General features: G+C 42.4%; 1 protein-coding gene across 1 annotated transcript; it reads right to left on the bottom strand.

Annotated features, from left to right (window-relative positions):
• Positions 1-24,551: 24,551 nt before the first annotated feature.
• On the bottom strand, positions 24,552-50,182 carry Bmp3 (bone morphogenetic protein 3). Its single transcript, XM_032916527.1, has 3 exons — positions 49,418-50,182; positions 32,050-32,954; positions 24,552-25,227 (listed from the first exon to the last, which is right to left on the bottom strand). The coding sequence occupies exons 1-3, from the start codon at positions 49,725-49,727 to the stop codon at positions 25,036-25,038; spliced, it is 1,407 nt and encodes a 468-aa protein (XP_032772418.1). The 5' UTR covers positions 49,728-50,182; the 3' UTR covers positions 24,552-25,035.
• Between the last annotated feature and the right edge of the window lie 21,907 nt (positions 50,183-72,089).

Here is a 72,089-nt window from a genome sequence, read left to right as displayed (position 1 = left end):
TAAGAAAAGGTCAAACCTATGAATAATAGAAAGGGAAGAAGGAGAAGAAACCAACATCAAAGGTACAGAAAATAATTTCAGCAAAATCAAAGAAGAAAAAGTCCTTAAACTCGAAGAAGAGGATGTCTATCAAGGTACAAGAAGCACACAGAACATCAAATAGAATGGAAAAGAAAAGAAAAGAAAAGAAATTCTCTTGGCACATAAAAATCAAAACACTAAGCATACAGAATATTAATAGCTATAAGAGAAAAAGACTAAGTATGATCGATAGGCAGACCCATTAGAATGACACCTAACTATCTCAGTGAAGACTTAAAGGCCAGAAGGGTCTTTGCTCATGTTCTACAAACTCTAAGACACTAGAGATGGCAGCCCAGATTACTATACCCAGCAAAACTTTCAATCACCTAAGATGGAGAGAGAAAAACATTTCATGAAAAACAAACAAACAAACAAACAACAAACAAAATTTAAGCAGTATCTGTCTTCAAAGCCAGATCTATATAAGATACTAGAAGGGAAACTGCAACTTATAGAGGTTAATCACATCCAAGAAAGCACAAGAAACAACCCCATATCAGCAAATTAAAAGATCGGGGAAGCACACCATAATAACAAAATAAATAACAGTAATAAAAAAAAAAACACTGCTCATTGATATTTGCATTCCTTAATTCCTCAACTAAAAGACACAGATTAATGTATTGGATTTAAAAAAAAAAAAGGAACCTTCTTCTGCTGTGTCCAAGAAACATGCCTCAATAACAAGGATAGACATCTTCTCGGGTTAAAAAAAATGGAAAAAGTAGTGCAAGCAAATGGACCCATAAGTAAGCCAGTGAAACGCATTTCAATATCTTACAAAATGTACTTTAAAACAAAACTAATCTGATTAAATAAGGGAATTACATTACATTCTCATCAAAGGAAACCACCAGCAGGAGAAAACTACAATTCTAACCATCAACTCCCCCAACACAAGGACACTTATGTAAAATAAGCACTGCTATGGCTAAAATCACATATTGACCCTCATACAGTTAAAGTGAGTGACTTCAGTATGCCACTTTCTCTGACAGGTCACCCAGACAAAAACTAAACAGAGAAATTCCAGAGCTAATCAGCAAATGGACCTAGTAAATATATGCAGAACATTTCATCAAAACACAAAAGAATATACCTTCTTTGCACCGATTTATGAAGCTGTCTCCAAAGCTGACCATATACTTTAATATAAAGCAAGTCTTAACAGACACAAGAAAATTAATGTAACACTCTGCATTCTATCCAGCCACCACAGGTTAAAGCTGGACATCAACAACAACATTTTGAAAGCTTACAAACCCATGGAAACCGAACAACTCATTACTAAATGAAAAATGTGTCAAGGTAGAAATTTAGGAAGGAAGAACCTTTTAGAACTGACTGCAAATGTAAACACAACTTACACAAGCCTACGGGACACAATGAAGGCAGCTCACAGCACTAAGAGTCCACGTAACAGACTACAGAGAAATCATGTTAATAACTTAATGGCATACTTGACAAGCTCTAGAGCGGAAAGAAGAAATAACACCCAAAAGGAAAAGATGGCAAGAAACAAACAAATTCAAGGTTGAAATAAAAAATGAAAACAAAAATTATAAAAGAATCAATGAAATGAAGAATTGATTTTTTTGAGAAAATCAGTACGATTACACTTGGACATATTAACTAAAAGATAGACATGATTCAACTTAACAAAAACAGAGACAAAAAAGAGGACATAACAACAGATACCAAAGAAATCCAGGGAATAAAAAGGGCATTCTTTAAAATCTGTACTCCACCAAGCTGGATAATCTAAAAGAAATGGATAATTATCTTGACAAAGATCACCTACCCCAAAATTAGATAAGTAATTTAAACAGATCTATAAGACCTAGTGAAATAGGTGTTGTAATTAAAAGCCTACTGACCCAGAACTACCAGGATGATATGGATTCAGTTCAAAATTCTATTGGACTTTCAAAGAAGAACCAATGCCAGCCAATACTTCTCAAATTGTTTTGCAAATAGAAAAAGAATGAACACTGATTATTTTTTACAGAGCTGTAATTGCCATGATATCCAAATGACATAAAGATCCAACTAGGGAATTACAGGCCAATTTTCTTTAAGAATATAAATACAAAACTTTCTAATAAATACTCACAAAATAAATCCAAGAACACATCAAAAAGATCATCCATTGTAACCAAGTAAATCTCATTCCAGAGACTCAGGGATGGGTCAACATATGCAATTGATAAATGTAACCCACCATATAGACAGAGCGAAAGGCAAAAAACACACATTAATCTCATTGATACGGAAAAGGCCTTTGGCAAAATCCAACACCCCTTCATGATTAGGGAGAGATTGGGGATACAAGACACGTACTTTAAAATAATAATGGGAGTTTACAGAAAGCACACAGCCAGCATCAACTGAAAGGAAGAGAAACTCAAAGCATATCCACTAAAATCCAGAACAAGACAAGGATGACCACTCTCTCTGTACCTATTTAGTATTAGCACTGGAAGTCTTAGCTAATGCCGTAAGACAACGGAAGGAGATCCAGGGGACACAAGTTGGAAGGGAAGAAGCCAAAGTATCTTCATTTGCAGATGATATAATCTTACAGATAAACTCCACCAGGAAACATCCACAGCTGATAAACACCCATTCAACTGCATACAAAATTAACACAACAAAACAATTGCCTTCCTGTATACAAAGGACAAAGGAACTGAGGAAGAAACCAGGGAATCAACGCCTTTCACAGTAGCCTCAGTATCTCTGGTTAATTAGAAACAAATAAGTGAAAGACTTCTATGATAAAAGCTTTGTGTCTTTGAAGAAAGAAATTGAAGAAGGTATCAGAAGGTGTAAAGATCATAAACATGGATCAGTAGGATTAATATAGTATGAATGCACATCCAGTGAAAAGCAATGTTTCTATAGTATATCATTTATTGTCATCGTCATCATCGTGGTCGTCGTCATCATCGTCGTCATCATCATCTAGATGAATGTTTTTCTAATGAGAGTGAGCAGAAGAGGTGTGGATTTATGTGGGCTTGAAGGTGCAAGGAATCTGGAATGGGAGATGGGAGAGGGGAGTTGTAATCAGAATATATCGTATGAAACGTACCTGTTTTCAAATTAAAAATGAATGACGTAAAAATAAAATCCTTTTCCCATTCGCATTAAGGAAGACAATTTAAAAAGGAATCGGGCAAGCGATCTCATTTTCAAATAGCGCCAAAACAGAAATTATTTGAGAATCAATGTGAGCAAAGAGGTTGAAGAACTGAACGTGAAAAGCTACAGAACCCGATACTGAGGACAACATAAGTACACGGAAAGATAACCCGTGATCGAGAACTGCTTGAAACCCCCTAGTGATAGAAACCATCCATGGTTTCTGCGTAACCCTCCACCCCCACCCCTTGTAATCCCAAAGGCATTTTCCTCAGAAAGAGAAAAGAAAATACTTCAACTCACATGGAACTACAGAAGACTTGAGAAAGAAGAAAAAAAGAAAAATCAAAGCGGCAGACTTTTGACTTTCAGAACCTCATGCAGGAGGTAAATGCAGTCACATGACTTACGGTGTGAGCAAGCAGACACATTGACTGACGGAACCAAACAGGGAGCCTTAAGACAAACCACACCCACCAATCATCAATATTTAATAAGGGCGTCGATAATGCTCGGTCTGGAAGGATAGTTTCTTCAGCAAATTGCATTGGAACTGCTAGACATCTGTGTCCAAAATTAGCTGCATTTTACCACAAACACAAAAATAAACTCAAAATGAATTAAAATTTAAGCAAGACCCGAAGCCATGTACATCCTTAAATGAGCACATAAGGAAAAGCTTCAAGTAATGTCCCACCAAACTGAAAGCTTCTGAATGCTGCACACACTACAGTGGGGTGGGAGGGCAGCTCAGAATTGGGGAGAAATATTTGGAACTGCATATGTGGTAGTGGGGTGCTATTCAAGATATCCGAACCAGAGTTCTCAACTTTCCTAATACTGGAACCTTTTAATACAATTCTTCACGTTATGGTGACCCCCCCCCCCCAGCCATAAAATTATTTTTGTTGCTACTTCATAATAGTAATTTTGCTACTGTCATAAATTGTAATGTAAATATTTGCATTTTCTTGTGGTCTTAGAGACCCACAGATTGAGAACCACTGGTCTAATGGATTCAAGCTTAATAGTGCAGTGACACTAACATGTCTCTTCAGTAGATATGTACTCATGTCATGTCTATCTTTCACAGTGGTACTCAGAATTGTGAAGTTCTCACCTTGCTCATTGTTGAACTTCCCTGAATATTTCAAAGTCAGGTTTAATTCTAGTTGTCCCAAGCAAAACTGGGCCAGCAAACTTACTTCCTACTTTCACACAGGGCTTACTGATAGTCCTGCCTATGTAGTTTCTGTTCATACATATAGTATGCAAATAAGAAAATGAGCACATGATACATTTTAATAGATTTTAATGTTTAACACAGTATTGTCTTCTCAGGGAACATAGCCATATGGCCAACCTGATTTCCCAGGCCAATCTTAAGACGCTGTGCTACTCATGTGCCAAATGATTGGTTTCTTGGCCAAGCCTGCCTTTAACCTCTTGATTATTCTAAAAGGAATTCATGTAAACATGAATTCAGGGATCCCTGTATCACTTGTTATGAAGTTGAGTTCTTTGGCTCAAGTACCATTTAGATGTATTGTAGGATGATGTCATTATGCAGGTGAAGGCAGGTACAAGATAGAACGAGGCCTGTCATTGGATGAGAAGGAAGGATGGGTGGGAGAAAAGTTATAGGGAGGAGATTGGAACTGAGGAGAAGACGGAGAAGCAGCTGAGAGAACATGGAGGTGGATGTTAAGATTCCTCTCTGCACATTTACAGGTTGTTATGAATACTTTTAAGGGATGGATGTGTACAGGGCTCTGTATGTCCAGGTGGGCAATTATATCTTATCAATTGGATCAGAGGTTATTGTGTTGTGTGTTCTTTCATGTGGCGATTTAATTGAATTCAAGAGAGTATGTGGTCCCTGGAGACACTGGGCCATCACGGAATTGGGATGTGTATGTCTGGCATGGTGACAACCTGTCTTGGGAACTAGATGGGTAGAGAGATTATTGCCAGGCTCAAAGAGAAGCCATCAGCAGTGTGATATGGGATGGAGCAAAGCGGGTGAGAGGCTTTGCTGACTCAGATGAAAATATCTACCAGATACCTTGGGGCACTATGGTGCTGGACCAAGTGTGGGTTAAAAGACGCAATTTTATTTTAATTTGTACAGCAGCAATGTGTTACTAGAAATTTAATAATGTTGTGATATAAAAGTGTAAAATTTTTTCAATTCTAAGTCAGAAATGGGGTAACTTGATGGAGCCTAGGCGATCTGCTTTTATACAGGTGACTGCTCAGGGCTGGAAGTGAAGGCCCATGCTCTCCCCCGACCTTCTGTCCATCACATTTCACTCGTGATTGGCGTTCGTAGCTCTGCATGATTGTTTTTCTTATTCTGAGAACAAGCCACACAGCAGAGAGACAGAGAGGAACATATTTTGTCAGCATCTGAGCAAAGCTTCACTGAAGACCTTCACCAACGAATAATTATCTCATGGTAAAGAAACCCAACCCTGTTGAACCAGGGCATCACTGTTTCGCGCAAAAGCATGAGCTGTGTTTGTCTCCGTCTAACAACTGGACTCCCTCTAGTGGTACAAAAGAAAGCTAAGGTCTGACTGCTCGGACACAGAGACTTCCAACCAAAGTAAACAGACTGGAGGGTGGTAAGAACCCACTGCTGTTGTTGGAAGATCCGTGAGATGAACTAAATAACAGAATTTCAAACTTCCACACGAAGAGCTCCGACACCTCTCTTTCATGACTGCTTTTGCTGACTTAAGCCTGCCCCATAGGAACAGCTGTTGTGAGGGGAGACTTTATTGTCGTTTGAATTCAGGAAGAATCATGAAGTGAATACAGGTGAACGTCGGGAGAAATGTCTACTGTTTGACCACAGGCCCGGTCCATTCATCGACGGCTGTGTGGGACAGGTCCAGGTCCCTGCTGTTAGAACTGTAAAGGCAAAGAACAAAGTTTTCTTCCTCTCCATCACTTAGTAACTGCCAAGTGCTGTACTAGGTGCATTGTGGGACACCATGGGCTTACAGTTCAAGGGAATAGATAAAATTTTAATGTAAATATCTAAAACACATTAGAGGAAGTATTAAATTTCATAGCCAGATGGCCACAGGAGTTACTCCTAGAGCACTAAGGATGAAGTATTTACTTTTAGTGGTAGAATGATGAGACACCCTTCATACTGATCTGTAGCAGTGACTAATCTATTTGTATCCATGCCTGTGTCTATAACTTGTCTATGAGTGTATATACATATATAGGTATAAGTATAAAGTCAATAAAAGAAAACCTAGTGCCTATAAAAAAATTAGCTGGCCTCTTGGGAACAATAGTTTTAACAAATAAAGAATTCTTATGTATGAAAACAAAAATACCAACCTCTTACTAACAATAAAAGAACTACAGATAATAATGTATATAGCAAATGCATTTCAGTTTACTAGAAATTACATAAATTAAGTCTACTAATTAGTTAAATTAGTTTTAGTTACTATTTAACTATTCAGTTAAGTCAACCAAGTGCTGTTGATAGAGGGCACAACAAAGGGGTTCAATCTTCAGACCCCAAAAGGTCTAGTTCACCAGTGAAAAATGCTCTTTTTGGACCCGCTAGGCACTGTAGTGAGGTTCCACACCTTAGGGGATAAGAAAGAAACATGTACAGACAGGAAGCCTCACTCAGAGGGACATACCAACACATCTCCATGGTAAGAGCACACACCCCCGTCTACATTCTAAACATGTACGTACAGGCTCCATAGGGCCCGGTGTTATTCAGGTTCAAGTGTAAGAACTGAGAAAATGACTAAGGATCGCTGCCCCTACATAAGGAGAGGGTAGAGAAGGCACAGGAACCCATGGGCCTTCTCTCTCTACACCCGAAGTCTCTCTGATTCCATCCTGTCGGCCCAATCAATATACTAAGCTCTCGACTTCTCCGAGATGGGATTCTCTGTTCTTAATCTTGTGGCCAAAGTTACTGTAGTGGAGCCAGGCAGGATTGTTCTGGAATCCTAGTGTTAGCATTAGCCTTATGGCATTATGTCATTCTACTTAAGAAACAGACAGGATGATTTAAGTATAATGTCTAGCACAGAGCCAGTGTTTCAGAATTGAAAAAACCAAACCATTCTCTGTATTAAAGTGAAGCAAGAACCAGCCCCTATTAATCAGACGTTGGCTGGCTATATAATTTATTAAACAAATAAGATCATTTTTGACAGTGAACGTGTGTTCGCTTTAGTTATGCCAAGGCACAAATGAAATCTGGAACCGTCTCTGGGAAAGTTAAAATGGTCACGCTGGTTAGAAGATTATTAACGTAATGCCTTCAATAGTATGCGTGTTTACAATGGCTGGTGCTTTGAGGTCAGTTTGAATCTGGACAGTTTACTTAGGAGCAATGGTTGAGGGGACTCTGATGACTTTCTGAGTATGTGTATATTATACCACATCCCCGGGGCCTAGAATATTGTACATGATAAATACATGTTTAGTGAATCCATGTCCAGATGTCCCCAGACAATTAGTTCCAGCTGCCAGGAAATCAAGGAGGCAACTACTCCAACAGTCAGTCTAAGACAGCAACAGCCATCGCTACCGTCCAGGTGGGAAGGATAGCGGTTGCAGATTGCTATTCTCTACACAACATCCTGAGACTTTTTGAGGAAAGTAGAAAAACACTTGGCTTTCTTGGTTCTCTGTGGACTCTGTCTGCCTGTTGAATCACATGTTGAATCTACTAGACAATGACCTGTTTTAGGGCAGGCACCACCAGGGACTCCTTTGTGTTTGTATCCCGAGAGAGTGCACAGCAGAGAGCCCGATAAATACTTGCCGAGTTAAGACATAGTAATAATGAAATAATTGTAAAAATATAAACAATCAAAAAATAAAAGGCACACTGTAGTTTGCCATACGGTTTTAGAAATTTCATTTACCTTTGGGGCTCAACTTCATAGCCATAGGAAGAAGATGGGTAATAAAACCCCCTGCATGTCGGTCGGCATCATAAGTCATACACATTACTAAGAGAGTACGTTTCTATCTCAACGTGCGCTTCGTGCTATTAAATTTGGGTCTGGAAGAATCAGAGCTTAAATATAAATTTTGTGAAAGCATCCAAGTCTTAGATTCCAGCACTGTAATGGTTAAACTCAACATTGTGAAAAAAATGAGTGTTGCCTACTGTCCAATGCATGAAAGACATCACCATCACATAGTTCATGTCTAAGATTACTTCAAGGATTTAGCATTCTGGTTTTTTTTTTAGTAATCTTTTGTTTAATAATATCATAACACCAGAAGCATATTGTGGTTCCCGAGTTCTATTATTTTTTTACATTTCTAATTAAGTTGATAATGCTCATAGGATAAAAACATAGCATTCACATTCCTACTCACAATGAGGAAGAGAGAAAACCTTACGTGGTTCGGACTATTGGGCATCATAGAGAATTGGTAGATTAAATAAACAGAAATTGATACATACTAAAAGCTACCTACTGATACATCATGCTTTCATAAACACAAAATTCACACCAACAAGAATGAGTGATGGGTTGTTGTCATGTTTTCCGGAATTATTGTGAATGGCATTGGTTTCTTACCATGATATTTGGGTTCTCACGGAGGCTCATTATCTGGCTGATTCAGGAGGACTCTGATAGTCCAAAAGCTTCCACTCTTTCTCCACCAGAAAATCAGAATGTAAGTGCATCAGCCAAGATTGAAGGGATTGAATGAAAACTTGTCAAGAGTGGTATGAGGCCTCTGGTAGCTGTGTGCTTGCCTACACTTGGGAACGAAGGACCCACCTAGAAAGAAACACTAGACAAAGAGCCATCACCACATTATAAGCCAAGGAAGAAGTCAGAACATCTTGAAGTTGGTTGTTATCTTTAGAAGAGTTTCATTTTTTTTCCTCTTTAGAAAAAATTATCCTACAAAATGCAAGTTTCCTTATGTCATTTGCATACACATTTGCATATTGGTTGATCCCTTTGACCTCCTCCCTCCATTTCATGACCTTACCTCCAATCCTCACTCCACTTTTCTGCCCTCAGTGGTCCCCCTTGCACTTTCATGACCTTTGTGTCCTAGTGCCTGCCTTCCCCACTTTAAGCTCTCATTGTCTGTCTCTCATAGGCCCTTCCCACACTTACTCCACTTAACCATACATATCTAACCATTTAGAAACTAGGATGCACATGAGGAAGCACGTGTGGTGTTTGTCTTTTGGACCCTGGGTTCTCTCACTTAATATTTTCAATTTTCCTGAAATTTACATAACTCCTTATTTCTTCAAAGCTGAAATTCCATTATTCGTTTGTATTACACTTTCATTATCCACTCATCTGTCGATGAATCTAGGACATCCCCTTTTCACAGTTGTAAAACGAGAGGCAGTAAACACGTGGGTGTGCGAGCACCTCTGTAGCAGGGTGTATTGCATGTCTAGCCTTTAGAGCTGCTTCCCATTGATTTACATAGTAGCCCCACCAGACTGCCTTCCAACTACAGAGAATAAGGATTTCCCTCTCCTCACACCCCTGTCAGCACTTATCCTTTGGCGGACAGAGTCCCAAGGTAGTTTTACTTGAATTTTTCTGATTGACAGAGTCTTTAAATAATTAAAAATGTTTTTGGTCATTTGTATTTCCTCTTTTGAGAACTGTCTGTTCAGGTCATCCATCCATGTATTGATTAGCAGTTTTTCTTTCTTTCCCTTTCTTTTCTGTTTGCTTCCCCCACCCCCACCAGGTCTTTACATATTCTAGATGCTAACTCTCAGATAAAGAGCTAGGAAAGAGTGTCTCTCATTGTGTAGGGCATTTACTCTATTGATAATCTCTTTTGCTGTCCAGAATGTTTTTACATTTCATATAACCCCATTTGTCAATTTCTGGGGCTATTCCCTACGCTGTTCGTTAGCCAGGCCTGTGGTGGTTTGAATGAGAGTGGCACTGCTAGGAGGTGTGGCCTTGTTGGAGAAGGTGTGTCCATCTGGGGGTGGGTTCTGGAGGCCTCCTCCTATGTTCAAGCTCACCCAGTATTAAAGAGCCAGTTTCTCCCCGCTGCCTTTGAATCAAGATGCAGAACTCTCAGCGCCTTCTCCATCACCATGTCTGCCTACACGCTGCCATGCTTCCTGCTATGGTGGTAATAGACTAAACCTCTAAACTGTAAGCCACTCCCAGTGAAATGTTGTCGTTTATAAGAGTTGCCTTGGTCATGGTGTCTCTTCATAGCAATGGAAACCCTAAATAAGAAAACACCTGTATCCCAAAGTGCTTTTCCCATGACTTCCTTTTGCACTTTCAGCATGTTAGGCCTCAGATTAAGGGATCTGTGGTCTACTTAAATTTATTTTCACTCAGGTCCCATTGGCCTACACATCTGTTTTTGTGTCAATCACAATTACCTTTGTCATTTCAGTTTTGTAGCATAATTAAACAATCCTAAGAATTCAGGGGATAGAGGAAGGAGCTGAGAAAATAAAATGCCTTTGTCAGCCTATCTAAACCTAGAGAGAGAAATAGACATTAAAGCACAGAAAGCATTTTAGATGAAAGCAAGCATGAGAAGAAAAGAATCTCCATATCATATCATAGTAGAGATGTCAAAAATACAAAACAAAGCAAAACTATTTAAAGCTGTAAAAGTGAAATACCAACTAGCATACAGTGACCAAAATGCTAAAATAACGTTAGTTATTAATTATCTAACACTAAAAGCCAGAAATCATATACTTTAAAGCTTTTGAAATTAACTGTCAGCTAAGATTGATGTACCCAACAAGATTATCTATTAAAATAGATGGGGAAATTGGAATGTTTTAAGACAAATACAACGTAGGTCAATTCATGACAATTGAAACAGCACTTCAGAAAATGCATAGCAGAATTCTGTGTACAAGGGAAGAAAAATAGTGGTTTAAGACACAAGAATGCAGGAAAGAATACATTCATGAGAGTAATAGACAATAAGAGGAGGACAGGGAAGAAAACAATCAGGTCCAGCACAGCAAACTAGGAAACATCCAGCACTATTAAGAGGGAAAAGAAAGTCTACTAACTAATCAATCAGAGAATGATCTACCAGCTAACCAGTCAGAGAAAGAGCTATCAACTAATCAATCAGAGAATGATCTACCAGTTAACCAATCAGAGGAAGATCTACTAGCTAACCAATCAGAGAAAGAGCTGCAGCTAACCAATCAAAATGATAAAGAACAAAACAAGCTGCAGCCGATGTCTTCTGTTTACTTCCCTTGCCTTCCCAAGCACACTATGAATTCATCTCAACTTTGACATTTTACATTTACAAATCTATCTAGCTACCCCCATTGCTCAGTATTTCCATATCAAACATCTTATTTATGTTCCTGAAATTTCACTCAAGACTCTAGTGGGAATACCGATAAATGGATCTTACTATATTATACATATTGTGAAAACAACTAAGACCTAGCCCATGGTGTAGGAATCCTGTGAGTTTCATTCTCAGTGACAGATACAGAAACAGTTCCAGTCAGCTGTCTTGTATGTTTTGTGCCTTTAAAAAGTTGTGTTGTTTTTTAAGAATGTAGAGGAGTGTAAGTCCTCGGAAAGCAGAAAGTAACTCTATCTCTGGGTAACTGAAGCCCAAGACTCCCCTTGTAAATCTGCGGCTTTCTGGGCAAACATTCAACCTCGCATGGAGAACCAGCTGGAGAGTTTAAAATGAACTGTCTTTGTTTAGTTTAGACTCACGATGTTCTATTCCAGCCTGGAAAATAGTTACCTTTCTGACCAAACTATTTCTAAGTGTTTATTATGTGTTTTGATATCCCCAAAAGAAGTAGATGAAAATTTGGGGGAACATTTCCCAGTTTTGTAAAGTATGCACTGAAATTGTATTTTACGTAATAATTTCACACACATAGGAATGCATATAGTATGATTTTTCTTGTACAACCTTTTACACCGTTGTGGCTAGCACCTTTGTGTTGTCCAGCCATTTGCCTGGATAACTAAGTTGAGATGGTATCAAAAATGGATTGAAATAATTGCTGATGAAAACCAGAGCAAAGTGATTTAATATTGGTTATCGATCTCTCTGCATATTTACCTGCACGTATCATTTTTAAGACAGAATCTTTAGTAGCCCAGGCTGGCGTCAAACTCTCTATAGAATGAAGCATGACCTAGAACTATCTGTCACTAGCCCTAGGGGATAAGATTACAGAGTCTGGCCACCACAACTGGATTATACACATTCTCTTGTTGTTGTTATATTTCTTCTTGTTGTTGTTGTGACACAGGCCACTGTTTCGTGGCTCTGATTGTCTGTAAACTCCCTATGTGCACCAGATGAACTTGAACTCATGGCAGTCTTCCTGCCTTGGTTCCCCTAGTCCTGCTATTACAGATAGCATATATCTATGAAGTGAAGTCATATATGTAATGATAAGTATGCTGAATTTTTCTAAGGTGAAAAAAAAGCAGCTTCATGCCCAAGTGGACATACCTTATTGAATTAGGAACAACTTCAGAAGATCCAATGTCATCTAATGAGTTCTTATGCCAGAAGAAAACCTTATTGGGGACTTTCTTGGTCATATATTGTTAGAGTGAGTAGGGCAGCTGTCTTGGTGAATTATCTGTATTTATCACTGTGCTGCAATGGAGTAGAAATTAGGGTAGGGTAAGGAGTGTTAGTGGGGGTGAGGCTAGTTGGGGAAGTGAGGGGTATTTTGCAGGGTGAGGTAAGGAAGGGCTGATATTAGATTGTAAAGTGAATAAATAAAATTTTAATAATCTGTCTGTAATTGTGCCTCAGCCTTTGATCCTAGAGTTTTTGTTTACTATAAACAGGTACTTGTGGTGTAGCTCAGCCTTTCACAAGCCTTTAATCCAAGAGCTAAATAAAGTCAACCATAGTTCAAGAGGTGGAACAAGTAACCAGCTAGCAGGGAGTGAACGTAAGTATACAGAAAGGAGGGTCTTGGAGTTGACAGGTATTTAAGGAGGAAAACGAGATTTTTCCTTCTGGGATGTCCCCAGAGCAGGAAGGTCAGGTGGGTGCTTTCTCTGCCTCTCTGAGCTAACAGCCTTTCTACCCCAGTGCCTGGCTTCTGAGTCTTCATTGGTAAAATTGAACAATTGGAACTTAGTTTCTTAAAACAACAAAACCTACACCAAAACTCATCTTAGGCTGGACTTTCAAACAGTGGGTTCACTTGTTTGCATCCGTCTCCCTTCAGCCACTGTCCTCCATTAGTGGATGAATTACTATCCCAACCCTTTGCCTCTGGTGGTAATCATGGAAACACTCTTCAAACGCGTCAGTGGTTCAGAGCTGATATTTCTATTTTCTTTCTTTGAGTAAGAAACTTCACAGCCAAAGTTTTTATTTTTACTTTAGTTATTGAAGTTCAAGGCATGGCTTTGTCATTTCCCCCATATACTCAATACACTGGCAAGTCCTTTCTATAAGTAAACCTTCAATAATGTTGTGGCTTGGAATGGTGGTCCTCAAAGGCGTCGTTCCCAGAACGGAGCTACAGTAAGGTGATGGGAAGCTGAGAAGTTAAATTCACCGCTTACAGCACTGAGGGCTGGCATTCAAAAGGACCCTGGTCTATTCTTCGTGTGGCTTCTGCCTCCTGCTCAGGAGGTGAGTGGTTTGTTCCAGCACCCACTCCCAACACAGGGCATCTAATAACCACTTGCCACTAGTGGATTCCTATCTCAAACTCAACTTTTATTCCAGAAACTTACAAGAGAAAGAATGATAGCAAAGGCCAAGTTCCTCCAAGACTTTATATTGAAAGATTAATTTTAGTTGAGTCAAAATGTATACTCAAGTTTAAGTTATTTTTCCTCTGTTCTTGAGCACAAGCTCGTCCACTCTAATAGGTTGTTCAAAAATAGTCATCTTCCTGTTGCCTGAAAAAGATGTCTCTTGTGATGATGATGGATGCTCCATGTCCCTTTTTGATCTACATTCTACTGCAAGAAATAGACTTAACAACAAACACTCTCTCATTCTGCCGAAGGAAAGGGGAGTTGTTGGTGACATTGATAGAAAAAGGAAATTTTGAAGAGCTCTCAGTTCAGCTCTCAAGGCCTGTACTGTCGGTGCCACAGGGTTTTCACTCAAGAGTGTTAGATGGCCAGCTACAAGTCAAAGTATGGAGTACAGCTCGGAGGGCCTCCATATGTCTTGATGAAGATGCCCTCAATACGCCCAGCCCATGCATGCCATCTACTTCTGAGTCATAGTCACCCAACGACTGCAACAGCTCTGGAATTCCCACTCACAATTGTGACTGGAACAGTCTATGGGTGGGACCACTCATCCTCAGTCCTCATGCTTGTCACAATCACTAGCATGCAGACTTCATGCCACTAACGTCCTCCATTTGTAACAGTAAGATCATTTAATGAAATTACAGAAGCTGAACTCATTAAAAAAAAAACAAAACAAAACAAACTGGGTGTGTTCGTGTATTCGTAGGCCAGTGCTCATGGTAATAAAGACTTCATACAGCAGGACAACATAGCTAACTGGTGTTTTTGGCCAAGGAGTGTTGCTGTACAATTATAATAAATGGTGTCTTTTACCCCCATTAGGTTCGGCATTGCAGTGTCCCAAGATATCTGGTAGATATCTTTTTTTTTATGGAATAAATGTTTCCGACAGCATTTATTATGAGAGGCATTTTTTTCATTTGTTTCTTCATTAAGTGTGGATCACATCCCTGGGCCTCTCGCTGTGAAAAGCCCTGCCTCAGACCCATCCATCTTGCCATCCTTCCTTTTCAACTTCTGTTTGCAAACACATTATTTTTATATTATAATTTAAAATGGATGCACCCATTTGGGAAGTATCTCCATTTTCCACACCTTTGATATTGACTAGATATTAAGTTAGAAAGCAATGAAGGCTGCTTGTCAAAATTTAATGAGATAAAGAAATTTGATAGAGAATTAGATAATGGGAGTTATCGTAAAGTTAGATAACTTTAGGTAAGTTAGGTATCGCAAACCAAGCATGTGGTGCATGCCTTTAATCTGAGCACTCTGGAGGAAGAGGCAGGCAGATCTGAATTTGAGGACAGCCTGGCCTCTGTAGCAAGTTCCAGGCTACCCAGGCCTACAAGGTGAGATCTTGTCTTAAAAGAACAAAACAAAGCATAATAGAAAACTGAATATTGCTTGGGCACACATCGTGCCATCTGGTAGATATCTTAATCTTAGTCAGCAAAGCCTCTCACCTGCTTTGCTCCATCCCGTATCACACTGCTGATGGCTTCTCTCTGAGCCTGGCAACAATCTCTCTACCCATCCAGTTCCCAAGGCAGGCTGCCACCATGCCAGAAATACCCATCTCAATTCCGTGGTGGCTTAGTGTCCCAGCCGCCACATACTCTCTTAAACTTAGTTCACCACGAGAAAGAACACACAACATAATAACCTCTGATCCAATCGATAAGATATGATTGTTCACCTGAATATACAAAGCTCTGTACACATCCATCCCTTAAGAACATTTATAACAACCTGTAAAGGTACAGAGTGGAATCTTAACATCTGCCTCCATGTTCTCTCGGTGGCTTCCTCCTCCAGTCTCCTTCCGTTCCAGTCTCTTCCTCTTCTTAAAACTTTTCCCTCACCCATCCTTCCTTCTCGTCCAATGACAGGTCTCATTCTATCTTGTACCTGCTTTCACCTGTATGGCATCCTACAAAGGGGTATTGTTAATATGGGGCGGGGGATAGCTACCATACTCTGATATAACTTTATTTGGGGTTGGATTCTTTATTACTATCAAGGAAGTCCTTCTATGCTAATAAAAATATTGTGAGGACTAAATGAATACCAAACTATTGTTAATTAAACCTGAAAACACTGAAGAGTGGGGTAACATACAATAACTCACATTCTCATCTGGGTACAGTAATTATCAAAAGCTTCCAATTGTCTCATAGACTAGAGCTCTCTTTCTCTATAGACTGTAAACAGGGTAGAGAAATCACACAGAGAGATTGGGTAGGGACATGGAGGTGGGATCCAGAAGCGATGTCAAAGCATTACAGTATTGCACTTGTTCATGTCAGGATTGTAATTAACGTGTGTGCTGAGTTCAAAGGGAAAGAGGCAGTTTCTATCGCAAAAGATGCTGGACGAGTCCCTTTCAACACATGGCTCACCCGCTAAGAGCAGACAGCAGTGAGAGGTGCTTCTTGTTATCTCTCCCTTTGTTTACTGCTCTTTCTCTGGGGAGAAGGAACAGCAATGATACCGTTGCTTAGGAGATGAAAACTGCCCACTCAACCCCCAGTCCACCTTCTTTGGTGAAGCTGTGATAATGTGTTCTTATTCTGTTGGTCTGGCCGTGCCTAGTGAGATGCGGTGATGAACAGAATCTCCTGTATGGATGTATTTAAAGGTGTGTTTTCATACATTCTGTTACCTCGGGTAATGTATAGAGAAAAGTGGTGTATTTGGTGCAGGGTGTAAGCAGTTGAAAGTTCTACTGCTGGCTGTGGTAAGGTTTACCCTTGTTGTGTTATACAACAGAGGATGCCATTACAACAAGAATGAAGTGTGTGAGAGAGATCATAGAAAGTCAGGAAGTCAGAGAGAGAGAGAGAGACAGAGAGAGAGAGAGACAGAGAGAGAGAGAGAGAGACAGAGAGACAGAGAGAGACAGAGAGAGAGACAAGAGAGACAGAGACAGAGACAGAGAGAGACAGAGACAGAGACAGAGAGAGAGACAGAGAGAGAAGGAGTTAGGAAGATCTAGTCTTGCTGAGCTAAAGTGAAAAGGAATAGGAAAATTCGCACAAGTTCACCACTAGTTGGACTACAACCAAGACAACTGTAGCAGGGCTCGGAGGTAAAGTAAGACACTTGCTTACCTTGATAAACACCATGTAGACACTGTCCGCCATTGCTCAAGATTGAAATATCAGTACAGTGGACAGATCACAAAGCAGTTGTGTTTACTTTGTGCTGAGCAAATGTGCTTCTTGCCTCATGATTCAGGAAGTCCTCATGACTCTATGAAATAGAAAAGTGTCCCATTCTCCTTTTACACATTAGGCAGGGGAAGGGGATGAGATGTGATGCTTTGCTCAAGGTCACATAGTTGCCTTTAAGTGACATAGTTGGAATTCCAGAACTATGTGGATCCATGTCTGAAGGCCCAACTACCCAAATGCATTCTCTCATGTGAAATCGCTTTCTGTAAGAACTGTATTTGACTATTAAAGTGAAGGGATGGCAGGTGACAGTTGAGACAGACACACACGGTAGAAGTCTCACAAGCCTTCTCTCACAGCAGCAGTGAAAATGACTGATCTTCTGAGGGGAGGGGAGGGTGGTCCATCCTCCCTGTCCTGCCTCATGCTTGTCCTTCTATCATGGCTTGTGTTGTTGTTTGTTTTTTAAAGCGTGTTTAGGAAAAAAAATGCTTCCAAGGTGTGGCTTAGCTAGAGGTTTGGGTTGGAATCAGCTATGCTCGAGAAAGAGGAGTTTGAAGATGATCTAAGTGAAGATTTCAGAGCTGGAGAAGCTCCGTGTGACTGGAAGCTCAGAATGTGGTACTGCCAGTTCTAGAGTCCACAGATGCATCGAAAAAAACAGTGCAAGAAGCAAATGGAAGTCAAACTGAGTGAATGTTTAATAAGCTCATGCAATAAAGGGTTGGATAAGACTAATAATAACAAATGTGGATGGTAAGATGTCCTTTATTCCGCCTTAGGAAACTGATTAAGTCAGTTGCATACACTATCACATTAAACCTCATCAAAACCCCACGAGGCAGGCATTTAAAATAACGTTTTTAATCAATTCTTGGAGAATTTCGTACCCTATATTTTGATAATGGTCACTCTACCTCCCACCAACTCCTCACACATTTAATTCCACCTTACCCATTCGCTTTAGTCACCATACAGAACCAACCTACTGGTTAGTTAGAAAACTAACTCTGCCCCTTTCAGAAACTATCGATTGGCATTAACTCCTCAGCTAGGGATGGGACTTCATGCTTTCCCACCCCTGGCCCATGCTGGGATTTGGTCTGGCTCTGGCTTGCACAGATCTTATACATGCTCTCCTTAGTATTGTAAGGTTATGTCTACAATTGTCCTGTTGTGTCCTGACGACCCTGTCTCACTGTCATCGTCCGCCTCTCACCATCTTTCCTTCCCTCTTCTGTGTTGATTCCTGAGCAGAGGGGCAGGACACAGATGTTCCATTTAGGGCTGAGCAGGCTAAAGCGGTCAGTCATGTGTCGCTTCTGTTAATCACCAGCCGTTACGAGCTGAAGCTTCTCTAATGGTGTTTGAGAGATGCTTGAATCTAGAAGTACAGCAGTAAGTCATTAGGACCTGGGTTTATACTATGTCCGTTTAGCAGAAGGATAGCATTAGGTTCTTTCCTAACCCTCACGGCCTGTCTTGCCTCACGTTCTTGGCCCTGATAGTGGTGCCAGGTAAGGGCCTTCTTGTGGATCAGGCCTTCAGTCCAATCACAAAGTGCTCAGTGACTCCAGTAATATTTGTGACACTGTTGTCCAGGTGACCTATTTTGCCAGGCTAGTCTTTATTGTAGCTCCACAGGGTCCACAGCTGGATTAGGCTGATGAATAGTTTTTTACTTTGGATGTGTGCCTGGCACCTTCCAGCACTACGAAAGCTGGGATGAACCTTCCAGGTAGGTACCAGCTTGACTTCTCCGTGTTTTATGATTCAAGTATTTGGTATCATCAGCAATGGGGTCTTGTCGTCAAGTTCTGAAGGGCAAACAAGAGCAATAATAGTGTAACTTAGGGGCATTTATGAGTCCCCAGTGACTTACGTTTGTTACCAAAAGAGGTAATCCACCTCTACCACTAGGCTGTACTTTCTGGCATTGGTATTATACTTCTGTTATTTTGCAACTCTATTTAAATTATATACATATATATATATATATATATATATATATATATATATGGAAGTCCTGTGTTATTCAAATTGCATTTTGTAATCTATGCTATGGAACACTGTTTTTTTATTTTTGTGTACTTTTACATATGCATTTCACAGAAATACACACACACACACACAGAGTTTAGAATGCTTTTATAACCATAGGCTTTCATATGAGGTTTTTAATTTAGAGTTTGTTTCCTTTCCCCATGTTCGATCCTCTATTCTGGCCTCCCATCCCCCACCTCATTGAACCTTTCCTGCCCCATTATTCCACAATCCCCCTTTATATCAATGAATTCTATCTTCACTCCCCATAATCCCTTTCCAGTTTTCTGACATCTATGAGTTTTTCCACATAAAAAACCCTGCCCATCTAAAGACCCAAAGCTATTATCCACATGTGAAAGGAAACATAATATTTGTCTTTATCTGAGTTGCTTTATTCAGGATGGGTATGTCCAGCCCCAACCATCTGCCTTCAAATTTCATTTTTTCTTAAAAGATGAATGTTTCATTGCAAAGATACAGTATGGTTTTATTGTCCCTTCATCAGCTGGCGGACATCGAGAGATTGTCTCATTATCGTGAATAGAGCAGTAATAAACATGGATGAACAAGTGCCCATGTAGTAGGACGATGGGATAGCTGGATCCTGGGGTATATTCCCTTCTTTCCACCTGGGAAAACTTGGCCAGTTTGCAATCCCACTGCCTCCTCTTTTCCACCTCTTCACCGTTAATCGTCTTTTGTTTTTTAATCCAACCTGACTGGGGTAAGATGAAATCTCAAAGGGGCTTCAACTCTCATTTGCATGATGACCTAAGCACTAAGTTCAATAATATCTTTGAAAAAATTCTGAGCATTTTTATTTAGTCTTTTGAGTGGAGTGCTCTCTATTTCCTTATTTGCCTTGTTTTTTTTTTTTTTTTTTTTTTTTTTTTTTAACTGGGCTCTCTCTCTCTCTCTCTCTCTCTCTCTCTCTCTCTCTCTCCTCTCCCCCCCCACGTTTAGTTTTTCAAGTTCTTTCTGTAATCTTAATTCTAACCTCCCTTTGGGAGGTTGGTAAAGAGGTGTAAGACAAATGAAGCTATGTGAGATCAAGGAACGCACTGAGAATCGTAAGTGCCTCTAGTCCCAGCTGGCCGGGGATTTACTGCATCACAGTGCATAGGCTCAGACTGAAGGCTGAGAAGGGTCGGAGAGTGCGTTTTACTTCACAACCTCAGGCCAATTTTTAATGAAAGAGCACTTTGCAGTTTAAACAGCATCTCAAAGACCAGACTAGCTAAACTTAGACCTTAACATTCTACCATGACAATATGTGTTAATCACGGACGCAGAAACAAAGTTACCATTGAGATAGTAAGCCAGACAATTAGGGAGAAGAATTAAAATCCTAAATATCCATCACCTATGTAGAATTTATTGTTTAAAGAGGGAAGAAACCTTTAAGTGAATCAAGGTAAAGGCTTCTAATTGCAAAGGCTCAAGATCCCCCTTCGGGTGTGTCTGGATATTCTAAGATGCTGACCGTCTTTTATGCATTAGAAGTTAGGGATGCTCTGTTCATTGAAAACTTGATTCCTTTGAAAGATTTAACTTTGTATCTCAGTGTATTTCCTTTTTTTCCAAATGTCACACAGTGAGAAACATTCTTAAAACTTTTCTCAGGAAAAAAGCAAAGAAGAGAAAAAAACGATCAATTAAGCAGTTTTTATTTTTGCAATATAGGATGAGAGGTCTTTGTTACTGGAGGAAAATGACACAAGTTCAGTAAAGTGTAACACGTCGGTGGTGAAGGTCCCTTCACAGTTACACTGCCACGCCCTTGGGATGGCTTTGACTAAGGAACTAAATGTCATGTCCTCTCTAGGAACAATGGTAAAGAAAAGACTTTTTTTCTCACCTAGTAAGGAAGAAAATCATTACCAATATAGAAAGGCAACAGTCATTAAATAAATTAAAAGCATCTTTAAACTTTTTCCATATACATATAATATATATTCCAATTGCCATTGACTGTACAAGCATTAAATTTCCAACTAATACATTTACAGAAACTAGTGTGAAAAGCTGAAGGCAAAGTTTTGTCTTTAGAAAGGGGAATCATTTTATCACTCAAAAGCTACGTTAAAATACTGAGAAACCAGATTTGCCCAGGATTTCTTACTTAGTTGTTTATTCATCCTATGTGTCAGGAATGCATAGCTGTTTTCTAGACCAACCTTGATTCAACATGTTTAGACGTTTGCTACTTGGTAGCACAGAGAAAGTGTAAAGCTTCAAGATTAACTGAATAGTGTAGTTACATAAACATTGTATAAGTCAGGCTGGTGATATTGTTACTCATGATTTTTTATGAAATATCAAATGGGTAATACAAGTTTTATACAGAGATAGTAAAACATTACGTTAGTGAATAGATGACCATCGGCTAATACGTAGCTAGGTAGGGTAGGATTTAACCTGGAATACTGCAATCCTGAGGTCCAGGCATTCAATCTTCCAGTTTCATTCTACAACATTAAGTTCCTTAAATTATATACTATTCACACAGGTTACAATGAAGGATTCTTAAAATACTGCATGGCTACAGGGAATTCCCTCAGCTGGAATTCCAGAAGACAGTTATCAGGAAAAGAATGCATAGATTTGAGTCAGATGGAGTCCCAGTGCTGCAAATGGGAAGTGGACACGGGATCCTCCCCTAATCAAGAACCTGCCTGCAATTTATACCCACTTGCAAAAGAAAAATTAGTTTTCTCCAATCAAGTGTTACTGGGTTTATTAACCATATTTCATGGTAAGTTCTATGCCTAGGAATAAATGGTCAAAATAAACCAACTCAGTGGGACTTTTGTAGACTTTAAAAAAAATGAATTATTTTCTTAAATGTCTGTCTGACTGTCTCTGTCTTTGTTTCTGTCTCAGTCACAGTTTCTGTCTCTCTGTCTCTCTCTCTCTGTCTCTCTGTCTCTGTCTCTGTCTCTCTCTGTCTCTCTCTGTCTCTCTGTCTCTCTCTCTCTCTCTGTGTGTGTGTGTGTGTGTGTGTGTGTCTGTGTGTAAGAATGTCTAGGCCATGGTTTGAGAGAGAATACAGGAAGAATGATGTTGAGAAGGGAGAGGGACAGAACTAGAGATAAGGCAAGATGATTTTATTTAGGAAATAGCATTTCGAAATGTAATGCTTTTCCCCATCAACCCCAAAACTGTATGGGAGAGTTCTCAAAACCTTGTATGGAAATTTGTACCCAACACATTAAAAACTAGGCACTTATTTAATATTGCACTTAAATAAAGTCTTATCAATTAAAATGCCGGCCAATTTACTTTAATTCCCTCTGCTAGGAGTCATTCTTTCCCCATGTACATGTCATTGTACCTCCGACTTAGAACACGCCGAGGATGGCCGGCAGCCATTTAGAGCAATCAGTCACCTCTATCTGCCACATTGCCAAGAAATTGTCACAGCTCAACGTACCCTGCTTTTAGCATGCTAGCCACTCATCAAAACGCAACATTAATTAGTCAGCACTTGAGAACTTTTATCAACAAGAAGACCTGACCACACTGCAGGATTTAATATACACACACCAAAAAAGTAGGAATTGATTTATTTTGAAAGGCAACAGAAATGTGAATATAAAAAGCTGAGATGTGAAACAAAGAGTTGCTTCGGTTTGGGGCTGGTATATCGTTAGGAAAAGCCAAATTAAGAGTCTCATCAAATCTACTCAGGGAAGCAAATTTTATTTGATGAAAGACTCGTGACTATGAAGCTTGGTGTTTCTGTTCTGTATTCTGATTTCAAGTTTGTCTGGGATTTATTCCCCAACTGGAGTTTGAATGTGGATAACTTTATGTTAAATGAACCCTCCTCTGGAATGATCCAGAGGAATCCGGGAACTTTGGTCCTTGAATTCAGTCAGTCTTTCTAACCCTCTGTGTCTCATTGAGAGTTAGGATGATTCCACACTATGGTGTGACCTTTCAAAGTGGAAAGAGCCTTGCCTGTCCATTTTATGTGGTAGCCTTGGGGTAGAACACCGCACAATGCATTTCTTCACCTCGTTTGTGAACAGAGGTACGTGCAGTCGCTCCGTCTCTGCTTAATCATCACCCCTGAAAGATGATGTATGGAACAGTTCACCATCATCTTCAGCTCCCGCTGAACCCATCAGCCTCCTGCTTTACCCATGTGGGTTGCAGCGCTGTTCAAACATTGCACACTCAACCAGTGTTTCGTAATGACTGGGCAGCTGTAGACAGCTACAGGCAGAGATAGGAAAAAAGAAACCCATGTTTTGATCTCATACAGGCTCTGAAATGAAGTACTTATACCTAACCATCACATTATATCTAATCATTGTGTCAGAGTGACCTAAGATCAGAAGTGTCCTCAGAGACAAAGCCACCAGCTCTCCACAACCTGAAATCACTTCTATCTTTCAAGTAATCGCATTTACCAAAAGATCTTTAAAGGTTTTCAGTGTGTGTGTGTGTGTGTGTGTGTGTGTGTGTGTGTGTGTGTGTGTGTGTGTGTAGAGGTCAAAGGATAATTTGTGGGAGCTGGTTCTCTCCTTCCACCATGTGGGGTCCAGGAATGGTTGGGTAGCAAGCACCGTTACCCACTGAGATAAACAACTTTCAAAGGGAGAAATCAAAGATGGAGTACTTATGGCAAGTGGAAATAGAAATAAAGGGTGTCCGGGTTGACTCTCTTTCCTAGTGAATAATTTTCAGCAGGCCTTGATGGAGGAGAGGCTCCATGACTGAGGACAGTATCTTGATCTCTGTGCAGAAGAGACTAGACGTAGGTGTGGAACACGATATTCACCACAAGAGAGTAATTCGACCGGTCATTTCTAAGAACAGCTTGTGAACCCCAACATCTATGAACAACGTCACATGAAGACATAGCATAATAGTAAGGAAACCGGAAAGCCAATAACTTCAGGAAGCACTTCCTAAATTAGCTTAGAGCAAATGAGGTTATGTGTAGGCAAAAAAAAAAAAAAAAAAAAAGAGAGAGAGAGAGATACAGAAAAAGTACAACTGGGGTTTCAAAGATGAAGCCTCTGGCTCTCTTCTTCTGAGAGTCAAGGCAATGGAAACGTCTGTAATTCTAGTCAGTGACACGTCCCTCTTGGCACGGGCTCTTGGATCATGCCATTGTTACTGGATGGCGCTCGCCAGAATGTGATACTGACACAACAAAGGAAGGCCGTGAGGACGGAGCCATCGAATCGCATTAAGGAAACTATTTTTTTCCTACAAGAGGTACAGCGGGCTGGCATACTGGCCTTCTGCACACACTAGCTTGGCTCACACCGTGATTGTGGAGAAAAATGGAGGATAAACAAGTCTTCCCCTTGAACACCAAAGTCAGGTGGGCATTTAGCAGTTGCTGGCTTCTCAGGAGCCTAAGGCAAGAAACCTAATGAAAGCATCCCAAGAATTCTATCTGCTTCCCTTTAGTCTTTATGTGAGTAGGGCAAATGATAAGTTATTGCTGTCCCTTCCCGCCTAGTCTTAAAGCCCAATACAAAAATAAGTCGACGTGTTCTCTAACACTTCTAAAAACAGTTTGAGTAACGATTTTTGTTATGTGATTAAGAAAAAACAAAATAGACGTCCACATTTACCAACATCTTACTTTTAGTTACATTCGAAGGAAAAAAAAAAAAGACAGTCCGGCTTTGTTTGGTGGAAATCTTCGATCTCTTTGTTCATTTTCTTTCTGCTATAAAACATCTTTTGGGACAAAATGCATTGGCAGTGCAAAAGACAAAAATAAAAGTCCATAAAACCCAATTAATGATTGAATGGAGCGTCTGAGTGTGTTCTCTGCTAGGTTATCTACAAGCACAAGAGTCTACTGTCATGTTGGGATAGACTTTGAGGACCACATTCTTGTTCTCGTCAAAGAACAAGATGCTGAGTGAGGACATCTTCTCCGGAACACAGCAGGGCTCAGGAATCCCAGAGACGACCCCCACGGCTCTCACTATGCTCTGGATGGTCGCGTGATTTGATGGCTTCAAAGACTGGAAAGAGAAATAAAAGCAACATGTTAGGTAAAAACGTTCTCCTCGGTTCTCATTGCATACAACGGAACTGTTTGAACAGACCCAGAAAGGCCTACATCGCTGAATATTCAGCCCAAACTCCTCTACCTCCAAGGATGTATCATCTATAAAGGGCCTCCTACGGTCTGGGAATTTTGTAGGTGGAGCCTTTAATCTTCACAACAAATTGGTCACAATTTTTTCTTTCCTCCCAGAGACTCAGAAAACTAAATGACATGTCTTGAAGTCAAACAGCTGGTAAGTACAATGAATCTTTGAACTCCATTCTGTTAGCAGGAATCGTTTAATTAGAAACAACTTAGCCCCCAACCATGGAATTAATGTATTCTCCATGTTTTTAATTAAAACAACAATAGCAGCAGCAGCAACAGCAACAACAACAACAACAACAACAAAATTGTCCCTGATCCTCTGTGACCTTTAAAGAACTCCAATAAACACACTGAGACGAACCATCATCAACTATAAAGGGGAATTTGTACACTGTTATTAAAATGAACCTAGGTGGAATAAAGGCTATTTATTTATTTATTTATTTATTTATTTATTTATTTGTTGTCAAAAGGATTACTCTTTGGTTACTATTTCATTCATATATAATTATCCAGCTCAGACTACAGACTGGGGCTGACAAGACCACACCATTGACCACTGGGAGGCGCTGGTGCTCCACGGGCAATATAAGAGGTGGTTTGGTGGTCGACGATGGAATGATATTCCCAAATATTCCTTTGGGAATCAAGTATGGGGGTCTGAGCTTTTCACATGGATGACAGAAGTTTGATCAAGGAAGCCTTGATTAAATCCCTTCCCTGAGAAAATAGGATGCGTTTTACTTAGAAAGCTATGTAAGCTTTCTAAGCTGTGTACCCTCCCTAGAAGCATAGAAAACAGTCCCACTTGCAAGCCCAGAGTGGTCAGAAGTACTCCAGAAGAGAAGCCACAATACCCGGAAACACAACTCTCCTGGTATAATTGTTCCTAGGTGGATGTACTTAGTTTTGTTTTAAATACATTTAGAAGCATAAATTTGAGGACTGAGGTTGTGGCTCAAAAATACTTGCCCACTATCTGTGAGGGCCTGGGTTTGATTCCCCAGCTGCCACTCAAAAGGAAAAAGAAAGAAAGAGAGAGAGAGAGAGAGAGAGAGAGAGAGAGAGAGAGAGAGAGAGAGAGGAAGGAAGGAAGGAAGAGAGAAAGAAAGAAAGAAAGAAAGGCTAACATGTGGTACAATCCTGTAATCCTAACTTAGGGGTTCGAGGCCAGCCTCAGCTATGCAGGTAACTGAAACTCATCCGGGGTTACATGAGGTTCTCTGCTAAAAGAAAACCAAACAACAAAACAGGGCAGGATAATTTGCCAAAAGCGGACAATATTATTTCAGCTAAAACTCAGAGCCTTTTGGATCCATGAACTGGGGACTTGAATTCCCAGCCTGTAAAGAACATCAGGATGGGAACGTGGAGAGCTGAGGGGGTTAAGGGTGCATCCAGGCCAACGGAGAAGAAAGTGATGTGGAAAGCTGATGTGTTGTCGGAAAATCAAAGCAAGTCAGCGAGAGGATGGGGCTGGCAGAAGAAGGGAAATCTGCATCACTCCATCTTTTAATTTCAGTGAAAATTACTACACTACACTTCGATTTCCGTGAAAGAATTTTTAAAAACTACTGTCAACAGTACAAGACTGTTTCTACTCTTGGTTCCTAGTAACTTGAAGGACGACTTTTTTTTAAAATCGATTTAATTGGCTAATTAAATGGTTAAATGGTTAATCAGTTCTAATTGGGTACAAGACAAGGCATTCCCACCTTAACATTCTAACAACGTATTCTCCTAGTGTTTGTACTTTACTTGTTGTTTGCCCTGTACTAAAATGAGTTTACTTTACTGGATGAAAATTATTAGGAAAAAAATATGGGTATCAAAAGAGGGTTCGAGAATCTATGAAAATGTCACCATGATTCCTGTTATTCTACATAATTAATATTTATGAATAAAAACAGAAGACCTCCACAAGTCCATGTAGTCTACAGGAATGGCCTCTAGCATTGTCACACAGCAGGGCACATGCTGGCATTAATATTACTGGTTTCTGTTGACTGAAAGCTATTAGAAAGATTCAGTCTTCCAGACAGCTTGCTGCTAAAGGATGAGAGGTGGTTAAAGCCAGTTTTTCTGTCATTATTCTTTACAGTTAATGTTTAATGCCCGGGTGTCGTGTAGTATGGTGGCCTTAATTAAATGAGTGCATGAGAGTTGGTTATGACTATGCAGCCTCTCCCTCGGTGCCTAGAATAGTGTATCCAGACACCACAGCACTATTGTTAAATGGCTGAAATACTCAGAAGAAACAGTCCAGCCTCTGTTTTACCGGTTTGTGAGGAATAAATCCTATCAACAAAAATAAAAGATTCTGCACAAGTGACTTGGTGTAGATATGGAAAAAAATTCATGGGTGTTACCTAGGGAAAATTCCTGTCTTTCTTTTCCCCCCTCTCTCTTTCTATCCAAGTTAGGAATGAATATCTGAGTCCTTTCCAGTGGGCTCACCAGAATCAGGCCGTTGGTTCTGGGGTGTTTTGTATTAGGGACCTCTCAGATGACCAGGGAGGATCCTCTATTTTCTTGCTATGGGATTCTCTGATGGAGCTACTCTTACTAGAAATAGTCACATCATGCATAAACGATCCATGCTGTCATTTGCTGGTGTGAGGCATGCTGCCAGTAAGACTGGACGTCTTCCAGCTAGGATCATGTTTCTCGTGACTCTCTCTTCTAAGCTTAGAGCTGACACCAGGCACAAGGGCAACTCTGGGCTCCTCCCTGCACCCATCGCACTTTTTAACGATGGGGTGAGCCTTCGCCCATCACTCAGGTGCCACTCTGCTGAGGTCTGTCAAGTTTCGTGTTCATGGTGTCCGTCTCCGTGACCGAGGCTACAACTGGAAGATCTTTAAGGGTCTATCATTTTGCATTCATCCAATGGGAACCTCTTTATATGGAGTGCTCGGTTCAGTGATGTGTTAACTAACTGTGCCTTTGCTGTCCCCAGCCTTTGCACAGTTCCTTGCAGAAAGAACTTCATTTCTTGTTGGTTTCTTGGATCTCTGTCAGGAACAATGGCTCAATCACCTTCATTGGAAATTTCTGTTTTCCACTGCTGCGAAGGTGCCGAGGGGAGGCGGAAGCACAGGACTTGGCTCTGCCCGTCTGGTATTTTTTCATCATATGGCGTCCTTCCGAGAGTCCTTCTCAGGGAGAACAGATTGGTCACATAAGAGCTGGAAATCAGGGGTGGGGAAAATCCTAACTGTTGTGTCTGTGAATGAGATCTACGGTGGCCAGGCTTATACACCTGCCAAGCTGTGGATGCTGTCCTCTAGTTAAATCTGATCACAGTCCATTAGAAGGCGAGAGTATGTCATCGGCTGAGAGCTTCATTCCTGACCTGGGCCACGAGTTTCCTCTACACTATTTCAGTCCAGCCCGCATGGGTGTGATGGCCCAGAAACTATCTAATTGGAATCAGGGAAAGGGCAAAGCCTGGAATTCGGGAAAGGCAGAGCACAGCTGTTCTGAATTATAGAGCAGGTTGTCGACTTTTGCAGACAAAGAACCCCACGGTATAGCCCAGGTTTTTGCCCAGGAGGCCAAAAAACGGGAGGCCCCTAAACAGAGGAATCTGGCCTGGGAGAACGTCCCTCTGAGGCAAAATGTATCTCTAGAGTCAGAGAGCTCTTTGGCCCTTCAGTCAGCCCACATGTGCAGTGCTGATTTGATGAGAGCCCTTCATTTTCCTCTGCTGCTGCTCTGACTACATTTTATTTAAATATCCCTTTTGGGGATGTGGCATTATGCTAGCAGTGCTACATATTAACCCACCCCTTCCTTTAAATCACATTTCCTGAACTCCCTTGTTACTGTACTGACTGAAAGATACAAAGTCACGAGAGCTTAAAGGGAACACCTAGCACACGTTAATTCTACACAAGGCAACACCAAACTTCCACTCTCAACTTGGCCAAGGGAAATCTCAACCTCAGAGAAAAGACCTCCACATGCCTCCCTGCTGCAGGCTGCCAATTTCGAGTTTCAATAAATACAGTGAGTCTCATTACTACTGCAGGTTCTCTTTTCATTCTGTTCTCCCCCAGGATGAAGACCCCTGGAAGAGCTCGTGGGCTGTTGAACCCAGGGGGAGAATCCTCTTTTCAAATTGGCGATGCTCAAAAAGGGGCTGGAATGTTGCAAAATCTTTCTTGACTCATGGCTTTCCTTTGTGCAGCTGCCTTCCCTGCACAGAGCTTCCTCCGACACCAATGTAATTAATTCGACTCTGCCACTTGGTCTCCTCAATGGCCACTCATTGGAGCAACGGCAGAGAGTTACAGAGTGTCCGCTCAACGTAGGCTGCTCTAGTACTTCATTTCTTTCTGTGTTGAGGGAAAATTAATATGTAGACCGTTTTATCGACTTGTCTAAGAGGCCGTTATTGTTCAGTCGTGTGGAACCAACATCCAAGCCAAAGGGAACTAACTACCAAGGCTGCTGATGTTCCAGAGACTTCCGTGAACCAGCGACTTAACCTCGGACACCGTTAGGTGTGCAGAATCCACTGTAGCCTCCACGTCACATGCACGGCATCAGATTCTATGTAGTAACGAGATTCCAAGCAGCTTGACTTCCGATATGACCAAGCATGATTAGTTAATTCTGCAGATGCTTTAACTGCTCTCCTTAAGTTTATCTCTGTGGTTATTAACTTATTCCCTGGTAACTATGATTTCTTTTCATCTCTAGGAACCATTGTAAAGTTCTTCTAAGGAGACAGTGGGTTCACAAACAGCAAAAGGAAGTACATGGAAGCCAAGGGGCACACGTTGGGAAAGACTAGAGAGGTGGGAATGCCTAGAGTTGGGGGATGAGAAGCAAAGGGACCGGGCATCGCTATTTGTGTGGTTTCTGGGGCCTGGAGATTGGGGTGAGGAAGGAACAGAAGACATTTTTGTCAAAGCTACCTAGAAGAAATTCATCTTGTGGGACTAAGAGAAGATGGTTACTTGGACAAACCCTAAGACCTACCTAAAATCAGTCACTCTGACTTAAAGTCAACTTTGGATTACTCAAAGTAATCCTGCTCCTCAGTGTCACAAAGCAAGCCACGCTGTAAGATAGGACACATCTCTGTTTTGTCCTTTCGTCATCTTCGTTATACTCAAGATTCTCAGTGTCATCCCAGTTGAACAAATTTTGTCTGAGCAGTAAAGATCCTTTATGATTCTTCAAGTAAGATTGGGCACTTGACATAGCTCTGAATTCATAATCCTTACTTTATATCTGGATTCTTTTTTAAAGAATTATTTATCATTCATGTATATATATATATATATATATATACACACACACATATGTGTGTGTGTGTGTGCGTGATGTGTGTGTGTGCGTGTGTGGTTTGTTTGCATGCAAACCAGAGGAGGCCATTAAATCCCATTACAGAGGGTTGTGAGCCACCATGTGGTTGCTAGGAATTGAATTCAGGACCTCTGGAAGAGGAGTCAGTGGTCAGAACTGAGCCATTTCCCATTTCTTTACCACCCCTCCCATGTTTGGATTTTTAAAATAAGACATCACCACCCCCTACCCCCACGGAAAGGACAGCTTCGTAGGGAATGTACAAAGCTCATCCTTCTGAGACAACTAACGAGGAAGATTGGATTTCGGATGGGTTGCTGGCCCAGAGGCCAAACTGGCCTTGTGTATAGCCCTGTCTACGTGCATGCCAGTAAGTGATTCTAGGAGTGGACCATAGAATATCCATACGCTAATAAAGACCCCTAAAGTGAAACTGACAGTCTAAGAGGCAAAGGGACATTTTTTTTCTATTTTTAGACAGCAGCGAGGAACTGATTCATATTTTATTAGAACTGTGCTTTTATTCCTTTTCTAAATCCCGTCCGTTTGGTCACTGTATGGCGCAGTGGAGATTAAGTTTAGCTGGAGGGGGGAGGGCGTGGCTAACTTTTGCCGGGGGGAGGGGGGTTTACTATTGAGAGAAAGGGGAGCTGCCCTGTGGACTTGCCTTGGAGGAGAGTTGTTGGAGACATAAGAACTGCTGAGAATATGCTGATATAAAATGCAGTCCCCGACGCTTCAGAAATATACAAAGGTAATTTCGGACAGGGTGAGAGGGAGCGGAAAGAAGTTACCATTGCATCCTGTTTTGCCTTCGGCAGTCAAGCAAATGAGAGAAGCATCTGCTGGGTTTCAAGCCAATTCACCTCTCCAGACCCTGATCTTGATCTGCACCAGGACAGCTCAGCCCACAAGAAACCACTTATCTAACAGTATTCTACATCAGAACGCCACACCCATTAGCCCCACGTCTTGCTCGCCACACCCATTAGCCCCGCCTCTTGCTCCCACAATACCCCTCCACCACTGGAACACCGCTCGCAGGTCAGCTTCTGGCATCTGAGGCCTGCTCACTGTGGACAGGTGTATCTTTACAAGTGACCGACCACATGGCTGGATGTACGCCATGTTTGGAAACAAACAAAAAAAAGCATATCGTGCACATATGCTTTTCGTAGACTTCCTACCTCGTATAACGCTTAATAATCATCAAAGAAAACCCAAGCATAACCACATTGCCCATTTGGTCAGACTTTAGAATGTTGTAAATAAAGGTGTGAGTGGAGGTTTTTAGATGAAAACATACTCTTACACACTCTTCTACCCCGTGAAAAAATAAAGTGAGCGCATGAGGAAGGACAGCGACTACCTTTGGCATGGGGAACTGGCAGGCTCCGGAGCAATAGTAGGCATCAAATGACTTGGGGGAGATAATCCATTCGCTCCAGCCAATATCGGCAAAGTCCACTTTAAGGTACCTGCGGGCACAGTTCCGAGGCTCGATCCACTGCTTTCGCCTCGCCTTCTTCAGGGTCTGCTCATCAAACTGCAGTGTTTGTCCCTTTTGATGAGGCCCTTTCCTCTGTTTCTTTTTGCTCCGGCTCTTTTCAGGGGGCTGAGTCTGAAGGCTCTTGTAAGGCTTTCTCTCCTCCCACACTCCACCCTCCTTGTACTGATACTCCGCCCCAGGGAGCTCGTTGTTCTGCAATGGCAACAAGATCCCAGTAGAGCGCTTCTTCCTCCTCTCAACAGAGAGGGCTTCTCTGACGTGGCTATCAAGTCTGGGCACAGTTCCTGCTGTGAAATCTCGGTGTCTCTGTAGGCTAGATACCACGCTTTCCGGCTCAGAAATGGCGGCATCGTTGGCATACACCAAGATATAAGGCTCCGGGGAAAGCAGCATCCTCTTGGGAAGCTCGTGTGCTCTGGAGGTAATGTTAAATCCTATGAGGAACTCCTCGTCTTGCTTGGCCTTCCGTAAGAGCTGAGTGATGTCTTTGGACAGCCAAGACATGCTGTCTCTATAAGGTTTGGCCGTATCTACTGACAGATGACCCAAGAGCTGGCTTTGGTTGGCTTTGAGGGTCCATGCAGAGAGGTCTATCTGGATGTGTTGTCTCTGGCTGTGATGGGAACATCCTTGGGATTCTGGACAGTTCACACTGGTGTTCACCAACTCTCCAATGTAGAAATACAGTGTGGCTGACAAAATGTTCTCAGACTTGGTTAGAGAAGTCAGATTAAAAGTGTGCAAGCCCTTTCTTTGAAGAGTTCCTAGGAAAGAAGAGGAGAGAAACAGAAGTAAACAGGAACTACTATTTTATACAGCATTCAAAATTCAACTCAAAATAAATCAGAGCATGAAATGCAACAGCTAAAGCCATGAAATCCTCAGAGGAAGGATGGGGGGAGAAAAATCTTCATGACTTTAGACTTGGTAACAGATCTACTCATATGGATCCAAATGCATTCAGCAAAAGGGAAAATAGATCAACAAATAAAAGTTTAAAAGTAAAAGGGACTTTATCAAAATTAGGCAAGCTAAGTACCAAGGAAATGGAAGGATGAGCTACAGGATGGGATAAAAACATTTGCTGTAAAGTTCTTGCTGTCTGTGTATCTAAAGGTTTAGTAGCCAGAATAAAATATGCTAGTAACAGTTTTAATTCAACAACAGAGATACCGATGTGTGCAGAGGATTTAGAAAGATACATCATCTATCTATCTATCTATCTATCTATCTATCTATCTATCTATCTATCTATCTATCTATCTTCTATCTATCTATCTATCTATCTATCTATCTCCAATCTATTTATCTTCTATCTTCTATCTATCTACCTATCTATCTATCTATCTTCTATCTTCTATCTATCTATCTATCTATCTATCTATCTATCTTCTATCTATCTTCTATCTATCTTCTATCTATTTATATATCTATCTTCTATCTATCTATCTTCTATCTATTTATATATCTATCTTCTATCTATCTATCATCTATCTATCTATCTATCTATCTATCTATCTATCTATCTATATTCTATCTATCTATCTTCTATTTATCTATCTATCTTCTATCTATCTATCTTCTATCTATCTATCTATCTATCTATCTATCTATCTATCTATCTATCTATCCATCCATCTGTCTATCTATAAAATATATACAAGTGACTGGTATGGGTGTGAAAACATGAAGAAAAATCATCTGGGAAATAAAACCCAAAACCTCAATCATCTATCTATCTATCTATCTATCTATCTATCTATCTATCTATCTATCTATCTATCTATATTCTATCTATCTATCTATCTTCTATTTATCTATCTTCTATCTATCTATCTTCTATCTATCTATCTATCTATCTATCTATCTATCTATCTATCCATCCATGTGTCTATCTATAAAATATATACAAGTGACTGGTATGGGTGTGAAAACATGAAGAAAAATCATCTGGGAAATAAAACCCAAAACCTCAGTCATGTGATACATACCGTAGTAGTGTGGCTATCACAAACCACAACAAAAACCTTCAAATACCAGAGAAATGGGGGAAAGAAACTGGAACTCCTTCTTATTATTAGAGTGGCTATAAATCGATTCAGTTGCTGTTGAAAACACTTTAGTACTTCCTTTAAAAACCCAACAGGAAATTAACATATGATAAAACAGCTCCTCAGAAACTTGAGACAGGCAAGCACTCAAATAAGTGTCTTCTCAGTGGCCAAGGGTAGTAATGGTCCAAACGGTCATCATAGGTACCTATGACGTCTCTAAGCTAAATGGCAGCAGTATTGGTGCATACCACGATAAAAGGCTCCTGGCCTTCCGTAAGAGCTGAGTGATGTCTTTTGACAGCCAAGACATGCTATCGATACATGGGTTGACCAGATCTACAGACAGAGGACCCAAGAGCTGGCTTTTGGTTGATGGGCAGATAGCAATTTGTGGTGCATTTATGAAACAGACCACTGTTACTGTGAAGAAGGGATACCAGTATGTGTTAAAAACGTGGACGGGCCTGGAAAAGTTCAGCAAGACCGAGAAACCACATGCCAAAACTCAGCGACTGTTCAATTTCCTTTGCACTCGCTACCCAAAATAGGCAAACCCATAATGCTAGGAGCAGAGGCGCTCGCTCAGGGTAAAGGCAACGGGGAATGAGCAAAGCAAGTCCTTAATGGTTCCGAGGCTTTGTTTCAGGTTTGGTGGAGATGTTGGGAAACAGGTCAGAGTTTGCAACAGTGCAGCGTCCTGAAGACATTAATTCCTGCTTAATCATCCATTCCCTTTAAAATACTTAATTTCGTGTTGTGTGAGTTCGGTGCGGAAGAGCAAGGAGGGGTACACAGTAGTGTTTGGAGGGGAAAATACAGAATGGATTCTGTGCAGCTTCTTGAGTTTGGGGGATTTCTCTTAGGAAAACTCTCCAAGCTGACAGGAGTTAATTTAAAAGGTAGAAAAGAGCACAGCAAAGATCGATCAGCTTCTCTAGTTTGTTTGTTCTTTGCTGTGGCACCACAAATGTGTGGAAACTATAGTACACTAGTAGACTTAGTGTGTGCATGGTAGTGGGTGATGTGCGAGCTCTGGAGAACACCAAGATGGATGTCTGCAGACTGTGCTTCATCACAGCTGCCTCTGTGACCCATTTCATCAACCTCCTAGTGCAAGCACAGGGTTTTGAGCTTGAACTGGGTTTAATTATGGACTCCGTCCTTTGTTAGCTTTGCAACTCTGGGCGAGGTAATGTTCTCATTCACAAAAATGGAGAGACTATTACAACAGACACTAAAAACTGCTTTTGGATAAAGAACATGGACTCCCCACTGGGTTACAAGACCCCTGAGAGCGTTCTGAAAACCTTTGCATCAATGTTTCGTCTCTCCTTTACTCTGATCAGATTCCTGGCCAATGGGACCCAGGCTTGTTACTGGCTGAGGGGCTGTCAGCCTGAAATCTGGTGGTGCAGGTTGACAAAGCCCAAATGTACTCAACCTGCCTCATCCCCCTTCGAGTATGAAGGCACAGAGAAAAGAGTAAATAATGCGTTTCACTGCCAGCTTTTCCAGTGACTCATTCTTAACCCCTTCTCCAAAGGGGCCTTGCAGGTCTCCAGTCAGAATCCTAGACATGGAGCCACATAGCATTCCAGCAACTGGGAAACCTTACAGGCCAGTTGAAGCTTATGGTGGGGTTATCACCTAAAAACGGAACCAGCGCCTCACTGTGGTGGAGGCTGAAACTGTCCCTATACCCCTATAGGAGAAATCATTTTGGGAAACATAATGTCCTTTCAAGGGATAAGGATTCACCCAGAGTCACTAGAACGGAGACAGTGCGCACAGCCAGACCACGGTTTGTCCAGGACTGCTTACTTTTGTACCGTCTTTCCCTCTCTGGAAACCTGAAGCTCATGTCAGTACTCTGCAGACAAGCTCTCTGTTATTGTCATATCACACGTCGCCATTATTACTTTTCCATCAGAACTTTTGTGAGAGCAGCCACATCTTATTTGTTGGGAGCCACCAAGCTCGTCTTTGGCTCCAGTGTCCATCTCCGGTGTCATCAGAATTAATGAGATATGTGTAACATTCATAAAACGTCTAACGTTTCTTAAATGTGAATTAGTATGGCGATCTGAGCCTGTACTGTCATTATTAAAGGAATTATGGCTCCTTCTACCTACTTTACAGAACGTGGACTGGGTGAGTAAGATCTTAGAATTTGGATACTGTGACTGAACAAATCAGTCTCGCCTTTAAAAATGTAACAACATAGTGTTGTTATCTGAAGTTAAGCATTGAATTCAAACTCTAAACGTAAATAGTTCAAGAAAAGTTACTGACGGTGATAAAGCACATTTCTCATTCTTATAAGTGAGAAATACGTAAGGGAAGGAGCGGGGAACCAGTCCTCGCAGATCGCCTAGTGAGTTCCGGCTAGGCTGAGGCTGGACCGGAAGAATCCCGCCCCTGGGGTCTGTCTCAGAGAGCCCGCCTCCATGCACTTGTTCCACATACATACTTACTTCAGAAACACACATGCAATCATGAAATTATGTTCTTGATCAAAACCACGTTTCAGCAAAAACAAAACATTTTTATAAAGACGTGGAGACTTAAAATGAGTTCATCAGGTCCCCAAGCGCGGGGGAAGTGCAATGGGAAACATATTTTGTTCATTTTTAACATTGTGCGAAGCAAAAGGAGAAAACTTCCATTTGTACACATTTGTATGATCCATGACACTCGGGTAATATCTTACAGACCTCTGTAACAAAGCCACGGGCATCAAACTATCCAGGGGCTCTGCCCTTAATTCAGTCCAGCCACCACAACATATACTTTTACCCAAACCCCTCGTAGCTGAGGGGCATTTAAAATGCAAGCAAGAGAACACACCCTGTTTCTAGTACATGGCAATGAAAGGTTACCCACAAACACACTAGCAGGGGGATGAACGAGCGCTCAAGGGTGGGGTGTCATCGTCTCACTTGGTAAGCTCATCTTGCGTCTTCCTGCCACATCCCATCTCTGAAAGTTTCATTTCTTTCAAGCACATTTCTCCTTGCCTTGTAACCTGCTGTCATTTATCTGCCACCACCCATCTCCAACCTTCAGTCCCGATTGCCTCTCGGAATTCTGTCGCATTGCCTTCTCCCATCTCCCTCAGTCAGTCCAGTGCATTATTTCAAAGTCTCAGCCTCAGGATCAAGGCTCAGATACACTGTAGCCAATGCCTAAGCTCCCATGGTGCTGGACTCTTCACCTCTAAAGCAAACGTAGCAGTCCTAACTAGAGAGCTATTGTGAGAATTGGTTAAAAGAACTCCCGGAAAGCACACAGTACACAGGCTCGTTAAACATCAGCTAACCAGAACTGCACTGTCTGGGATGGTCGTGTCTAATTGATACATGCTGGAAGTACGCCGTACTCCCTGAATTTCAAAGCCCTCATCGAAACAAGGATGCAGCGTGTCGCACGCATCTACTGAAGAGTTTCATGGGGTCAAACAAACGAGCAGATAGCAATAGTTCAGTGTCTTATAAATGCTGCTAAGGAATCTCCCACCATGGCCATGAAAGAAACTCTTGAAAGCTGGAAAGAAGAAGGGGGTTCAGTGGGAGAAAGAAGAGAGACAAGATAGAGTCACTTGGGGTAAAAATAATCGATTAAAATTCTTTCTATATGGTAGGAAATTGTGAGACTAAAAATTTTGGAGAGATAAATGCTCCCTATGTGAGGTCCCAGGTGATTACTGAGAATTTATTTTCTGATTCTTTCTACTTTTAGGTCTTAAAGTAATTTAACTCTCCAAATAATTTTACTGCACTAGGATCTCAAACTCCAGCTCAGGCTTGACTGGAACTTAGTTTCGCAGCGAACTCAAGCAGCAAGCCTCCTGCCTCAGCCTCTGAGATGCTGGGACTGTGGACATGATCCAACCCATCCAACTTTCAAACAACTGCTTCCTTGAAATGAAAAAAAAATTAGGAAATTTGCTTGTGTTTGTGTTTATCCACGGTTCTTGCACACTTAGGTATCTAAGTTTAAATATCAGCGAGAGGAAAGTATTTAATATCCACATTTGTCTTCTTGCATACGCAGACACATGGATTTAAAATGTCTTAATCACAAATTGAAAATGGACTTTAATGCTATTCTAAGTGTCAATAACATTGCAATATGAATAAGAAAGATGGACTTTATCAGCTTACAAAATTAGCTCACGCACCCTCAGTCACCTAATAGCAACTGCACGCTGAATACCAGTGCAGCAGTGTGCTTAATCCTGGTACTCTCATCTTAATCACTGATTAATTACTGGAGAGGAGTAACTGAGAAGATGATGGGGATGAAGGGTTTGGGAAGTGCATCACAGCTTCCAGTGGAATAAATAAAGAGTATCTGACAGGGAGAAAGAACAAAAGGGCTGATACTTACACAAGGATTGTTGGCTTTCTTTTAATTTTTAATTAAATACCTTTTTGAAATGTTACCATTTATTTAATTTTATTTTACGTGCATGGGTATTTTGTCTGTATGTACTCCTATGCGCTGTTTTGTGTGCCTGATGCCTGTGAGTTCAGAAGAGGGCTTCAGATACCTTGGAAGTAGAATGGCAGACAGTTGTAAGTAATTCGCAGGTTCCCTGGAAGAGAATCCAGTTTTCTTCGCCATGGAGGCACCTCTCCATTAAAATAGAATTGTATCACTTCTCCCCTGACACTTCCTTTCTCCAATCCCTTCAATGTCCCACCTTCCAAGTCTTCTCAGGTGCTCTTGGGCTGGATAGGTTTCTGTCTACTTGACCCAGGCTGGAGTTATCTGAGAGGAAGTAGTATTAATGAAGAAAATGCCTCCATAATGGGCTGCAGGTAGCCCTGAGGAACTCTTTCTTATTTAGTGATAGGAGAGGGCCCAGCCCATGTGGGTGGCACCATTCCAAGGTTAGTGGTCCTGGAATAAAGCAAGCTAAACAAACCATGGGGAGCAAGTCAGTGAGCAGCACCTCTCCATGGCCCCTGCATCAGCTCCTGCCTCCAGGTTCCTGCCCTGTATGAGTTCCTGTCCTGACGTCCTTGATGATGGAGCCAAAATAAACCCTTTCCTTCCCTAGTTGCTTTGGTTATAATGTTTCATCATGCAATGGTAACCATGACTACTAAGACACCCCCTAACTTTCAAAATGACGGACTCCTTCCCTTTGATTATGGACACACACACACACACACACACACACACGCACACCATACAACCTGCGGAGTCCATTTTTGGTGTGTGTGTGTCAGGGCAGCCCATGTTGTATTGGATAATGGATTAGGGAGCGTATCCCTGGAAGAGGTTTATTCCCCTCTCTCAGCAGTCATTAGTTCCCTACAGTTCTTGTCTCTGGGTAGGCCCTGCGACATGTTCTCCCTTCCATGTGAGCATATATATTGACATTGTTATTATTTAGACCTTGCGTGTGCAGCCCACCCCTAATAGAAGACCCCACGGCCTTCTGGCTTCTGTAAATGTTCTTCCTCCTTTCCCACAATGTTCCCTGAGAAATGGGTGCCGGCCACGTGACATATGTATCCGCGGGCTTAGGAATCTCCTCCATCTGCTCATCTCCCCTCTGTGTCTAGCTGCAACTCTGCAGTGGTCTCCATTTGCGGTAGGGAGGAGCTTCGTTGCTGAGAAGTGATAACTACATATTTTAAGAGGCATCAGTCCCCGCTGGAGCTAGGGGTTGTGAGGCACCAGGTTGGAGGGGAGGGCTGTGCTAGGAAGCAAACTCTAATCCTAGCCAAGAGCAGGACGACACACTTTTTAGTCTCTAAGCCATCTCCCCAGCCCCACAATTGTTTTTGGTTATGAGAGGCTTCAGAAAGATCAGGCTGCGTCTTTCCAAGACTGTAGGTGAGATTGGCATCTGAGTCTTAGCTGAATAGGGGCTGGTTCCGAAGTCACGTAAGACACGACTCTGACTTAACTGTGAAGCGTCGATGGGGCATTCAGGGACGCAGTCATAAGTCTACTGCTATTGGAGACTCCTCACACTGTGGCAAAGGGTCTTCAGGAACCCGAGAATGTCTTAGTACTCTTGCAAAATACAGTAAAAACCCAGCATGTTTCTTTCCAAGGAGACTGGTGGCTGTTTTGTTTTTTTAATTAAAAAAAAATACAGCTACCAATAGGTGGCGCCATTCTCATTCTATTTGGTGGCAACTCGGCACTGCACTTGGGTCTGTGTGGCCAATTACAATCTTGTGTTCTGACTCTAAATCATATCTGAGAACCGGGTGGTGGGTTTCTGTGCTGGAGCTTGAACCTAGGGTCTTGAGCAAGCCGGGTAAGCCTCTCCACTGAGTGCCGGGATGTTTTTGCCTCGAAAGCAAAGGCAGGCGTTATCTTGACAATCCATTCCCTTGTCTAGAACCTTGTCCCTGTGACTCCTTCCTGAGTCCTTCCTGACAAGGCCGGCTCCTTGCTGACAGGGTCATGGTTTGCTCTGTACTATCCTAACTTTAGGGTAGGGCTTGAACCCTCGGCAGAATTCATTAAGTGCCTTTTATTTTGTTGTGTAAAGGAACATACCAGGTTTTTTCACTCGCTACAGATTGAAGGGCACAGCAGTCAGCTGTTGGAAGTGGGGCTGGGGTTGCTTGTTATCTGTAGAGATCATTCTAAGGGGCTTGGCCGTTAAACAAAGGTGGATGCATTTCTGTTTTTATCTGAAAACCAAAACCGAAACTGAGCTTAGGGAATGGACTCTAATTTGAGGTGGGGTGGGGAGGCTTGTAATTAGGCTCTAATTTAGGGAGTCTCAGGACCATTTCTGTTCAGCCACCCTCTGTGACTAGCTGAGACAGTATCTCAGGAGCTGAGTGAAGGAAGTTACCGTTCATACTGACCCACACAGACCATCTTCAAAGGGAATTAGCAGATCCAATGAAAAACTTTCTATGCGAAGTCTGATTTTAAGGCAAATAAACTGAAAGAAAGCTTGTGACTAGTTAAATCCCCAGGAAGGAGGGAAAAAATCTTTCAATCATACTGAAAATATGTAATTAGGCAGAGAACTCCACACCCACTCCCTGTTTGTTTCTCCAAAGGAAGTTGAGTTGCTAGAAAGGTCCAGTGCCTCGGTGGGGGATGCAATTGGGGGGAGTACACGGAAGTCACTGGTAACTTAGGTTGCCCCTCTCCAGGCTGCCTTTCTTGTTCTGACAGAGGCTCCGGAACAAACACAAATCATGGCACTTTGTGTTGTTTTGAGGTCTCAGTCAAATGAGTAAGTTTGGGGGGGGGATCCCCAAACAGCCATTCTCTATGTCCTGAGCAAAACACCAGCCAAAGATGAGATAATGTATGTTTTCCTAGAATGGAAAAAATGTTCACTAATTGTTTACGTGCCCAGAGTCTCCACCCAAGGGCATTCCTAGACTGTGAACTCCCCAGGAGCGGGACAGACAGGTCCTGCAGTTCTTTGGAGCCTATTGCTTCCATATACAATCTGTGTCACCCACAGACTGGGGATCGTTTGTTCGATTTGTTACATGGGCAACTGTTAAATTTACCAAGTTCAAGTGTTTTCTACTTAACACCGAAGGGAAGAGTTCGTCAAGTTCAGATTCCCCAAAGCTGATAAAAACCATAGTCTGAACACCTCTACTTTTTCCTTCTTGTTCATCTTTTAAAAAAAAAAAAAAGAATGACGTGAAGGAGATATTGTATGAAGTAGAATATGTTCTCATTTTCTATGTTAATGATAACATGCCCTGCTGGAAGTTATTTTAAGGCTAATTTATTTTTAAAGATGGTGTTCTTGGAAGGTAGCTTTGCTCCTCTCTTCTCTGATCTTGCAACTTAGACACTGTGTTCAATTCAACTGTCAGGCTTACTGAGTTCAAACCAATGGCAAACTGTGGCAGGACCCCCCAAATCGTGAAGGCAAAATGAGATAGAAACCCTGCTTCCAAAGGCTGACAAGGTAAGTAAATCCTTGCTCTCTTCTCTCTCACTTTAACACAGCCATAAGGTGGGAAACCCTCTGCAGGTGTGAGAGAGAGGCCCGCCATTTGGATATACATGAGAAACAAAGTAGCCATTTTTCAAGGCGGAGATTTTTTTTTTTCATCTCTAAAATAGGCTCCTGAGTGGAATGACCTTGGTGTTTGTCCGATCTTCCTTCAACCTACTTCATGGGCTTCTTCTCATGGCAACAGTAACCTTGGCTAGATCATCAGAAATACTATCGCTTAAAGTGCTTGGGGAAAATTATCACACTGTATTACTAACTTCAGCTAATTCTCTTTATTTTCCTAAGAAGGAGGCTGTCAAATTATATATCTATATATGTGTGGTGTGATGTGTATGTGTGTGATGTGGGGTGTGTGTGTGTGTGTGTGTGTGTGTGTGTGTGTGTGTGTGTGTGTATGATTTGTTGTTGTTGTTCGGCCCTCTCGTTTTAAACAGCTAGAGTGTGATATACTATTACTAATTTTTCTTTCACAGCACCTTATAGTGCCATTGCATGACTAATGTGAATATTGGTCTGAGTGTAGCTGCTGAACTCAGGCCTTAACTGAGCTAAATGATTTTCACCAACAAGAAGATTTTCTTCTTCTGTTGCCTAAGCTGAAGAGTTAGATTTAAACCCCGGTCCTGGCTATCCTGCTAGTCCTTCTAACAGTGTTAGTCTTCATTCCTCATCTGTGAAACTGGCAAGCCACGCTAGGGTCTGTCTCCCAGGAAAGAAGAGGGAAACTCGGTTGAAAAAGAAAAGTCTAAGAAGCGTTTAGAATCCTGGGATATTCTTCATATGTTTCAGAAGCTTTTCCGTCCTAGCTTCCTGTTAAAGCATAGCTGCACCTCCAACGTTGGGAATAAGCATGCGTTTGTGAGCGCAGTGCATTGTGGGATGTTGTCAACCCAGAGAACTCATCTTACTGTGCAATCCATGCTATTCCAAACCCGTTTTTCAACAAGTGGCTAGTTCTGTCTTATCCCTGGTGGCTGAACAAAGCAGGGCTGCCAAGATTTTTTTTAATAGATTTTTTGGGGGGCTGGTTAGTCTAATGGTGTGGGGCGTGGATGAACAGCATGGAGCTCATGGGACATTCTGAAGCAAGTTACGGGGATAGAGATCGGGTCTGTGCTGTCCCTTAGCATGTGGGAGCTTCTGAGCCCCGAGGAGCACCGTTCTGCAGTGGCCCCAGAATGCTCAGGCTTCACAGAATAAATCCTTACTGAAACGTGGGTCACTATTCTATTTCGTGTCTTATTCAGCTCCTTAGATGACATTGCAGTGGACAAAGGAAATGCCCACGAGTGCCGTGGTGAGCCTCTCTTTGGAAAGTGCATTATGCTTTAATGATAGGAAGGTTGTGAACATTGAATGTCTGTCTTTCTCACCCGTAGGGCGTTTGTGACTAATGGGTTTATTCAGAGGAAGGAGGCCTGACCAGTCAGCCTTTGGAGGGCAGATGGTCCATCTTCTCAACACCCAGCTTGAGGGGATTTGACACCCACCTTCACCTGGATTCCAAGGGCACCAAGATATACCATGGCATTCTCTCACACAAACAACACGTGCCTTCTCATTCTCTCTCTCTCTCTCTCTCTCTCTCTCTCTCTCTCTCTCTCTCTCTCTCTCTCCCTCCCCTCCCCTCCCTCTCCCTCCTCCTTCTTTCCCTCTCCCTCTCCCTCTCTCCTCTTCTCTCTCTCTCTCTCTCTCTCTCTCTCTCTCACTCACACACACACACACACACACTCCATTTAATGACACAATTCATAATATAATCATAAGAATTCAAGCTTCCTGATACTATTACCACAGTAAAATGCTGAAGATACTAATTACCAGGATTTGCAAATTCAACGAAAGGGAAAACCATCAAATTTTGGGTATAAAAGTTCTGTACCATCGTGTAGCACAGACGTACAATTAGTAGATCATAGCCGATGCATGTGATAGTATTTCTGTTAGATACAGCATACACTGGAGATAAATAAAGGACTTGACAGAGGTCTTGGGTGGCTGTTTCTTTCATCGAGGCATGAGTGCTGGCCCAGGTGCTAGTGAGGCGGTACCTACTCCCCCTACTGTATTGCTCCCCAAATAAGGTAACTTCCCCCTTTCAAGCTATTGTGGAGGCCCTAAAACAAACAAAAAACAACCGCAGAGAAGAAAACCATGAGAGAAAACCAATCCAGAGGAGGAGTAGGAGATGAGATGAGATACAATGACAGAGACGCCCAGCTACAGAAGTTTATAACCTGGAGAAAAGAAGACATGGCAGTGACAAATGGATCTGCATCTAAGAAGTGATGCTGTGACTCCATACCCCAGCCCCCACCACAGTGAAGTGAGAGTCCAGCTTGTTTTGCAGAGTGATGGTCACTGAATTTTGCAGATCTGCCTTTTATGGTGAGTCGGGAATGCTTCTAACCCAGTGTTTTTCCAACTAGACGTCCTAGGGCCACAATTCTCAGAAGGTTCGTTTGAGGAAAAAGAAAAAAGAATTGTTCTTTTAAGGGGAGAACACCCATTAAGGGGACCGATAAGTTCCACAATGTTCATTTGACCTTGGCACCCAGTTTTATACAATACCTTCCAGAGACCTCTTTCTGTAAAGTTTTCTTTTATAAAATAAGATTGGCCAAACTAGATAAGATGGATGAAACAAAGAAGTGCAGGCTGACAGGAACCAGATGTAGATCTCTCCTTAGAGACACAGACAGAATATGGCAAATACATAGGCGAATGCCAGCAGCAAACCACTGAACTGAAAACGGGGCCCCCATTGAAGGAATCAGAGAAAGGACTGAAAGAGCTGAAGGGGCTCGAGACCCCATATGAACAACAATGCCAACCAACCAGAGCTTCCAGGGACTAAGCCACTACCCAAAGACTATACATGGACTGACCCAGGGCTCCAACTGCATAGGTAGCAATGAATAGCCTAGTAAGAGCACCAGTGGAAGGGGGAAGCCCTTGGTCCTGCAAGACTGAACCCCCAGTGAACAGGAATTTTTGGAGGGAGTGTGGTAAGGGGAGGGGGATGGGGAGGGGAACACCCACATAGAAGAGGAGTTGGAGGTGTTAGGGGGATACATGATTGGAAACTGGGAAAGGTAATAACAATGGAAATGTAAATAAGAAATAACCAATTTAATAAAGATGGAGAAAAGGAAAAAAACAAAAAAACAAAACAACAGCAGCAACAAAAAAAAAAAAAAAAAAAAGATCGGGCCACTTGAAAGAATGGGTTTTGAAATTAGCTTTGTACGCTGAAACTTTGTCCAGCAGATATAATACCCATTTCTGCTTCCATGAAAGGACCTGTTGCCTTCCCTCCATCTTCCTAATGCAAAAGTTTATCATGCAGAAATCCTTAAATGTAGATTTGTCCTTCATATTTCTAATTTAAAATATTTGAAACAGTCAAACAAGCACTTACGACCTCCTGTGACTCGGCTAAGGTATGTCTTCCTCTCAGTCCCTTATTATGCATAGATTTTAGTGCATAAAATTTAGGAAATCACCTGCTCAAATGAATTATCAGCTTAGGATTTTTTTCACACTGACCTCCCTGGGTCTCCTGGGGCCTCTGAGTGTGTATAACTTTACTACAAAGCTACATTTTGTTTTATTTTATTTTTTTAAAAAAATCTAATTCATTCTCTTTTTCCTTTCCACCCAGCATGAATAATCGAGAATTCATGGTATTATGGATTTTTAAATGTCAGGGATTGTAAAGCTGTCTTGCCTATTACAGTAAAACTTCATTAGAGGCTATCATGTATTCAAAGTAGTGTGTAATTCAAAGCAGCTGCACGTCCCTGCTCCTCTCTTCCAGATGTGCTGTTGTCCTCTAAATAAAAACGCCATACCATCCAAGGACTCTACAGCTTCAAGTCTGTTACTAGGTGCCTGGAATCTTGATAACTGTATCCTAATAAAGTTATTGTATTCTATTGCCATAAAATACAACAACAACAACAACAACAACAACAACAATAGCAACAGCAACAAAGGGCACTTTCCCACTAATCCACATATTCTTCAGAACGCTGGCCTCTAGTCAAGTAATGCTTTTTCAGGCCTGCGCTATATATCAACTTTCCTAGAGCCTTATGGGTTAGCATTGCTCTTTAGAAATATGCCAGAATTACAGTTCTTTATATCGAAATGTTCTGGTTCACAGTAGGTAAGAATCCTCTGTCCTTTTCCGCTGGGGCAAAACATTCACTTGGGAGTCTGTGTTAGTTCAATATTTCCTTCTTTTATTCATGAAGGCAATATATATTTTTTCTTAAAGATGGTGCATATACACTGGAGTGTAATCTTTTTATAGTTGCATATCATAAATAGTGATAGTTTTAAAATAAGAAAGCCAAGCTTCCATTGCTTTTCCTAGAGACGTTATGAGTAAGACAAGTAAGATCAAGTGACTGTGGAAACAAGAAGCACAAATTATGTACTGTAAAAGATCAGGACAGGAAAAACCCTCAGGAAAAATACTAGCCAACAATAAACTTAATCCAAAACTGTAATAAAAGCTAATTCTGTGCCCTTCTGTCTCTGGATGATGTGTTTCTGTCAGCCTGGACGTCTTTGCCACCCCTAGTTGTGTGAGTCCCTTTTTACAAAGGAAATGATAAAATTCACTTTTGCATAAACTCTTACATATCAGAAGAAAACCTTATAAGGCTCCAACCTTATGGTTTTGGCCCACCGACCTCCTGGAGCTGAGAGAGAACAGAGGTTAGCAGAAAGCGTGTTTAGGATCAGTGCCACCCACCATCAGGGAAGTAATCAGAGGGAGACCACAGCAGATAAATTTCAGATATTCTAGGTTTAGAACAGTACATGATTTTAATCAGGTGTGTTCCAAGAGCAAATGGCTATGACTCAGTTTGAATAAGCACTCTCTCGGAGAGCCTGGCAGACCCGTGGGCACTCCATATACAGAGCACAGGCACCTGACCTCCCACAAACCTGTAACGTCTTTGGAAGAGGAACTTAAGCATGTTGGACTGGAGAAACCAATCTAATTTATTAACCCCAAAGGCCTCTCTTACCTACCTCCACTCGGGCCACCAAGTGAAGGGTGTGTCTGGGATACTGGTACTGATGAAGGGAGAGGAAAGCAGCAAGGCTTCATCACCTTCCTGGAGTCCTGCCTGTTACAGCCAGACAGGTCTTATAACAAAATCCTTCCACTGTGTGAGCAACTAAACAACTCTTGGAAAGAGTCCAACCTGAGCCACTTCTCCAGGAGTCTCCAAGGAGGTAACCTGATTTTCAGCTTACACACACACACACACACACACACACACACACACACACACACACACACATGCCCCAATAACAACAGTGCCTACATTTGATGAATAAGTCATTAAGACAGTTTGTAGGATGCTAAAAGATTACTTTTCTTATCAGGGCACATAGCCTTGTATATAGGTTCCAAGGGGTGATCTACCATTCCAAGGGAGTGTCTGGCCTCTGCTACAGAGTTTATCCGGTGATGGTATAAGACACAGTGGACACTGGAAATACAGTGGGTAGCATGAGCAAAAGCCGGACAGTATTAAGTTCTTACCCAGGACTTCCTCAGTCTAAAATCAGCAGCTAAACGGTATGTGTGAGAGAGACAAAAAGTCCAGTTTTACTTTCAACCATTGTGACGCACGCTAAACATAGATCTGCGGATACAAAAATGGCTTGTCCCTTGGATTTCTCAACTAGTCCCTGGGAGCATAAGCAAATAGAAATATCGAAGCCAGCTATTTTAAATCTTCCTTACTGCCACCTGCCTTGCCAACCCACCATCTTCCTTCCAGACCTCGTTAGTCCCACACTGTTGTTTTGCTCAGCTCTGCCCTCAGCGATGCGTTAATGTAAACAGATGGGTCACTGGTGTCAGGGCTATGAGAGCGGTCTCTTCAAGTGGCTAAGATGCTAAGTACCAGGCAGGATAGGTTTCGGTGTCCCCAGAAGAGGACAGCTCTTTTCGGATCCTGCCAGTGGTGGGTCTGTGGAACAAGTGAAATCTGGCTTAGCCCGGCTTCTAGCTAAAGACTTCTCTGCATTAAAAGCATAACTCACATTTATTGTAAATGGCCCTGTGCCCGTGAGCTCCAGAGTGAATTTGCAGTGGCGAGCAAGGGCTTTCCTTGATGGATATCCCCCTCCCCGCCCCCAGTCCCTGACGGGTGAGGTCGGAAGAAAATTCATCTAGGGATTTGGGCAAACTGGAGAGAGCTCTGGAGACACAGCTAGAGACCCCCCTGAATATTCCTGACTGTTCCTCAACCCAAGTTTGGAAGGTAGACTTTGCCATCACCTTTCCCTCAATCCTGAAGGTAATGTACACACACCCTAGTGCATCCCTGGAGCACACCAACAGTGAGTATCCAGAAAATTTGCCCTCAAGCTGTTAGAGAAAGCTGTTCGCTTCAGCAACAGGAGCTGGCAGGCTTGGGCTGGGGTGGCGTTAAGCCATGAATTTCAGCCTCAAGGATCTGTGTTGAGAAAAAAAAAACGGGAAGATGAGATTTTCATCGCTGATACTAAGAGGTGTTTATCCTCCACCGGCGGTCCCTTCCCAAGCTAACTCTTCCCAGCTTGGACCACGCAAGACTTATTTGCCCAGATGGGTTAGGAATAATCTAAACACTCACGCACCTGGTTTTGTTTGTGTGTTTGCCACTAGGGGACTATCCAGAGGAAAGTGTCAGATATAGCAACACAAAGGTCGCGGAGTTAAGAGTGAGTGCTGTGTCTGGAGTAGTGCCTGTTGAGTGCGCTTTTTCTCTCTAGGCCCAGGGTTGGCATAAAATGGAATTCACTTCGCTCTAAGCTCTGCCAAGGCCGGTCGGAGGGAATTTCCGCTGAGCAGTTTAATCATCAGCATAAGATCTCCGTAGGGTGCCCGGAAGAGGGCTTCTGGACACTGGGTGTCGTCCCTTGGCTTCTTCCCTGCCGCACCTCTCTAACTAAGCCCTGTCACTGTCCCAGCTTTTCTTCCACTTTCTTGTCTCAGCTGGGCTCAAACTGGGCTTATCCGGACCGCCCCTGGTGCGATCCGAGAGGGAGGAGGGGGACCGGAGGGCAGCATCCAGGAAAGGTCCCTACAGTGTACTGAGGAAGACGGCGGCTGAGTGGCACGGCGGGAGGAGCTGCCCTCTGCACCCCCGGGCGGGATGGGCTCCCTCTCCTCCCCACTCACCTGGGGCTGCGGCTCTGAAGCTACGAACCGTGTTACCGCCACGCAGGGGCTGGGGACCCGGGAGCTGCGAGCCCGGTGTCCCGGTAGCCTGGGCTCTGTTGCTGCCGCTGTACCTGTCATAGAGCCACAGCATATGCTCTGACACCTTGTCGTGAGGCCTCAGGTCCGGGCTCGGGCCACCACCTGTCATGCGGTCGCTTGACTCAGTCCCGCGGAGTCCCGGGAGGTGCAAGTTTGGTCTCTGTCCCTGTGCCAGGTTCAGGCAGAAACAACCTAGCCACAGACACAGCAGCCCGCGCGCCCCAGCCATAGTCAAGTCCCGCTGTCGTGCCGCGCTACTTCGGGTCGCCGTCGCCCGGGACACTCCGGAGACGAAAGGGACTGTAGTAGAGCCGGGGTGGCGCTCCAGCTGCGGAGCGGGCGCCGGGAGCCGGGCACAGCTGGCGCGGGGCCGCGACGCGAGGGTCGGCAGGTGGGCTCTGGGTGGCAGCCGCGCCCGCTCAGCTCCGCTCACCGGCCGGTCCGAGGGCGGAAGGTCTGGGCGAGCGCAGACGAGTTGTCAAGCGTGGGTTCTCCCTTCCGCGCCACCTGAGACTCGGGAACACCCGGCCGCTATGGGGACCTGGATCTGCGCTCCACCAGCCTGGGACGCGCGCCGGGGCGGGGTGTGCGCGGTCGCAGCCAGCTGAGTTCTCAGAGGACGTGGGGTGTGTGTGTGTGTGTGTGTGTGTGTGTGTGTGTGTGTGTGTGTGTGTGTGTGTGTGTGTGTGTGTGTGTGTGTGTGTGTGTGTGTAGACAGAGAGAGACAGAGAGACACACACACAGACACAGAGAGACAGAGAGACAGAGACCGAGAGACAGACTGGTTCTGTTCCTTCTTGCCCTGATCCGATCTGTCTGGTCTGCCTGTGGTCAAGTTCTCTCTCGAGCCTCTAGCTCGACCTCCTAAGGCAGCTGGGACAGGACTACCTCCAGAAGAGAGAGAAGCCTGGAGCGAAGTAACCAGGGAACCAGAACCAGAAGGGTAGGGAGAGAGGAGGGAGGGCGCACGGGGAGGGAGGGGCAGGTGGCGCTGGTGAGAGGAGGATGGAGGAAGAGTAGGAGGGACTTTTAAAAAAATCCGAGCACAGTGGCTACATTCCTGCTAGCAAAAAGGCAGAGGCAAACAGAAGAGTTTCTTCCCATTTTGTTTTTTGTTTGTTTTGCTTTTGTCCCCTTTGTTGTGGGAATTTTTTGCTATTGTAGCTTGCTTTGTATTCCTGTATTCCCATTCCAAATAAAATCACTGCTACATGAACACCACACTTGGCTTCTTTCCTGGGATGCTTGGGAGGGCTGTGGACCCAGACACCTGTGCCGTCCTCCTAGAGCTTACTGGTCACAACATCTCTTCTTCATAGACGTCCTCGTCTTCTTCAGGGGGGATAAGATGAAATTCCACCCTGTGTTTTAAAAAGATAAGCTAACTACCACAGGCCCGCTCGAGCTCTGTCAGAGCCCCCTCTCACAAAGGTTTCTTTGAAGACGGCTGATGTGAGTATGTGTACCCGTCTTCAGGCAGAACCTAATGTGCACGCTTGGGTGTAACTAGTTTGATGTCCAAGCTATCCCAGCATCCTAGGGTTCAAAGAGACCTTAAACTGTTGTTAGCCAGCACTGTGCCTGCAAATATCATATCCTCGGTGCTTGTCATCCCCAATGTCCGGACAAGGTTTCACTGTGTAGCCAAGGCTGGCCTTGAACTCAGACTCCTACAGCTTCAGCCTCCCCGGCATTTGGGATCACAGGAGTATATAATCATGGGCCGTAGGTATTGTTTTCACAGAATCATCAAAACAAAGTCCATGTTGCAGACTGAAAGACTGACAGAAAAGGCGATACCAAACAGGTGACAGAACTGAACCCCAAACCCTGGAAGTCTGACTTCCACTCTAGGATCACCACACTCTTAAGAATGGAAGTAGCATTTAAGTTGGCTTGACCCTTGCCATTGTTCCTGGGAGTAGGACTCTCAATCAATGTCCCTTTCTGGAAACTGTCCCATCTCTGGGGCATTGACATTTTTTTTTTTTAAAAAAGAAATAGGTTCTCTGGTCACACTGAGCCTTTAAAGTTTAGTTTCTCCTTTATTGGGGAATAATAATAAATCCTCTCAGATTTTTGTTGAAATAATATTAGGAATCAGTACTTGGTGAGGGGCACATGTCTAGTCTTTAGTAGATACTCAATCCTTCCTCTCCCAAATTTATCCCAAGTGCAGACCACAGTCTCCCCACCCAGCCACTTCTCAACCCACTGTTCTGCTGTTTGAATTTTGCCCTAGGCCACCCCGGGAACAGCTCTGCAGATAATAACATTTACTTCACGAGTGGTCGAGAGGCTCGTGTGGGTGAGCTTCGACTGGCATAGAACACATAATAGCTTTTGTGATTAATAATAAAAACCTAATTGCAAAATTCAATAGGCACTGGGAGCTAACCCTGTGATTTCCCCTGTGAGCCTTTGCGTTCCCTCCCCTTCCTGCTCTTTCTCAGTTGTGTGAAGTGTTCTCGAAGTTTCATGCTTTGCCTTGAAGCAATGCCAGATGGGGAAGAAAACCCTCCATTCTTCCTGCCTGAGGTGGTCACTGTGACCCCACAGTATATGGTTTCTTGCAGCCAGAGCACTCAGTGTGAAAGGTCTATCCTCTGTCTCTTGGTGTCTCCTAGGAACTGTATCCCTCAGGCCTTTAACCCTGGTGCGTATTTTCACTGCACAATTTGTTGCCCTATAATCTCTTTTGATTTGTATGGAGTGACAGCATGGGTACTGGAAAATGACAGCATACCTGATGCCTCCGCCCATTCCTAACTGAATAAACTTTCACTTCTCTGTGCGTGTATTTTCTCCTTAGGCCTAATAAATAGGACACTGCTGCTGTCCTAGGACTCAGGAGGCCCAGTATTTGGGGTATTGTACAATGGAAGCCAGAAAATGCTATACGTGAGTTCAAAGCCACCCTAGTCTACATAGCAAGACTAAGACCCTTCCAGAGGAGAAGGAGGAGGGAGGGAGGGACACAAGGAGGTAAGAATGTTGGTGGTAGGGGGTAAGATATTAACATAGTTCCCAAACTATACTAATCGCTTCGGAATTGTTGGCTGAGAGCTAGGAGAATTTCCTGTTGGTTTGGTTTCAGATATCAAACCATATCTGTCTTTATATTTTAGTGCCCAGCTATTAGATTCCCAACAAGCAAAGTGACAGGGAGGTATTGGATGGAGTGCAGTGACCCCTGTTAGGGACTGTCAGCTGTAACTCAAAGACTAGAATAGAATGTGGACATGGAAACCCATTGAACCAAGTGGGTAAGGCTAGGAGAATCTAAATTCTAAGCCGTTTTACATCATTTGCTATACACAATTGCCCCACGAAGGACTGGGCCGCAGAGGTAACAGGAAATTCAGGAGCGGTGTCTGGTAAAGACAAAAATCAAGGCGCCTGTGCCAATCTCCGAAGCAACTCCTGGAGAATTGACTTGAAGAGAAATTGCATTGGAAATAGCTTTTCCCTCTTCAGCACTCCTGAGGTTGCCTCCGTGGGATGTTTCAACACAGCAGGACCTTGATTTCTGCCATCAGGACATAGATTCTCAGAGCTGGTCCTCTAAATAGTTTCAGGATGTTGGCATCTTTTGATGCCTGCCCTTTCACGACAATAGACAGAGAGATCATAGGCTTCTCTAATTCTGGTCAGCTTTGGGTTTCAGATCTCTTCATTTACGAAGCGAACTTCTGAGCTCAGTACATCACTGGTACAAATGCATTGCTGGTCTTGTATCTGATTTCTCTATTGTGTCGGATTGAGTTGTTTTGATTTTGGTTTGTTTGGATGGTGTTTTATGAGACAGGGTTTCTCTGTATTGCCCTGGCTGTCCCGGAACTTGTTGTGTAGACCGGGCTGGCTTCGAACTCACAGAGAGCTGCCTGCCTCTGCCTCCTGCGTGCTGGGGTTAAAAGACTGCACCAGCATGTCCAGCATGTTGTTTTTAAATCTTAACAATAGGTCAGGTCTGCTTTATGCTAGTGTTACTGTTTCAATCAACTATGGAGACAGGGACACGTTCTTCTCTCTTCGTTAAATGCAAAGAGTTAGAGGGAGGCTTTCTCGTTACTACAAACCACAGCAAAACACAGTTTGAACTTTAGTGGAGTTCCTTCAGTTGGACCCCACCTTTGGCTAAAAAAGCCTAGATCTATATGTGTGAATGTTCACTGTGCAGTACACACACACATACACACACAATCATATATATATATATATATATATATATATATATATATATATCAATCACAATCATATATATCATACACAAAAAAATCATATATATATATATATCACACACACATATATATACATACACACAATCATATATATATATATATCTCACATATATTTTATTATATATATATGTGTGTGTATATATATGTATATATATACATATACACTTGCACACTATGTGCAATCATATACTAAAATCCCCCTATCAGAAAGGTTATTGAATACCCACTATGGCATGGCTAGGGCAGTTGTGATAACCCACATACGACTTTCACTAACGATTCTCTGTGGGTAGAGAGGGGGTATTTTGGGGAGCAGGCAGCCCATGAGGCCCCACCCTGCTCCCCGTGAAAATGTAAGTGGTTAGTGATTTGGGGGCCAGGTCTCTTCTTCGATGTAGCCACTGGTAAGTTGCCTAGGCTCTTGAAGATAGCCCCTTCCCCTCGCTCCTATCCGTAACCACTGTTAGATGAGCTGGAGTGGACAGAGTTGTTTGTGTTGTTCTGTCGCTGGTACCCTGAGGTGAACCCTCGTCCATTCCCGCAGCCCCAGGAGAGTGAACGTCCCGTCATGTAAGGCTGCATTTGCAGCTTTGGAGCCTGGCTCCTATCTCTTTCACGTCTCCATCTTTGTTTCATCCATCCAGCAAACTCTTTAGCATCTGTTTCGATCGAGACGCCTGAATTTAGTGTGGAGACTAAGAAGATGATGTCATAATGGTGTCTCTTCCTGGGAAGAGTCTTCCAGGGACGCGCGATATTAATTAACTTTGCAAAAATTGATGTGATTTTGATTGACTGAGTGATTTTTTTTTCTGTTAACCGTAGAAGACGCACTACGTGGAAAGGGTGACATTTGAACACTTTCAAAGTTAAGAAGGAGATTTTCCCAAGGGATTTTAGATAGCATATTCCACGCAGAGGAAGAGCCTCATCTAACTATGGGTAGAGAGGCCATTCTTACACACTGCCTTTGCCCCTCGCCCAATGTCCTTGCCGCGTTTCCTCAGTGAGGGCACAGTAACTGTGCTCTCTTATTTAGCTATCAGGACAGCTATAAATGACATTGTTGACTTTGGCTTCTCTACAGGGCTTCGGCACCCACTTTGAATAAATGTGTGGATACCCTGCTGATGCCATGGATTTTGCTACATGAAAAAGGAAACTCATCATGTCTACCCCAGAGGCACAGTCCTGCCTGAAAACTTTTAGTTTTTTTTTTCTTTTTTTTGGAGCTGGGGACCGAACCCAGGGCCTTGTGTTTGCTAGGCAAGCGCTCTGCCACTGAGCTAAATCCCCAACATGCTTGAAAACTTTTATGAGTGACGGTGTTCTTTCTCCATCAGTCACCCGGGTCCCATGTCCTGGTCTCTTATCTGACATTTCTTAGACCATCACGTGGAGTCCATAGAGAGATCTGTTTCAAACGTTTCTCCTATCCACTGTATCCACCTGATTTATTTCTGTTGCAACCTCTTTCATTGAGCTACTGGTTTAGTTTAAAACAGATTAGTTTTTATAATCTCAGAAGCGGACCTGAGGGTTTTTATTTTTTATTTTTTATCTCAAGTGTACTTGGTTTCTATTGCTTTGTAAGAAATTAGCACGAGCACAGAGGCTTACCCAATGCCCACTTATCACCTCATGGGTCTAGAGTGCAGGCTGGCGGGTGCAGGGCTGGGGTGGGGTTTTCTGCTCTGGGGCTCAGAGCGAAACTTAGTCATTTTGGAGTTCTCATTTGAGGGCTCTGGACACAAGTCTTTTTCTGAATCCATCTGTTTCCCAGCATTCTGTTGTGCTGGTGTGTGATCAGAGTCACATCCAGCCGGCTGTTTGCCAGGGGTTGTATCAACTCTGGAAAGCGCCAACCTTTTCCATGATACCTTCCCTTCTGTCTTTGACGAGCGGTAAAGAGTTTCTTGTATGTTAACTGTGGTACTTCTAATCTCTTTCTACAGAAAAACAAACAAACAAACAAACAAACAAAACAAAAGAACAACAAAACCCAAAGTGAAACAAAAGCAAAGATAAAAAAATTTTTTTAGGGAGTTTACCTGAGGTTAGGCCCACCAAGAGTCATCCCCATTTTTTAAGGACAACTTTGGCATTCGATGCAAGCCACTTACCTCAGTGAAATACCCTCATAGCCACAGGTTCTGCGGCTATGAAATGGAGGGCTCCCTTAAAGTCCCAGGTCACTAAGAGCTATTTTAGAATGCTGGCTGCTATAGTATCCAAGTAACCAGCTACTATATTTGTGCTCCCCTAACAGTCCATTCTTATTGTAAACTCTCCCCCAAAGGCAATACGGGGCTACACATGACCAACCACATTAAAAACAAAATCAAGTCAAGACCTCAGGTTTGTACTCAAGCCTTCAGGATTTTCCCTCGACTTAAGTTTTGGGTACTTCTCTTTCTTTTCTCAAACATTTCCACTCCCTCGGACCCAGTAGATGATTGTTTGAACTTTCTCCACTTGCTGGTGCCTTTCACCTGCTTTGTCTATGGGGTTTCATCTGTCTGAAAAGGTGATTTTTCTCCATGGAGCTCCTTCGTGGAGTCTAAGGCGTCTTCTGTCTGAAGATGCGTTAGTGATCACATCCTCCCAGACCTTGGTACTTCTCCTACAGTGCTGAAGAGCTGTTTGCACTGCCCATTTGCTTTCATGAAGCAAGATCCATTTCATTAAAATAATAATAATAATAATATGAAACGTACCCAGCTCTGTCAGTGAGAGATACCATGATCTGACCACTGAATTTCCACCTGCACCACTGTTTTCTTGTGAATTCCTCTATGCACAGAATGCAGGGAGGTGCTGTGCTGTGTTCTCTGCAGGGGGGTACTACTGTGCTATGTTCTTTTCACTCATCCTGGCCCATGCTTAACATGCACTTCACCCTCCTTTGGGTCACAGCATTGTCACATTGGGATTTTCAAATTATATTTGCTAAAGGATCATGGGAATAAACACACTAATAGCAACGTACAACTACGTAATCTGTCTTACATGACATTTTCCCCTCTGGTTTTCTGTCTACTAAAAATATGACAAAGTGTGTGTGTGTGTGTGTGTGTGTGTGTGTGTCTGTACGAAGGTATAGCATGTATGCAGGTGCCTGAGGAGGTCATAGGGGGCATCCAGTCTCCTCTGGATTCGGGTCTTCCAGAAGAATCGCAAGTGTTCTTATCCACTAAGCCATCTTTTTGGCTCTGGTTTTCTGCCTTTGGGCGTTTTTCTTTGCACTCTCTGCCTTTTCAGCAGTTTTGTGATATTTCCAGATGCAGGACACGCTACCTGCTGGTGGCACAGCTGGGGACAAAGTGAAAACTTATGGGATTTTAAGTCTAGAGCCAAGACAGTGAGACACGGAGACTCAGGGGCGGATGTTCCTCTCCCATTCGTTTGTAAATCTTCATTGAGCCCATGCTATGAACCATATACACAGTATTCTAGAAGCTTCCAAAGACTTCCTACATTGAGCATAGGGTCCTAAAACATGGAGAAGTTTCCTCAAATCAACAGAAAAGTCACAGAAACACTGTGAAGGTAATAAACCAGAGTTGTAGGATCAAGGGCTGGGTGGAGAGTAGAGCACTGCTCTGTGATACTGAGGACAAGAGGGGATTTGAGTGAAAACTTGGATGATATGAAAGGCAGGTGCAAGAAATCTGCTCAGACAAGCAGATCGATGAGCGAGTACGGCCTGCTAGGTGTCTTCTAGTGACCAGTCCCCACTTTTGCCTACTAAGCACCATCTAGTGACAATCTCTCACTCTCTAAAACTTGGCATAAAAGTGTTAGTCATCGTGGATCTATTCTCTGATTTATAGAGCAACATCGAAAGAGAATGGAAGGCAGTTTTGGGAGTGGGGAGAGTTAGTTTTAGCTTCACATCAACTTTGGTTAATCTTTGATGTGGGATTGGTTGTCTAACTCTTCCTCTTGCTGCTTCCAACGGGGCTCCTTCTACAGGCCTGCCTTCTATAGGAATACTTATATATTCCATAGGGATATTTGCTGACTCAATAAGACTGAATGAGGACACGTGGAATGGGTGTCCCATTAAATCTGCCCAACCCATTTGTTTATCTTAGAAGATGCACTGAATTAAAATCATTTTCATGTTCTTATAAAATAAAACAATATCATCTCCCATGTGTTTACTTTCCCCGTTTATAAAATCCACTCGACTTGTTTTCAATTAAGGCATTCCTTAAAGTTTAAATGATATGAAAATTAAAGATGACTAAACAAATATAATAAGAAAGAAGAATTAGTCAGTTCCTCGAGGGCACGCGCTGTGTTTTATATATTTCTCCATCACCCATAGTCACGGGACTCAAACAAAACCAAAATTAGCATTTTAGAACATACTTTCCACTCACACTTTTTCTTTGCCTAGGGTGGAGACTATTTCTGTGTGTTGATTATATCTTTATAATCATATAGTATTTTGACTTTTTCTAGTTAATTAAAAATAGAAATTAGGAGGGTAGCATGTCTCTTTCTACGGTATTTCATTAACAAATCAGAACAGGCACACATAGTTTCATGCCCGAGCGTCCTTCTTGACTGTACTTTTGTTTATGTTACCGAATTCTACATTTTCCAAGTCTTACTCCTAAAAAAGTGCTACAAGAGTTTATCGCAACGTCCATCAAAAACAAGCTGAATGTTCACTTGCACCAATTGCTGGTTCCCATCAATGACATATTTTGAGTCAAGCCTTAGTCATATTAAAGGGAGTCTTTTCTTATGTGCTTAGTAAGTCACGAGCCTGGAAGGATTAGGTTAGGAGCTGTTTGCACGGTTTTCCCCATGCTGCCTGTGGACTCTGCCTTCTGAATGCACTCACAAGCCTAACCAGTGTCTTCCCACAGACTGTTCAAGTGGTAGATTTTACCTAAAAGCTGTCCTTATATTCTCAACAGCCTCTGATAGGCCTTCCTTCAACAGTGGTGTTCCCCCTCCTCTCTTTCGCTCTCTCTGTCTTTCTCTTTCCCTCTCCCCACTGTCTGCCTGTCTTTGTCTCTGTTTCCCTGGGTCGCTGTCCTCTGTCTCTGTCTCTGTCTGTCTGTCTGTCTCCCTGTCTGCCTGTCTCTCTCCTGTCTGTGTGTCTCTCCATATCTTATTTTGTCTTTTTTTTTTTTCCAGAGCTAAGGACTGAACTCAGGGCCTAGCGCTCTACCACTGAGCGAAATCCCCAACCCCTCTCCATATCTTTATGGCCAGTTCTGTAAGTAGTTGTTTTAGTGTGTGTGTGTGTGTGTGTGTGTGTGTGTGTGTGTGTGTGTGTGTGTGTGTGTCTGTCTGTCTGTCTGTCTGTCTGTCTGTCTCTCTCTGTCTCTGTGTATCTCTGTCTCTGTATCTCTGTCCTATCTCTCTGTCTCTCTCATATCTGTCTGTCTATCTGTCTTTACATTTCTTTATGGCCGGTTCTGTAAATCGTCATTTTAGTGTGTGTGTCTCTTAACCTTAGAAATAGTAACTTTTAAAACGATCTTTTAAGAGCTCATCTCTCTTTTCACCTCATTCTTATGATGGTTATTTCCTGAAATAAGTTTCAAAACAGGAACATGTGATACATATTTTATAGGTGGTAATTGTGCCACACATGATTCAATGATCATTTCCATTCTTATTTCTGCTTTGGTTTCTCTCATGTGGGAGGAGCTGGAAGACTGTCTTTACATTTTTTTAAAGATTTATTTATGTTTTATATATAAGTACGCTGTAGCTGTTTTCAGACACACCAGAAGAGGGCATCAGATCTTATTACAGATGGTTGTGAGCCACCATATGGGTGCTGGGAATCAAACTCAGGACCTTTGGAAGAGCAGCCAGTGCTCTTAACCTCTGAGCCCTCTCTCCAGCTCCAGAAGAATCTCATACAGCTGAGTCCTGCAGTTCTCTCTCTCTCCCTCACTGTCTCCATGCTCCTCTCTTTAGCCTCTTCCCCATCTTCAGCCTCCCACACTACCTGTAAATGCTTTGGGACAGGGAATAGAGGAAGATACTGACCTCCTGGATCTGGAGCTGAGCCGCTGAGGGACGTGATCTCATCCACAATCCATTCATTAGCTTCTCAGCCTCTTGACTCCAGGGGTAGCTGCTCAGATGACCCACGTAAAAGCTTAACAAGACCCGTTAAAGTTGCTGAGGAACGATGACAGCGGCTTTAGGTACATAGACGGATGGGGCAGGTAGACTATTTCACCTGTTCCTTTTGCTTCAGAGTTTCCAGGTAAATCTCTGGCATATCTTCCTTGAGGAGAGCCATTTGAAGCTGCCCCTGGATGTCTGCCCACAGAAAAGCAAACAGCTATCCATGAGCACAGATGATCCCCTACCTACAATTTTCCTGCCCTGTTTTTCAATGTTTGGACTCTGAGGTTAATTCTTGCCTTACAAAATTAAGATCAACATAACTCTGGCATGGAGCCAGCCCCTGCAAACAAGTTTCTTTTTTCTTTTGTGTCTGGGCAATGAAGAGTGATTGCATAGGCACTATATAAATATTTCAAGTATCCATGTTGTCAGTCCTGGTAACGATGGCTATAATCAGGGAAGAAAGGCACTGGGGGAGCTCAGTGGGATCTGACCAGACGGGAATTACAATGAAGTAGAACTGAAAAATCCTACACAGTGTAGTTCACAGGAGAACGGGCTGTGGCTGGTCTGTTTCCATAATCCCAGTATTTTCAACATGCAACACGTTTTTATTGAATTGTCTGTTTCGAAAGTAGCACAGGTAAACGCGATTTCCTTACCTTCGTTACTAGTTTGGTATATACCTTTGAACTCTGACACTTCAGGTTCGTCTGTTCAACTCATTGACAAGAATCCCCCCTCACACATGTCTGACCTGTGGTGGCTGTTCTTGCTTTAGCGACCTTACTGCACATTTCCCTGGAATGAGACCCAGGGGTAGAGTTCAACCAGAACTACCAACCTTGTCGCGATTGGCCAGCCTCAGATGCCACTTGTTCCATGGGGCTTACTGCACGACTCCAGACGGTTTTGATGGGATGCGTAAGCATGTGAGAGCTAGTAACGGCATGAATGGGCAACCGAGTGCACGCACATCTCTCCTCAGAGCTGGCTTCCGAAGGAGTCATTCCTTGTGCCAGGAAAGCTCTTTGCCTGTTTGCTGTTTGGTGAATCACTATCGAAGGGTGGCTGAGAGGAGCACAGTCAGCGAGGGCACAGTCAGCGAGGGCACAGTCAGTGATTCCTCTCTCTTCCATGTCAAGAGAAGGGAAGACAGAGAGAACTTTCTCTTTTATTCTTCTTCTTTCACCTGGTTGTAACTTTGTGTCTCCCGTCGATAGCAAACGTGTATTCCCTTTTAGCAAAAACAAACTCCATTTCACATCTCCTTCAGAAGCAAGAAACATCTTTGCATCAACAGTGATTCAGGCCTGCTCTCAGCATTTCTCCCTCCAGGTTCAGTGGTTCTTTACAATGTAAAACTTTTCTCTAAATCACTGACATGATTGTCCTAAAGATGTGGAAGTGGTTCCTCAGACCCCCAACTTCCTAGTGCCAGCCTTTCTCTTGGATCATATATAAGAGACTTTTCTATTTAAAATTAATTAAGAACATCTACTACGAGTCACAGCCAAAGGCAGAGGCAACTAAGAATTTTCCTGGTGGCTTCAAATTTTTGTCTAAGAAGGGATTGTTAAATGTTGTCAATCTCCTTGGGAATACCACAGAAAAATGCCTGTCCTGCAGCATGAGAGAAAGCCCAGCAGTGGCAGGGTTTGTATTGTGTTTCCAGAGGATATACCAGGAAACAATTCACTTGCAAACAAAAGGTGGGTACAAAAACTGGATCCATACAGTGTTAGAAATATTCCCTTCCTGCCAGGGTGGCACAGCCAGAAGCATATTGTCCCAGCATCACACAAAAGAGGCTCCACTGTTTTCACTTTTCTCTTTAACTTAAAGTGAGACCTCCCATTCTGACTGACACAGGAGAAGTTTCTCAGTGGAGATGGTCTCTAGGAATCAAGGTCCTGGGTGCAGGGCCCCTGGGTAGGACACTTTGTGCTTTCGGGACAGGAGCAAGTTTTACGTCAGAGAGTCAACAAGTTCCTTTTCTTTGGCTCTTGTCATGCATCCAGCTTTCAAAAGCCCCCCAATAAAACAGAGATATTCCTGGGAAGGCTAACACCTTGAGCACTATCTACTAGTATCAGTTAACATCTTATAGGAAACTTAGGAGTGTTGCCAAAACTTTGTATAGGAGGAAAGGGAAGTAGGAACCGTGCCCAGCATGGAGGATTGGTTCCTTCCGTGCTCTCAAGTCAGGATCAGCCTGGCTCAAGGTCTTGGAACAAGTGAACCCTGTCTTACCTCAGTGGCCTTGGACAAGTGAGTTCTTCAGCTAAGCTGGCTCCTAGTTTACCTGTTAATTGGAGAGCATAATTATTTTTTATCTCATGAAGGGTGTTGGGAGAATTTATGGCCTATAAAACATTTGAGATTTTCAGTGTGAGGCAGTTCACAAGTACAAAGTATTATTATTTGTTTTATGATGGGACTGTAAACGGGATTAGGCAGCCTGCAGAATGTTGATATGTAGAGGAATTGCTTTACCTGTATTCTGCAGAGAGCTGGGTCTACTTGTGTCGGTAACCAGGTCATGGTAGAAGTCCTACTAAATGAAGAGGAATGTAGGTTAGGTCCTAGTGTAAAAGCGATGCTGTTGGGTTTTATAACCCAGCGCAGGTGTTTTATGGCATTCCTTATCTATGAGTAATATCCGAATGTGAAGCCTAGCCCAGCTCAAAGTCAGTGTGAGGAGGTATTTTTATTTTTCAGTCCTGCGAAAAAGTGAGAAGTGTGTCTTTTCTTTCTCTGTAGTCATCACTATCTCTGTTCTCGCTAGCCAGACATACTGACATCTGAACTGGCTTAGACTTACTGCTCTTTTTCATCTTCTCATGAGGAAAGCCTGATCTAGAATACCCAAGACGACATCTTCCTCAGTAGTTACTCGGGAATCCATAGCGATTCCCCAGGGACCAACATTTGACATCTGAACTCCTCGTTCCAAAGGTCGAGAACGTTTATCAGTCTACTCTGTCAGCTTCGCTTTCCTTTCCGTTTTCCCATAAATTCAGAACAACTAATCTATTTTGTAACAAATAGCCCAGCCTCTGGGGTCAGCCCCATGATTCCGACGGCAATCTGAGAACTTTGAAAAGCCTTTGGTGCATAGCGACTGCTTAGTAGGGCTGTTTAATGCATGGATAAATCATTTCAAACCTGAAATCCCTTCCCCACTTCTCTCTTCTAATCTGTGTTTCTTCAGCTCTCAGAATTTGATTTCTCGGATGTCTTTCTGATTCAGTGGGTTAGATCAGTGGATACACACGTGTGCTTAATTACTGGCTCTCCCTGACCACTCCCACCTGAGTACTGTGCTCATCCTATTGTTCCTCTGATTTTCTGTTTAAAACTGCTTTTGACTTAATGTATACATGACCTGTCTTGTGTGAGAGAACAAGCTTAGATGTCAAATCTGAGCCTTGGATTTCTTCCAGTATCTAAATGTGATATTATTAGTTTAATCGAGTATCTCTCATTTACTGGAGAGAGTACTTATCTCCCTAAGGCACAGGTCCACTGTGTAACCCACACACGCACATGCGCACTACAATGAAAAGTTAATATCATTTAACTTGTAATTATCTTGATAACTTGGACCAGAGATCATCAGAGAATTCTAAGAATCTATATAACACTATTGTTCCCTCTTAATAGACCAGGTGCTGCAGATGGCACTACCTTAGAAGATCATGCCCAGTTTGCTTAGAACTCTTTCAGTCCTAGCACGTCTCACACAAGCAATGCCTTATGCAACCCAAGATGGTTGGTTGTTCAGTGTATATGTTAGGGGTGTTCTAGAGAATTGGAAAAAATAGAAAAGGTAAGGAGACATGCGGCGGGGAGGAACATATTTAGTCTGAAAATATGCAGCTTCTCCAACACCCAAAACTTTTTGAGTTCCAACAGATGTTAAAACAAACAAATAAAAAAATAAAACAAAGCAAGCTACCACCAACAAAATTTTTTAGATCCTTCAGTACTTACCGTTTCAGTTTTGGATTGGGGATGATCAGCTGGTGAGATCTACAAATATTTCAAAATCTAAAACCCCAGAAAGGTCTACTCATAACTACTCATAAGCACTTCATATAAGGGACAGGCCATCTCCATCTACCTATCATCTCTCCATATTGGAATACTAATATATCTATAGTCCCCTCTATTGGGCGCTCTCTCTGGTTCTCTCTCTCTCTCTCTCTCTCTCTCTCTCTCTCTCTCTCTCTCTCCTCTGCACTCTCCCCCCTCCCCCTGCCTCGTTCTCTTTCATAAGGATTTGACCGTCATGGCTGCACAGCCCGCAAGTAGGCCAGTATCATGGAAGCTAGAGAAGGATGTGTCTGCTGTGGTTTGAGAAAACATTCTTCTTTCCTCAGAAAACCTCAGTCTTTGCTCTTAATACCCTTTTTCTGGTCAGATGGAATCAGGGTAATTCGCACTATTGGAAGACAGTTAATTCTCCGTGTTAATCCCACTTACTAGTCATAAATAACACAGCGGTGTCTAGATATTGTTTCGATAAAACAAGTGGGTACCATGACCTAGCAAAGTTAATGTAACATTGGACAGGACTGAGTCCTATCTTCAGTGGATTTTTTTTTTTTTGAAACTTATAAAGTCTCCAACACTACGTCATGAGAAAATGGATGAGAACATATTTAAGAAGAAAATGGACAAAAATGTTGATATTCACAGTGTCCTTTTCAGTGCCTGACATAGGAAGACGAGAACTATCCATACGTTTGATGTAGAATTGTGTTTAAATAGGTGCCTTCCAATTAGACGGCACCCAGTTTATCTGACAGTGTATGTCAAGCAGAGAGCTGTGGAGAGAGGATTGCCGTCTATGTACTGTGTATCTCATCCATGTGAAAGAATTGTCTTCTCAACCTTAGTTCTTTTTTTTTAATCTTTATTAACTTGGGTATTTTTTATTTACATTTCGATTGTTATTCCCTTTCTCGGTTTCTGGGCCAACATCCCCCTAACCCCTCCCCCTCCCCTTCTATATGGGTGTTCCCCTCCCCCTCCTCCCCCATTACCACCCAACCCCCAACAATCACGTTCAACCTTAGTTCTTAAGCTGTGTACCAAAGGACAGTTAGGGTAGAGAGGCAATTAAGGAATATAGGAATATAGAGGCAGATGTCTGTGAGTTCAAGGCCAGCCTGGTTTACAGAGCAAGTTCCAGGATAGCCAGACCTACACAGAGAAACTCTGTGTCAAACAAACAAACAAACAAACAAATAACTGAAAAACATTGTGTATAAGACAAAGAAAAAGATGTGAAGAGACTAGAGTTAGTCAGGATCTCGGTTCACATCTCTAGTGCCTATGTCAAAGCAAGGCAGAGCAGCAAGTGCCTGCAAGCCCAGTACTGGGGAAGTGGAGGCAGGAGGATGTCTGGTTTGCCAGCCACCCAGCCCATCTAATTGTGAGCACCAGTTTTATTGAGAGACCCTATCTCTAAAGCTAAGGTGGAGATTGAAGACACCCAGTGATGACTTCTGGCTTCTGCACGCATGCGTGCAATCTACGCACATATGAACACATGTACATGCTACCTCCAACGTGAAAACGATGCCTATTGGAGCTTTCATTCATACTGACGCATTTGAGGATACATGCATGAAGCTATTCCCTGAAGTGGTGGCCTATGTATGTTCTGTAACTTAACCATTATGCCTAGAAGTTTTCTCTCTGACTCTTGTATTGAAATGAATATTTAATATAGAGTCAATCCTCTGTCACCTCAAGTACTTAGCACGTTATTGTTATTAACTGATCTTTGTACACACAGCCAACTTTCAGATTTATTCATCTTGTATAGACTGTCTCTGTCTGTTGATTCATCTTGTATCATTGTCCTATGATGATCGGCACCTTGACTGGCTCTCCCTTCTGTGTACCTTGTCCTGAGTCTGAAAGGACACATAGAATCTTGTGTTTCTATTCAGTGTTTGGATTTGGTTTTTATTTAGCCTGCGATGGCTACAGAGAGATTAGTCACTTTTATCTGCAAACATTTTTTACTGACCATGTAAGAGGTCTGTTTATTTCAGTGTCACCCGTGCTAGCCACGTCTCAATCCTTGGTGCCCACATTCTGCCAGTGAGGTAATCAGGCTTGGAGGAGTTAGTTGATATTTTAAGGGCAGAAAGAAAATGAGGCAAAGGTTATCTTTTGAACACAGCCACTCAGCTTCCAAAACCTGTGCTTCGAGTCCTGACGTCACACAATTTGGAGAAGGGGGTTAAGGCTAAAGACTTTGGTTATCATTGAGTTAGTTACTTCCTAGAAGCAAACTCAATTTGCTCTCTAAATCTCCATCTCTTTATCAGCAGTAGCAACTGATACAATCTTGGTATTTGTCTTTCACAGATTCTGTGTCTGTAAATTTACCTACCTGCTGAAATTAATTGTGAATACTTGATCAAGGATGGGACACTTCTGAAGCCACTGGTGTGCGTGCCCAGAGGGGTGAGAACTGTGAGCTGTACACCAGGGGACATGGCCGAGGCAATCCTCTATTTCTTACTCAGCTGGTGCTATAAACAGCTGTCCTTTTTCCACATGGTCTTTTGTGCTCTTTGTTAGTGCCTTTGCGGTTTAGAGCAACCTCCAAGCATAATACTACAGTGCTGGCCAATGTGTTTGAGCCTGAGAGGGGTGCAGTGTATTAGAAAAAGAGAGCATTGGATACACTTCATTCAAGCATGAGGGACAGAGCTGCTGGCCGAGCTCAGCGGTAATAACTCAACGGCATATATTAGATAAGAAGCCTTTAAATTGAAACCCAAATAAAACCAAGTCATATACCGATTGCTTGATGGAAATATTATGGCCAGAGGATTTGGTGGACACCAGTTCAATGTCCATCATAACTTTAGAGGACAAAACTACTTCGAAAATGATAATTCATTCTTTTGTCATTTGAGCCTCATACAGATTAAGATAACACAATGTGTTTTGCAAAACATAAGAACTCAGTAAATTATTGTTGGCTGCTTTTTGACACTCCAGTATCACTGTAACTTAGAGGTCATTTAGTGCAGCTCTTACAACGATGTTCCCTTTGCTCCCCCCCCAAAGGCGCCTTTATAAACACACGTTGCAACTCTTCCAAAGAAGTCACAGATGTCACTGGAAGAGGAGAGGAGGAGAATATTGAGCACCCCCTCCCCATCAGATGTGCAGATGAAAGGGACACAACAGAACATCAAAAGGATGAACCGTGAATAAAATAAATCGGTAAGTTTCTATGTGTCCACACTGCAGAATGAGATCGTCTGTGGGTTTTAAAGCTGACTCATCAAGACCCTCTGAGAAGAGAAACCATGAATGAAGCACTGGGAAAGCCTAGAGGAACTCAGGCCCCGGGAGAAATCCTGATTTTACAGGACACTGTTTTAGAATTGCCTATGTCTGTTTCCCCTTCTCAGAAATCCGTGTAAGGACGAAGGTCATATTAAGTTCTTTAAATCCCTTTTGAATTTCGCTTAAAAAATTTCTCCAGATGAGGACAATTTCTTGGCGTCTTCGATTCTGCCACCTTCTTCTCAAAAGCTATAGAGACTGGATGGATGCTGCAGTGGTGAAGAGTCTGCTCTTCCAGAGAGCTGGGGTGAGTCCAAGCGCCCACCACCATCTGTAATTCCTATGTCAGACATGCTCTTCTGACCCCTGAAGGCACCAGGATCACACAAGGTGTATATACATACATAAACATAAGTAAATTATCTAGACATTATTTGCTGGAAAAAGACTTTTTAATTGAAGATTTACAAGATCACTTTCAAATGATAATTATCTTTCAGTGCTTTTTAAAAAGGTTTATTGTTCTTTATGAGTATTCTTCTGCATGCATATCTGTGTACCATGTGTGCCTGTGTCTGTGAAGCCCAGAGGAATGCCTTGCTTCACTGGTACTGGAGGTATAGGCAGTTGTAATAAACTTCTGTGTGAGTGCTAGGGAGTTGGTCAGGGATCCTCTACGAGAAGTGTCAGGTACCCTTAACTTCTTTGCTATCTCTCCAGCTCCTAGGCCAATGTATTTTACTGTGCTGACCATGAGTTCTTCCCTTACCACCCCACTGGGAAAGACAACCTCGGTAGATGAACCAAGCAGACACCTGTTCAACTGGAGAGCCTAAGACTGGATTTGACTCTCTCCAGGAAATGTCCACAGCCCAGGAGGGATTTCTGGCCTTCTCTGGTGTTGTGCTCTGCATGCATAGATGTACTGTGTTCCACTGTTTTCAGCCTTCTTTCTTTTTCTGTTTTTCTGTCTGTCTGTCTGTCTGTCTGTCTGTCTGTCTTTCTTTCTTCCTTCCTTCCTTCCTTTCCTTCTTTCTTTCTATCATTCATTCATTCATTCATTCATTCATGGCTATTGCTTAGCCTAAAGAACTCTTGTTGAATGAATGAAAAAATGAACAAGTTTGAGGCCCCAACTTTGTACTTAGTACAACATGGTGTCCTTTTCTTACTTAAGTCATATAGCTAGTAGAACAGAGTTAGGAGAAAACAATTGCTCTTTATTTTGTTTGTTTTATTTTTTTCCTTATCTGATATTACTTAAAGTTTATTTTTTGCCTTTTAAAGTCAGGTTTCTGATCCCTAAGGCCCAGCTGTGTTCTGAAAAGGAGACGTGCTCTGTGAAAGGGCCTTCTGGAGAATAAATAAGGGATTGGTCTGAGGGGTGTTGCTCTTATGATTCTGGCAGATTGAGGCTGCGTTACAGGGGAGTCAACAGTAGGTAGCCCCCGTCCCACCTTTGTCCTCAGGGGCTGGGGAGCTGTGGTCCTTCTAACTTGCCTTTTCTCTTACTGTTTGGAGAAAGGCTGAGTGAACTTACTCTCTTGGCTTTCTCTGTTTAGAATGATTCATTCATTTAAACTAAGAAATTGTTTCCTATCATGTAGACTTTTCTACGAAAACTTCCTTTCCATTTTTTACTTTCTTTCCTCTTTTGTCACATGCCCGAGCTGCTTATAAATCTTGTCAGCTTGGTAAATACCTGGTCCATTGATTAGTTTACTACTACTACTACTACTACTACTACTACTACTACTACTACTACTACTACTGTTGTTGTTATTATTATTATTATTATTATTATTATTATTATTGGTATATTTATTCCTCAACACAAATGGTCTACTGAGCATTTCTTTGCCCTCAAGCCATGTAAACACAGGAACCTTAGATGGCAGTCTTCAAACCTCTTCAGTCTCTCTACCCGCCCTCCTACCCATCCACTTGATAAGCAGGTAGCCCAGTTCTCTCTCTCTCTAATGTAAGCTGGTCATGACTTTACTCTGAGCAAAGCCACACTGACTGCTGGTCATTGCGCACTTCAGTAAGGAAAGAGGACCTCAGCACATCCGGGTGTCCGCATGGATGCTCTTCTGATCTAATGACAAAGTAGACACTGTACCTATCCTTGCTCACCGCTCTGTGGTCAGGATTCAGCCTGGCCTACAGCATAGTATTTATGGATAATGTTTGGTTGGACAAATCAATTTCAAAGAGTAAAACTGTCTTTTAACTGCTATTTGATTTAAATTTGATTCATACATAAAATATCAAATTCTATGAAACTTCTCATACCTATGCACTCACATGAACACTTGTATCTACAAGGAAACATACATGCATTTAGATTTCATTCCTATTATTCCTCTATCATCTATCATCTATCACCTATCTACTTATCTATCTATTATCTATCTATCTATCTATCTATCTATCTATCTATCTATCATATATCTATCCATATATCTATTCATATATCATCTATCATCATTTATGTATATATCTAAGTATCTACTTATCATCTATGTATCTACTTAGCTATTATCTATGTATCTATCATCTATTGTTCTATCATCTATCTATCCATATATCATCTATTTGTCTATGTATCTATCATATCTATGTATCATCCACTTATCTATCATCTATGTATCTGTATCTATCATCTGTCTATCATCTATCTATCTATCTATCATTTGTCAATCTATCAATCTATCTATCTATCTATCTATCTATCTATCTATCTATCAATCCATTCATCCATCCATTCATTTTTTAACATTTTGCCTTTATATATTGAACATTCAAGAAACAACAATGATGCCTAACGTTTCTGGCTTCATAAGCCGGCCTGACTATTGCTTTTCTTCAGATTTCAGAACACTTTGAGTAGGGAAATGATGTCAGGGTGGCGGTTATTCATTTTTTTTCTGTCCCCATTTTTCCGCAGACACACTGCTAGTGAAGTCTTCAGTTTCGTCTGCGGCCGCCGGAAGACTCTCCTCTGTGTTGCCTCTCTTCTGTTGTGTCCCCCGTGACGCTACTGTTCTGCTGCAGACTTACCTTCTCTGAGATTGTGTCATGTACAGGAGGAAGTACCGGACTCTTCTCCTCTCAGGCACAGTGAAGATCAGCTCTGTCACTGTTGCTTCTGTTAGGCAGAGGCTCCCAGTTCTCCACAGTTGACCGCTCTGCCCACTACAGCTTCAGATTTTGTTCCTGGATGCTACAAAGTGGGCTCAGCTGTGACTTTTTAATTAGCTCTCCTGGGATGAGCTTGCTGGCTTTTTATACTTCTTTTCTGTCCTTTTATTCCTTGTTCCCCTCTCTTCTTCATGTCCTCCCTGCATGTTTGTGGTCTGGCCTCACATCTGCCCTTGGCCCAGGGGGAAGTTTCCAGCTCTGGGTATTGTCTATTTTCTTTCTTCTTCTTCTTTTTTTTTTCCTTTTGTTTTTTAAAAGGAGATGGCCCTCATGACAGAAAATACACATCTGCATTTCAATAGCAAGTCCTGGATATGTTTAGAAAATACCACCCACATGTAATGAATATTTAACCTAGGAAGTTCTGGTTATGCTTCATGTCCATCCACCCCTGAAAATCCTTCAGCTATGGGCAAAGGACAGTGTTTTTCAGACCCGGTCAGCCCGGCTATGAGGGCATGTGAAGGTTACAACAGCCCTGACTAACACCGTGTGCTCCTTGCACTTTGACCTTGTGATGACTGTGCTTTAGCTCAGGGTGGTAACTGTTGGTTCACACCTTGTTCCACGTGAACCATCCAGTGCTTGACCCATAGGAGGAAACATTGACTCCTTCTTACTCCACACCTGATCCCGAGAGTTTCAGTCCCTCCAGAGAACGAGGAATGAAAACTCTCTTGCTTCTTCCTGTGTCCGAGGGCCCACGACGCCTCTTTCCACTCTGCTCTTAACTTCATCCCCCATCTGGAGACAGGAACAAGATTTAGTGGGAGAAAAGCCAGCCAAATAGTACTGTTTTTTTTTTTTTTAAGGAAGTAAAACAAAAATTATGTATATGTTTGTGTACTTCAGAGATCTCATAAGAAAAATCACAAGGCACTTTGGAGTTGGAAGGATTGTGAATTCTTTTTATTTTGATAAGTATTTTTCTAAGGAAGAAACAGAGGTTCAGAGAGATTGTCATTCTTCTAACAAACAAAGCACACACCCAACCAATCATTCTGCTGTTTCTATCTACTTATAAACACAATATAGTTCACTGATTTGTCCATTCATCTGGAGGACAGACCCAGAACTTCCTGTGAATGAGGCTTAGTACTAACTGCATGGCTGGGCTGGGCTGTGGTAGACAATATGGCTTGAAGTTGTTCAAGCAATGGCTTAAAGAATCTTTTGTGCCCCCCATACACCCCTGTTTCCAACCCTTGCCCAACAGGGTTGACACTGCTTTGGCTCTGCACAGTTGATTCTTACATGTTAAATCATTGCTTCCCCACCATGGACCCAGAAGAACTGGCTTTTGTGAGACTCGGGGCCTTACAAACAAAGCACACACCTAACCAATTATTCTGCTGTTTCTATCTACTTATAGAACACAATATAGTTCATGGATTTGTATTGTGTAATAGGCATCGTGGATTTTCATTTGTTGGTCTTACATCTTCCTGTTAATAGATTTTTTTTCTATATCATTCTACCTATTTTGGTTGCCTATGGAAAGGCAGAGGGAGCTGCATATAACAATAGTTTGTGTTCTAAGCAAAATAAAAATATGTTGGGGTATTTCATTCCTTAGTCTTTTATTAGATATAAAGATGTAATTTTAAAAATAACACGCAAGTGTTGGACAATAGGTGAACAAAAAGAGTGATAGTAAACCGACGTGTTTTGTTCAGTGTTTGAAGTACTTGGTCCTGCTGTGATTGACA

Source organism: Rattus rattus, chromosome 11 (assembly GCF_011064425.1).
Source record: "Rattus rattus isolate New Zealand chromosome 11, Rrattus_CSIRO_v1, whole genome shotgun sequence".
NCBI lineage: Eukaryota > Metazoa > Chordata > Mammalia > Rodentia > Muridae > Rattus > Rattus rattus.
The sequence above is the reverse complement of the archived record's forward strand: the minus strand, read 5'-3'. Positions and strand labels throughout refer to the sequence as shown.

Excerpts from the sequence above, each read along its gene's own strand:
- Bmp3 (XM_032916527.1), bottom strand. The coding sequence starts at position 49,727 with ATGGCTGGGGCGCGCGGGCTGCTGTGTCTGTGGCTAGGTTGTTTCTGC. Across the intron at positions 32,955-49,417 it reads CTTCAGAGCCGCAGCCCCAG|GAACTCTTCAAAGAAAGGGC; the intron begins GTGAGTGGGGAG and ends CTTCTTTCCTAG. Across the intron at positions 25,228-32,049 it reads GCCAGTTCCCCATGCCAAAG|TCTTTGAAGCCATCAAATCA; the intron begins GTAGTCGCTGTC and ends TTCTCTTTCCAG.